The 71,823-nt window shown below is 34.6% G+C and overlaps 8 protein-coding genes across 10 annotated transcripts; 3 read left to right on the top strand and 5 right to left on the bottom strand.

Annotated features, from left to right (window-relative positions):
• The first annotated feature begins 22,673 nt into the window (after positions 1-22,673).
• LOC18034448 (nuclear speckle splicing regulatory protein 1) lies at positions 22,674-26,723 on the top strand. Its single transcript, XM_006424068.2, has 5 exons — positions 22,674-22,880; positions 22,987-23,180; positions 23,260-23,382; positions 23,492-23,710; positions 25,975-26,723. The coding sequence occupies exons 2-5, from the start codon at positions 23,004-23,006 to the stop codon at positions 26,446-26,448; spliced, it is 993 nt and encodes a 330-aa protein (XP_006424131.1). The 5' UTR covers positions 22,674-22,880; positions 22,987-23,003; the 3' UTR covers positions 26,449-26,723.
• Positions 26,724-28,482: 1,759 nt separating this feature from the next.
• On the top strand, positions 28,483-30,346 carry LOC18034202 (probable aspartyl protease At4g16563). Its single transcript, XM_006424066.2, has one exon. The coding sequence runs from the start codon at positions 28,591-28,593 to the stop codon at positions 29,992-29,994; it is 1,404 nt and encodes a 467-aa protein (XP_006424129.1). The 5' UTR covers positions 28,483-28,590; the 3' UTR covers positions 29,995-30,346.
• Positions 30,347-33,009: 2,663 nt separating this feature from the next.
• LOC18033781 (NDR1/HIN1-like protein 1) lies at positions 33,010-33,764 on the bottom strand. Its single transcript, XM_006424065.2, has one exon. The coding sequence runs from the start codon at positions 33,681-33,683 to the stop codon at positions 33,045-33,047; it is 639 nt and encodes a 212-aa protein (XP_006424128.1). The 5' UTR covers positions 33,684-33,764; the 3' UTR covers positions 33,010-33,044.
• Positions 33,765-39,504: 5,740 nt separating this feature from the next.
• Positions 39,505-43,767, bottom strand: LOC18033811 (uncharacterized protein At1g08160). 2 transcript variants are annotated; one of them, XM_006424064.2, is made up of 2 exons: positions 42,867-43,766; positions 39,505-39,841 (listed from the first exon to the last, which is right to left on the bottom strand). In XM_006424064.2, the coding sequence occupies exons 1-2, from the start codon at positions 43,566-43,568 to the stop codon at positions 39,812-39,814; spliced, it is 732 nt and encodes a 243-aa protein (XP_006424127.1). In that variant the 5' UTR covers positions 43,569-43,766; the 3' UTR covers positions 39,505-39,811. The 2 variants fall into 2 exon arrangements, with proteins under 2 accessions (XP_006424127.1, XP_024034904.1); XM_024179136.1 differs by lacking the exon at positions 39,505-39,841 and adding an exon at positions 40,605-41,408 and having other exon boundaries at positions 42,867-43,767.
• An 8,253-nt stretch (positions 43,768-52,020) lies between these two features.
• On the top strand, positions 52,021-52,710 carry LOC18034916. Its single transcript, XM_006424063.2, has one exon. It carries the CDS (start codon positions 52,021-52,023, stop codon positions 52,708-52,710), a length of 690 nt encoding a protein of 229 aa, XP_006424126.2.
• Positions 52,711-54,657: 1,947 nt separating this feature from the next.
• LOC18035372 (NDR1/HIN1-like protein 1) lies at positions 54,658-55,347 on the bottom strand. The gene has a single exon (XM_006424062.2). It carries the CDS (start codon positions 55,345-55,347, stop codon positions 54,658-54,660), a length of 690 nt encoding a protein of 229 aa, XP_006424125.1.
• Positions 54,789-62,309, bottom strand: LOC18034269 (serine/threonine-protein kinase Nek5). Its single transcript, XM_024179340.1, has 15 exons — positions 62,030-62,309; positions 61,836-61,902; positions 61,675-61,740; positions 61,531-61,577; positions 61,380-61,425; positions 61,184-61,264; positions 61,049-61,091; positions 60,863-60,912; positions 60,177-60,258; positions 60,033-60,082; positions 59,538-59,611; positions 59,322-59,373; positions 58,589-59,239; positions 56,609-58,496; positions 54,789-55,946 (listed from the first exon to the last, which is right to left on the bottom strand). Exons 1-14 carry the CDS (start codon positions 62,125-62,127, stop codon positions 56,625-56,627), a joined length of 3,279 nt encoding a protein of 1,092 aa, XP_024035108.1. The 5' UTR covers positions 62,128-62,309; the 3' UTR covers positions 54,789-55,946; positions 56,609-56,624.
• A 5,188-nt stretch (positions 62,310-67,497) lies between these two features.
• On the bottom strand, positions 67,498-69,647 carry LOC18034380 (L10-interacting MYB domain-containing protein). 2 transcript variants are annotated; one of them, XM_006424060.2, is made up of 3 exons: positions 69,545-69,647; positions 68,273-68,638; positions 67,498-68,192 (listed from the first exon to the last, which is right to left on the bottom strand). In XM_006424060.2, the coding sequence occupies exons 2-3, from the start codon at positions 68,600-68,602 to the stop codon at positions 67,644-67,646; spliced, it is 879 nt and encodes a 292-aa protein (XP_006424123.1). In that variant the 5' UTR covers positions 68,603-68,638; positions 69,545-69,647; the 3' UTR covers positions 67,498-67,643. The 2 variants fall into 2 exon arrangements, with proteins under 2 accessions (XP_006424123.1, XP_024034957.1); XM_024179189.1 differs by lacking the exon at positions 69,545-69,647 and adding an exon at positions 68,858-69,350 and having other exon boundaries at positions 68,273-68,636.
• Between the last annotated feature and the right edge of the window lie 2,176 nt (positions 69,648-71,823).

Raw genomic sequence — 71,823 nt, 5'->3', positions numbered from 1 at the left:
CTTGTTATAATATATTATTTTTATCTTTTTATTTTCTTCAAATTAGCATTATTTATCTTCATAATTTTTATAAATATTTTCACATAAGAATATCGTTAATTGCAATAAAATTGATTAAAATATTCTAATTCACAATATAAAGAGTTATATTCAATTGAATATGATTTATATTATGATAATATATTATCTTATTTAAGTTCTTTGAAATATTTATTATTTATTTAACATTTATAATTTGTAAGGACACAAATGTAAAATTGTTAATTTTTAGATTTTTTAAGTTAAAAAAACTTAATATTTATTTTTAATAATTCAGACAAAAAATAAAATATCATTCATATTTAAACACTCAGTTTTATTCAAAATTGAGACTAATTCATATTTATTTAGATTTTAGATAAACAAACAAACACCACATTTACCTTCAGTATTCTGTTGTTTGGTAAAAGATTATCACAAAAGAAAATCGGAATGTTTTGCAAGTTTTGCACCCTTCTAAAAAAAATAAAAATAAAGGGGTATTATCATTTTACTATCAAAGTTTTACTGAAATATCATGTCAGTACCAAGGTTTGCCGAAAAGTGTATTTTACTACCAAAGTTTTGTACGGTTGTCATTTTACTACCATTCCGTTAACAACGTTAAAAATTTGCTGATGTGTTGCTGATGTAATAAGGGTATAAAAGACATTTCTGGATATAAGGGCATTAAAGACATTTTGAGTTGAAGCAAAACGCAGCGTTTTGACAGAATATTTAATAACAAAATCGATCGGCCCTCTCTCTCATTGTGAAACCTCCGTCTCCGGTCTCTCTTCGTTGTTGCTGAGTGATGGTCGACTGCACTACCGTTTGCACTCTCCACTGTGAAACCTCCATCTCCGATCTCTCTCCCTCGCAGTTGAGTGACGGCCGACTCCACTAGTGTTTGCGCTCTCCACTGTGAGTTGTTGACCCTGCCTTTTTATTCGCATATTGTTCATTAATTTTTTCGTTAATTAAATTGTTATTGTTTTTTGTTGTGAATAATACTTGAATTTCATAGATTATAATATTAATTTTGTAGCATAATTTTTTGTTAATGTGTTCTTTGTCGTTGTCTATGGTACTGACATTAAAATTTTGTTAATTCTGTTATTGTTGGAGATCTAGCTTTGAGAAAATTTCCTTATTTTTTATGGATCTTGTTACCAATATAAGAATTTCTGTTATTGTTTACTTTTTATAATTAAGTTGTGAATTGTGTTATGTTCATATTACTAGAATTAACGTTACCAATTTTTGTTCACTGATTGCTTTTTGCAGATCATGTTACCAATACAACTACATATAATCTACAAAGCCAAAAAACATTGTAAATGGTTGATTGAACCAAATGAATACAGTCTGTTGCATCTGAAGAATAAAGTGGTAAAGATTACAAGTCAAGACGAGTTAACCACTCCTGAAAGTGTGCAATTACTTGTCACCAGCCCAAGGAATAATGTGGAAGTTATTGTAGATACTGATGCAATGTTGCGGATTATGTTCATGGTATATGACTCATTACAAGTGCCAGTATTTAAAGTCACTGTGTTGCCAACCCTACGTCCTGATTTAAAACTTGGTGGGGTGATACAATCCCTACTACATGCCTTAGGAGTTCAGCTATCTGCAAAGCAAGTTGCATGGGTAAATGAAAGTGGAAATGAACCACCATCTAGGCCTGGAGGCATACATGGGCCACAAATAAACCTTGCTGAGAATGTTGGGTGTGAGACTGATGTTGATGAAGATGAATCACATTCCAAGAGTGAAGGCAGAGATGAACCACAAATTGTTAGGAATGAGAATGTTCAGCAGAATGTTGATGACAACGACGATGATGATTGGTTGTCAGATTTTAACAAGGAATTTGCTACTGGTGGTAGTCGTATAAATCACCAAAACATAGCCGAGGATGCAGAAGTTATGGATGATGGGGGATCTAGCTCTGACAATGAATAAATTGATGTAGATCCTCAATTATTGGCAAATACATCTTACTTAGATTTTGATTTGGGCACTACTCAATTGAAAGATTATATTGAAGTGCATATGTATAAGCCAAGGCATGATGGTAAGCATAAACTGAGGTTAGGAGATGTGTTTGATGATGTTGACCACTTTAGGAAGGTGTTGGGTGAAGTGATGGTGGATAAAAGCTTTGAAATTACAAAGGTGTACAATGATTGTATGAGATTTTACGGTAAATACAAGATTGATGGCTGTCCATGGTATGTGGTGGGAGGTAAAATCAGAGGTAATGGTGGATTTGTAATTAAAGAGTTACAGAATAAGCATGATTGCAGATAGACCGAAATGTCAGTGAATGTGACCAGCAAATGGATAGCAGAGAAAATAAAGAGCAAAGTCGTTGTGGATCTTCATGTGAAGATTTCTGTTCTTCACGAGTTTATGCAAGAGACGTTTGGTGTGAGGATAGGGAATTTGAAGCTGTATAGAGCCAGAGAGAGGGCAAGGACAGACATTCATGGAGACCATGCAAGGGGCTATGAGGATCTCTTTCAATATGCTGCAGTGATTCTGAAGTATGATCCAAGTGCAATTTGCAAAGTACTTTGCGATGCAGTAAATATGCCAGAAAAATGGTTATTTCAGAGATTTTTTATGGCATTTCCAGCCCAAAGAAATGCGCTTCATAATAGTTGTAGGCTATACATTGGGTTGGACAGATGTCATTTGAAATCAAAGTATGGTGGAGTTCTATTAGTTGCTGTAAGTATGGATGCTAATAATAGAATGGTTCCATTAGCAATAGCAGTGTGTGAGATAGAGAACACTAAAACTTGGACATGGTTTTTAGAAATTCTACATTCGTATTTCGATAATGGATCAGATCAGATCACCTTTTGCAGTAATACGCAAAAGAGTTTGTTGGGAGCAATTGGGAATACATAGCCGGCTGCATTTCATAGGTCATGTGCTAGATGAAATATAAGTGTGCAACCCAAGAGGGGGGGTGAATTGGTATTTTAAAAATTATCCTAGCAAATCCACACAACAAACAATCTAATGTCTTAATAAAATTAAAAGCAATAGGTTCAATAAAAGCACAATAACAAATAAGTAAGGGAGAATAAAAACAAACACACGAATTTTTACGTGGTTCGGCAATCCCTGCCTACGTCCACGCCTCCAAGCAATCCAAGCTTGAGGATTTCACTATCCGAGTCTTTCCAAGGCTTCAACCATTTACAATTGACTTCAATGTGTCGATGAACCTTTACAACAAAGATATTATCTCCCAATCTCTTCACTCAAGTGTCTCACACACTCAAACACTTATAATTAAGATGAAGAAATGAAAGTTACAACAAAACTCACTCAAAGAGTAGATATTCAAAAATGAAGAACACTAGATGATTCAATGTTTTTGTGATTTGCGAATTGAGAGCTCAAGATATCTCATGTGCTTTTTGTTTTTGCTTGTTGGAGAGCTTGAAAATGAATTGGATTTGAGTTTATATAGTTTGAGCTCAAAAACTAACCGTTATGCATATTTTGATCATAACCGGCTTACCGTTTATGGCCATCCGGTTAGCCGTTTAATGTTACCGTTACAGCCACAATTTTGAATTTCTGAACATCTGGTATGCCACTTGTGAAATCCGGTTAGCCGTTTAAGTTCCAGAAACATTCTGCCCGAATCCGATCTATAGTTTGTCAGGATCCGGATAGCCGCTTGCTACAGTAACTGCTACAGTGAACTATGTTTCAAAATTTTGGTTTGACCCCAAAACTTTATAAAACTATATTATGGCCCAAAACGTTATAAATTTTTTTAAATAGATCCAATTTCAGAATTTCTAAATATTACTTTATTAATCCTAAAAGAAATTAAGATATGACCCAAAATATGTGAAATTATAGAATAACCTAAAACATTTAAATATTTTCAAATAGGTCCAAATCTGAAATTTTAAAACAATATCAAAGATTTTAAAATACTTTCATTTTAGTCCAAAACACTTTAATTCCATAACATCATTTTCTTATTATAAAAACACAATTCATAAATCTTTGTTTAATCAATACATGTGGTTTGTTATCATCAAAATCAATATCTATAGCCATATAGGCTAACAATCTCTCCCTTTTTGATGATGACAAAACACATTATAAAAAATTTAATTTAGTTATGAAAAGCTCTCCCTTAATCAATGCAAGGTTTAAAGACTAGTTTCAAAAAGATTTAAAAGCCCCCCCTGCATAAGTGCATATGAATATTTCCCCCTTACATTTTACATATCTCCCCCTTAATCATAAAAAAGAATAAAAGCTTCCCATATTAATCATCAAAGTCTCAATACAAACACATTAAGTCAAAAATATCCATAAGCATAAGGAAATCCATATAATCCATAACAAACAATCAAAGTAAATCCATATCATCCAAAACAAATACATAATCCAAAAGCATAATAACTATCCATATAGTCGAAAATAAAAGAACATAATGCAGTAAATGAAATGTAGGTGTGTCCAAATACAAGCATAAGAGACTACTAAGGTGGTGAGGATGGTGGTGATAGAGGTGGATACGGATATGGAATGCCGAAGTGCTCAAAGAGAAGGCGTTGTCCATGAATGAGCTGCCGCTGCTACTACTGAAACTCAGTCTGCCGCACAGAGTGTGTCCGCACCTCATCCATAAGCTGCTGAAGAGTAACATCATCAGAGGTAGGAGGCTGTAGAGGTGATGAAGCGGATGCAGAGGCACCAGGAGCTAAAGTAATCACAGGAGGATCTCGGCGTCTACGCTGCCCTCGAAATGAGAGTGAGAAAATGGGTAGCTAATCGGCTGAAACCACAACATTAAGTGGTCGATCATCACTTGGAGCAAGAAAGGTAAACTTGTTCTCAATGTATTTGACCCAAGTGCCATTTTTCCACTCAAAGCCTAAGCCGAAAATAACATCATCCCCAATACCTTTAGACGGTCGATGTTGAGTGTTAGAAAATGCATATTTATAAAGGAGAAAACCGTCATTTTACATTTCAAGTCTTACTAAACCCTTACTTTTATGTATTTAACCTTCTTGTGATGTAATTACGTGTGTGTTATTTTAATTAAGTATTTTATATATTTTAGGGGCATTATAGTCATTTCACAATAAAGGAGAGATCAGACGGTAAAACGAACATTACTTTTGAACTCAGGACGGTCGAAAACCTTAGGAGGAGCATAAAAGGAAAAATGGCACTATTCACATGTACGGTACTATTCACGTCTACGGTACTGTCTACATTACTGTTCACGACACTGTTCACATAGACGGATCGATGACGTGGCATTGACCGATGATGTGGCATTGACTGATGAGGTGTCACGATCCTGTTGGACTAAAACTCTTATGTACTGTTGATGGTGACGTGGCAGCATATCAGTGGACGAAAAATCTCGCGTACGGTGCATGCATCACACAGGATTATTTTCAACCAAACCGCGTTACTGTTCATCCAGGTCAAACCGTGTTACTATTCATCCACGTGGTCAAACCGTGGACTGTTGACTGATGACGTGGCGCAATCCTGAGCGTCCAAACTGTTTTTAATCCGATGGCCATGATTTACTCCATGTATCTATAAAAAGGGGGCCTCTCCCCCCTAATTTGATATCTCTGAATCCATTTTTGGGATCCATTTTCTGTAATTCATTCTCCATCTTGTATTTTCTTCGTATTTTAATAAATTTCCATTTTGCCCCTAGTTTAATTATGAGTGGCTAATTTTCTTTCAAGCTTGGGTTGAAGGTGAAGTCTCAACATGTGTCATGGGCTTAATTTGGTAAATTTATTTTCTCTTCCCCTCTAGTTTTTGTGGATGTTTTGACTTCTCGTCGACAAATAATACTGATCTTGTCTAGATACCGCCTTGGTTACACCGGCTCTCTAGTATAAGGTTATTATTATTTGGCACGATAAGCCCTTAGCACCATATCGATTAGAGCGTGGTTCATGAGGTGTGGATTCCCCCCTCATGATTTAATTAGCATTAATACGGATTATTTAGCCCATGATGCATGTTGATACGGATCCAGATACCCAAGTACGTCATTTCAATAGAATTCTCTTCAATTTATTCTCGCCATTTTAATTTAAGTTTTAGCATATTCCAAATCATTTCCACCACAGATCCAATCAACCATTTGCAAAATTAATTCTATACACAATTAAAATCCACCTCCTCGTGGGATCGATACTCGTCACCATTGATCTATATTACAATAGATTCGTGCGCTTGCGAGTACATTAAAATTTGCACAACAGTCGACACGACGATTCTTGAATCGGTACATCAAAATATTTAAGGATTCGGGTAATGAAATGACCATATGGAAGGGAACGAGTAATCAACTTAGGTATACTGAGCATGTTTCGGACAATGGTATATCCTAAGTCGACTGGACGATGTCTAAGACTACAATCAATCAAGGCAACATCCATATGAGAGACCTCATCCAAATGGCCTGATATAGGAAGGACAATACTCTGAATAAAACGAAGTAATATCCGAGTTTAAAGACAAAGACATTGGGTGCGAAAATGGATGGTACAATCTTCATCTGAAAGGTCGATACGACGACATATATTCTTAACAGCATCAATATAAACATAGTCATCAATATCAGGAGGTTTCCTAGGTGAAAAAATTTCTAGGCCATTATCGGAAGTTCCTATGATGGAGTTCAACTCCGAATTATCAAACTCAATTAAAACTCCTCCAACTGTGGTGATTACTCGATTCTCTTTCTCTGCGGAACAATTCATATTTGAGTAAAACACTTTCACCAAGTCAGGATATACATTTTCCTCAAAAACAAGTGCATTAAGCCAACCAACATCTTCCAACAATTGCCATAAAGTTCTATTGCTAATATTAAGATTATTTAACCAATCCGGTAAGACAAAAAATGTTTGGAGTACCTCACGAGTCATGAACTGTTGATGAAATCGTTTGGCTAAATGTTTCTTGTTCTGAAAGTGAGTGGACTCAAAATTGGATTGGAGGTGCCCCCTACTTGCCGTGATCGGTTGGTTGATTAAACTGATTCTTTGCCTTTTCTTCGAACCGGCCGTGAGCTTGACATGTTGATTTGGAGGGATTTGAAGTTGAAAGAAGCAAATAGAATGAAGATTATGAAGATTGAAAGTGATTGTGAGAAGCAATTTGGATTAAAAACGACTTGAGGAGAAGATTTTTAGAGAGAGAAAAATTCGGTTAAACCCTAGGGTGAATTTGGGATCTACAGTTTTAGATGTTGAAAATGGATTTTAAGTATGTTTTTAGGCATAAGAACGGATAGGGATTAGGATTTATGGATTGATTTGTATCAAAACGGAGTAGAAAATATGGATTTTGGAGTGAAAAATGAGAGAGAGGAACCGATTTTTAGAGAGAGAACGAGATCCGAATTGCTGAATGAGAGGGAGAAGATGAACAGTTAATATAATCTCGAATAAGCAAGAAAGCCGAAAACAGCTTGCTGGATGTGTGATCCGGTTGTCCGGATAACGTCCAGAAAGTGTCAAGGATGATTCAGCTTGCCGGTTTGCATAACCGGCTGGCCGGTTTTGAAACAGACCATTGCTTCACGAATTCGGTTTTCCAGATTTAAAAACCGGTTATCCAGTTGTGTGGCAGAATCATGCAAACCGTAACCGGTCTTCTGGATTTGAAGAACCGGCTGTCCGGTTTTGAGGCAGAGAAGAGGCTTAGCGAATCCGGTTTTCTGGATTGATAATCCGGTTATCCGAATGTTGACCCGAGAGCAACCAAAGCTAATCCGGCTTACCGGTTTGATAAATCCGGTTATCCGAAATTTGTTCCGAGAGGAATCAACAAGAAAGCGGTTTTGCGGATGAGAGAAAGTGGAATACCGGTTTAGACACGGAAATCTTTTTGTCTCTAATTGAATTTTGGCAAGCTCTTATACTTGTATTACACACACCATTTTATTTTTGGCTTTTAAAATTGATTAATTTTAAATCATTTCGAGATTTAAAACTTTTTAATAAGTCATTTAATGCATGAAACATAAAATCATAAAATTACAAGCATACCAACATATCTAATACATGAAGCATAAATCCATATAATAACAAACATATCAAGCCATGTAGTAAAACATAAGTCAAGATGCAACATTCATCATTCCAAGCTCATGTCTTATCTTTATAAAATGCTATTCGCTAAGAGGTTTTGTAAAGATATCCGCAAGCTGATTTTCAGTAGAAATAAATTTAATTACAACATCTCCTTTTTGAACATGATCTCTAAGGAAATGATGTCTGATTTCTATATGCTTAGTCCTAGAATGTTGAATGGGATTTTTGGAAAGATTTATAGCACTAGTATTGTCACACAAGATAGGTATTTGATCAAGTTTAATACTATGGTCTCTAAGGGTTTGTTTCATCTAAAGAATTTGTGCACAACAACTACCTGCGGCAATACATTCTGCCTCGGTGGTTGAAAGCGCAACCGAGTTTTGTTTCTTACTAAACCAAGAGACAAGTGAATGGCCTAGGAAGTGACATGTTCCACTAGTACTTTTTCTATCAACTTTATATCCAGCAAAATCGGCATCCAAATAACAAGTTAAGTCAATATGAGTTCCCCTAGGATACCAAAGGCCAAGATTAATGGTGCCAATCATACACACAAGCATACACTAAACATAATATCAGGCCTACTAGCAGTCAAGTAGAGTAAGGATTCGATCATACCTCGATATGTCTTGATATCAACTTCCTTACCTTTCTCATCTTTGTCCAACTTGATGGCAGTACTCATTGGAGTGCTTTTTGCCGTTCCATTATCATAGCCAAATCTTTTGAGTAGATCTTTCACGTACTTGGCTTGATTTATGAAAATTCCTTCATCGTTTTGTTTGATTTGGAGTCCAAGGAAGTACTTCAACTCTCCCATCATACTCATCTCAAATTCTTTGCTCATACATGATGAAAATTCTTTACACAACAACTCATTAGTAGAACCAAAAATAATATCACCAACATAAATTTGAACAATAAGTATATGTTGGTTCTTATTCTTAACGAATAAAGTTGTGTCCGCTTTTCCCATCGAAAAATTGTTATCTAATAAGAAGTTTTTAAGCCTATCATACCAAGCTCTAGGTGCTTGTTTTAGTCCATACAAAGCCTTAGATAACTTATACACTTGATCTGAAATTTTTTTATTTTTAAAACCAGGAGGTTGTTTCACATAAACTTCCTCCATAATATATACATTTAAGAAAGCACTATTGACATCCATTTGATATAAAATAAAATCCTTATGACATGCATATGCTAACAACATTCTAATGGATTCTAACCTAGCTACAAGTGCAAATATTTCATCAAAATCAATTCCTTCTTCTTGGTTGCAACCTTGAGCCACTAATTTAGCTTTATTTCTTACAACCACACCGGATTCATCCATTTTGTTTCTAAATACCCATTTAGTGCCTATAATGGATTGATGTTCTGGATTATGAACTAATTTCCACACATTGTTTCTCTCAAATTGATTCAACTCCTCTTGCATTGCCATAATCCAAGATTCATCATTTTTCGCATCCGCAAAGGATATTAGTTAAATTTGAGAAATAAATGCAGCATGCTCACATGTGTTCCTAAGAGATGATCTAGTGGTAACACCTCGTGAGGGATCTCATAAAATTACATCTTTAGGGTGAGAAGAAACATACCTCCACTCCTTGGGGAGTGTTTGAGAAGTACCTTCATTTTCCTCTGCATTTGTTTCTTCATGATGTTCCTATTGAATTCCATGTGATGCACCTTTTTGGTTGTCATTTGATGCTTCTTGTTGTTGTTCTTCTTCTGTGTTATCATCAACAACAACTTTCTCCGTAGAGGAGGGGTTAGACTCATCAAATGTAACATGCATAGATTCTTCCACAACCAAAGTTCTTTTATTATAAACTCTATAAGCTTTGCTTGAGTTTGAATAACCAAGAAAGATACCAATATCAGATTTTGGATCGAATTTACCAAGATTATCTTTTGTGTTCTGAAGAAAATCGTGAATTGGTTCCTCTTTTTCTTACTTTCCAGAACAATATGTACATGGAATATATTCAGCAAAATAGGAGAGAAAATAGGAGACTACCTCTATCCTTTCCTAAATAATAGGAAACAAAATCTGGAAAGAATCCTAATGAATCTTCCCATTATAATTTAACTTATTCCTAAAATAGCATGGATTACAAAAAAATCATAACTTTGAATCTTTATTTTCAACACTCCCCCTCAAGCTGGTGTGTGTATATCATACAAACCCAGTTTGTTACTTAAGTCTTCAAAGTTAGGTCTTGGCAGTGCTTTAGTAAGGATGTCTGCAATTTGTTGTCTAGTTGGAATGTACTTTAGTTCCACACTTCCACTAGTGACCTTCTCTGAGATGAAGTGCCTATCAATCTCGACATGTTTGGTTCAATCATGATGCACTGGGTTTTTAGAGATGCTGATGGCTGCTTGATTGTCACACCTCATTAGAATGGATGAAGGGCTGCACACACCGAGTTCCTTGAGTACACGCTTTATCTAAATTCATTCACAGATTCCATTTGCCAAAGCTCTGAACGCTGCTTCTGCACTACTCCTAGCCACAACTGATTGTTTCTTACTCCTCCAGGTTACTAGATTTCCCCAGACATAGGAACAGTAAGCAGATGTTGATCTTCTATTTGTGACGTCTCCAGCCCAGTCTGCATCGGAGTAGATCTCAATATTCCTATATTATGATTTCTTGAAAAACAATCATTTTCCAGGTGTCATCTTCAGATACTTCAGAATTCTAAAGACTACATCCATGTGTTCCTCTGTAGGATTGTGCATGAATTGGCTCACAGCACTAACAGCAAAGCCTATGTCCGGACGGGTATGTGAGAGATAGATTAAACGACCAACCAGCCTTTGATATCTCCCCCTATTGACTGGAACACTATTCTCAATTGAGCCTAGTTTCTTGTAGGGATCCATAGGAGTATCAACTAGTTTGCACCCAATCATACATGTCTCTTTTAGTAGGTCTATGGTGTATTTCCTCTGGAAGACAACAATTCCCTTTCTAGATCTTGCCACCTCCATCCCAAGAAAATATTTGAGATTCCCTAGATCTTTAACTTCGAATTCCTGAACTAGCTATTTCTTCAACTTCTGCAGTTCTTCCTCATCATTTCCTGAGAGAATGATGTCATCAACATATACGATTAGGAGAGAGATCCTCTTTGCTTGTGATGTTCAGAGGAATAGAGTGTGATCTACCTGACACTGAGTGTAGCCAAGTCTCACAACTGCCTTCGCAAATCTATCAAACCATGCTCGAGGGGATTGCTTAAGCCCATACAAAGATTTCTTGAGCTTGCACACTTTATTACCAGTGAGATTCAGATCAAGACCCTGCGGAACTTCCATAAACACTTCTTCTTCAAGATCGCCATTGAGAAATGCATTTTTTATATCTAGTTGGTATAAGTACCAATCTAGATTTACTGCTAAGGAGAGCAAGATTCTGATGGTGTTGAGCTTCGCAACCGGAGCAAAGGTTTCAAGATAATCAATCCCATATGACTGTGTGAACCCTTTAGCTACAAGACGAGCTTTGAGCCTCTCAACACTTCCATCTGCCTTGTATTTAACAGTAAAAATCCACTTACATCCAATTGGTCGTTTCCCTGCAGGAAGATCTGTTATAACCCATGTATCATTTTTCTCAAGAGCATTTATTTCTTCATGAACAGCTCTCTTCCACCCAGGATGACCGAGAGCCTCTTGTATATTGTTGGGAACATGTAGATTATCTAAAGAAGAAACAAAGGCTCGGTATGATGAGGACAAACTATCATATGAGACATATTTGGCAATTGGATGAGTGGTGCAACTTCGAACCCCCTTTCTTTCTGCAATTGATTTATTAGAATCATCAACACTTGGAACCATGAACTCAACGGAGGCAAGACTATCCATACATGTGTTGTCTTCACAAGAGCTTAGATTTGGTTCAGTTTCTTGGACATGTGGCTGAGTTCCGTGCTCTATCTGCTCTCCAGTTCTTCTCCTCCTATAAACATTGAGATTATCAATAGCAAGCTATGGAAGAGGTGAGATTAGAGGCTGTAGTTGATGAGCTGATAGATGACGGGGTGACTCAGCTGATTGTGGTTGGGAGGACTTAGATGACTCAAAAGGCTGTGAAGATATTGGGAGGATTGCTGATTGTGGCTGTTGGATAAATTGATCATGTGTGGTGGTTGAGTTATGAGGGTTTTCATGAGGGGTTTCCAGCCAAGATTGCCAAGAAGATTCCCAAGGCTGATGTTCGCTCGTACTCTCTCCCTGAACAGCAGTTTTGGAATAGAAAGGCAGGTTTTCAACAAATGTTACATCTCTGGAAATGTATATTTTTCTGGTGTAAGGAGAATAGCATTTGTATCCTTTTTTATGTGGTGAATAGCCTAAAAATATACACTTGAGAGATCGGGGATCAAGTTTGGTCCTGTGTTGAGAGTGAACATAGACATATGATGTGCAACCGAATATTTTTTGTGGTAAATCTGCTGAAACAGTCCTAGTGTGTGGAAAGAAATTGAGAAGAACTTTTCTTGGGCAATGAAACCCCAAGACTCTAGAAGGCATTCGGTTGATTAAGTAGGCTGCAGTGAGAACAGCTTCACCCTAGAAAAAATTAAGAACATGAGACGAGAACAAAAGACAGCGAGCCACTTCAATAAGGTGTCTGTTTTTGCGTTCAGCGACCCCATTTTATTGCGGGGTGTCAACACAAGAACTGATGTGAAGAATGCCTTGATGGAGAAGATATGAGCTGAGGGAGTCTTTGAAATATTCCTTGGCATTGTCGGTTTTAAGGACTTGGATTTTGGTATTGAATTGGGTTTGAATCATGGCGTTAAAGTTTTGGAAGATTTGACTAACTTCATATTTATTTTTCATGAGAAACACCCAAGTGAGACGAGTATGATCATCCACAAATGACAAAAACCAGCGAGCCCCATAAACATTTTTAATTCTTGAGGGACCCCACACATCACTGTGAATTAAAGCAAATGGACGAGAAGGCTTATACTTAACACTTGAATAAACATTTCGAGTATGTTTTGCAAATTGACAAATTTCACAATGAAAGGATAAAAGGTTTTTATTAATGAATAGATTGGGAAAAAATTTTGCGAGATACATGAAACTAAGATGACCTAATCGATAGTGTAACAAAACAATTTCACTATCGTTATTGACATTTGGACTAACAATAGAATGAGGATAACTAGTTGACAGACTATTGGACTTGGCACAGTTTGCTCTCGAATCTTGTATGAATGAGGATTGATCGCTTTTGAGTAGATAGAGTCCAGAACATAGCTCAGCACTGCCAATCGTCTTACCCGAATCCAAGTCCTGAAAAACACACATATTTGGATAGAATTTAGTTACACAATTCTGATCACGAGTGAATTTACTGATTGAAAGTAAATTGCAAGCCAAATTAGGCACATAAAGTACAGAATTAAGGTGTAACTCCTTAGTGAGTCTGATGGAACATATCCCTGCTATTTTTGTGTGAGAGCCATCTGCGATCCGGACTGAAGTGTTGTTGATGCTAGCTTTATAATCCTGCAACATTGAGACATCTCCGGTCATGTGATCAGAAGCACCAGTGTCAATTATCCAGGGTTTGCTTGCTCCATTAGTGGCTGCAAATGCTGAATGAGTCTTTTTTTGAGCCACTAGACTTGTCCCTGCATTGGAGTTCAAAGTGGCTTGATCGAAAAGCTTTTGAAGAATCTCCATTTGCTCCTTGCTGAATGGATTTGGCTCGGGTAGGGCCTGATTGTCCGTGGTGGATGCTGCATGAGCACGAGATTCACGGTCACCTTTGGAACGAGGTTTCCAATCAGCAGTTTTGCCATAAATTTTCCAGCAAGTCTCCTTATAGTGGCCTGCCTTACGACAGTGATCGCACCATGGTCTTTCTTTCTTTGTACGATTTTCACTAACCCCTACAGAGTTGGATGCACGGGCAGCAAGTGCAGAGGCATCCAGTGTTGGTTCTGATGACCCCATCATCACTTTTTTCCTGCTTTCTTTACGCCTAACTTCAGAAAAGGCTTCACGAGGGCGCGGTAGAGGCTTTGTCCCGAGTACACGGCTCCTAACCTGATCAAGATCTTTATTGAGTCCGAGGAGAAATTTAAATGTTCTCTTCTGTTCCACAATCTTCTTGTACAAGGTTGTATCGTCGGTGCACTTCCAAGGGTATGTTTCAAATAGATCAAGGTGTTGCCAATGCCTAGTCAGAGTATTAAAGTACTGAGTGACAGATTGTTCTCCTTGGCGGAAGTCATGGAGGATGGTTTCAATCTGGAATAACTCTGATGTGTTCTCAGAGCTAGAATAGGTTTCCTTTGCAGCATCTCATATGTCCTTTGCAGTCCCAAACAGAAGAAAATTCTCACCAATATCATTGTTCATGGAATTGATAAGCCATGACATGATCATGTTGTTCTCTGACTTCCACCTTTTAAAACTAGGATCTGAAACCTCTGGCATGGCCGCCTCACCGGTGAGATAATCATCCTTACCCTTGCTACAGATGAACATCATGACAGATTGTGACCACTGGAGATAATTGTGGCCGTTCAATTTATGACTGGTAATTAAGATCGGTGAAGAATCAATTCCACCATGAGTTGCAGTCTCCACGTTTCCTTTAGACTGTGATATTGTAACGGATGTTGATGAAGAAGCCATCCCGTATTTTGCCACAGAGAATACAACTGATAGGAGAGGAAGGAAGGTGGATACTGTTGAAAAGAGGTGGTAGAGGAGAAGAAGGAAATGGCGGCTGATAGGAGAACTAGGGTTTAGAGCTTAGCTCTGATACCATGAAGAAAACCGTGAATTGGTTCCTCTTTTTCTTACTTTCCAGAACAGTATGTACAGGGAATATATACAGCAAAATATGAGAGAAAATAGGAGACTACCTCTATCCTTTCCTAAATAATAGGAAACAAAATCTGGAAAGAATCCTAATGAATCTTCCCATTATAATTTAACTTATTCATAAAATAGCCTGGATTACAAAAAAATCATAACTTTGAATCTTTATTTTCAACATGTTCAAAACAAAACATTTGCATCCAAAGACTTTAAAATAACCAATGTTGGGTTTTCTATCTTTCCAAAGCTCATATGGAGTTTTATTAAGATTAGGTCTAATCAACACACGATTCAAAACATAATAAGCGATGTTGACGGCTTCGGCGCAAAAATATTTTGGCAAAGAATTTTCATTCAACATGGTCTTAGCCATTTCTTGAATAGACATATTCTTTCTCTCTACAACTCCATTTTGTTGTGGAGTCATAGGTGATGAAAATTGACGCTCAATGCCAAAGTCATTGCAAAAACTTTCAAATGCATGATTTTCAAATTCTCCACCATGATCACTTCTAATACAAGTAATGGAATAACCTTTTTCATTTTGGACCTTTTTACTGAAAATTCGAAATGCATCAATGGCATCATCCTTATTAGCTAAGAATAATACCCATGTGTATCTAGAATAATCATCTACAATTACAAATGCATAAAATTTGCCACTTAAACTAGCATATCTAGAAGGTCCAAACAAATCTATGTGAAGTAATTGAAGTGGTTTCGAAGTAGAAACATGATTCTTGCTTTTAAAAGAAGTTTTGATTTGTTTTCCAAATTGGCAAGCTTCATAAATTCTATCTTTTTGAAAACTGATTTTTGGAAGACCTTTAACCAAATCATTTTTCACGATTTTTGAAATCAAATCCATGCTTTCATGACCTAATCTTCTATGCCACAACCAACCATCATCATGCAATGCGGAGAAACATTTATCATTTGTCGATGCACAATCTATATTAATGGTATAGACATTAACACATCTATTTCCTACAAACAAAACATTCCCATCACATGCATTCTCAATAACACATTTTGATTCATCAAAGATAACTCTAGATCCTTTATCACATAATTGACTAATACTAAGCAAGTTGTGTTTTAAGTTCTCAACCAAGCACACATTTTCAATGAGAGTAAAGGATACATTACCGACATTTCCAATGCCAATGATTTTTCCTTTTGAATTATCTCCAAACGATACATCTCCACAATTTTCGATCTTAGTAGAACTTGAAAACCAAGAATAATTTATTGTCATGTGTCTTGATCAACCACTGTCCAAGTACCACTTATTCTTCTTCTTCTTCAAGCCCTGTAGAGAAAATCTCAAGTTTTAGGTACCCAAATCTTTTTGGGTCCTAGAGAGTTAGCAATGGTTCCCTTCGGAACCCAAACACATTTCATACCATAATATGCATTTCTCTTCACTGCACATCTATTTTTCATATGACCATCTTCATTACAATAATGACATACAATTTGATTGTTAATAGATGTATTCTTCACAAAATAACTCTTGTAATATTTTTGTCTCAAATTTGGCTTATAACCAATGCCTCCTTTGTCAAATACACATTTTTGTGAGTTTAGCAAGTTGTCCAACATCTTTTGCCCATTTGTGAATTTTAGCACAATCTCATTTACTTCATTGCTCTTCTTTCTAAGCATTTCATTTTCATTTTTCAAGTCATTCACGTGTAACTCTAAGTGCTCATGTGGAGTGCTAGAATTCTCAAATAATGCAACTCTATCATGCAATGTTTTATTCTCTAATTCTAAGCATGTAATCTTTGCACTAAATGATTCATTTTCATCTTTAAGCTCTATCATCTTCTTTTTAAGACATATATTCTTTTTACCAATTTTCATCAGCTTATCATGCAAATCCTTAAAGGCATCATGTAATTCATCATATGTAGGAAGAATACTTACCTCATCAAGTTCATCACATGATTCTTCCCCAAAGGCCATGAGAGCTAAATTTGTCATTTCTTGTTGCTCATCATCATCACTTGTTTCCTCATCGCTATCATCCCACGTGGCCACCATAGCTTTCTTCTTGAGTTTGTTGAGAAGAGGACATTCCGATCGTATGTGTCCGGGCTTCTTGCATTCATAACAAGTGATTGACTCTTTCTTCTCCTTTTTATTCTTGTAGCCTCTGAACTTTCTCTGCTCATTATTCTTCTTGTAAAATTTTCTCAATCTTCTAGCCAACAGTGCCAACTCCTCATCATCCATCTCGCTTTCCTCATCACTCTCACGTTTTGAAGCCTTGAGAGCAATGTTTTTCTTCTTTTCCTCATGCCCTTTTTCTGCTGCCAAATCTTATTCATATGAAATGGGAGAACCAATTAAATCATCAATAGGTAATACATTTAAATCTTTGGCTTCCTCAATGCCAGTCCTTTTTTGTCTCCATTCCTTAGGTAGCGGCCTAATGATTTTCTTAACATTTTCGCTATTTGAAAAGGTCTTTTCTATGGCTCCTAGAGTGTTCACTATGTCCGTAAATCTAGTATACATAGAGTACACATTCTCATTTTGTTCCATTTGGAACAATTTATATTGTCGAGTGTACCTACTTATTTTAGATTCTTTCACTTGGTTCGTGTCTTCATAAACAACTTCAAGTTTGTGCCAAATCTCATTAGCACTTTCGCAACTAGACACTCTATGAAACTTTTTCTTATCTAGTGCACAAAACAAGGCATTCATAGTCTTGGAATTTAGAGAAGCTTTTCTCTTTTCGAATTCATTCCATTCCCGTGAAGGTTTTGGAATATCTTCCCCGACTTCACTTTTAGTCAAAGGCATGAAAGGACCATCATTAACGATTTCCCAAATTTCGTAATCTAAGGCTTGCAAGTAAATTCTCATCCTAGTTTTCCAATACGAGTAATCGTTTCCATCAAAGTAAGGTGGTCTAGTGGTGGATTGTCCTTCCCTAAATGTGGAATCACTTTGAGTTGCCATTTATCTTTAGCTCTAGACAGTTAAGTCTAAATAAGAGCACATCGCTCTGATACCAAATGAAATATAAGTGTGCAACCTAAGAGGGGGGTGAATTGGTATTTTAAAAATTATCCTAGCAAATCTACACAACAAACAATCTAATGTCTTAATAAAATTGAAAGCAATAAGTTCAATAAAAGCACAATAACAAATGAGTAAGGGAGAAGAGAAATAAACATACGAATTTTTACGTGGTTCGGCAATCCCCACCTACGTCCACGCCTCCAAGCAATCCAAGCTTGAGGATTTCACTATCCGAGTCTTTCCAAGGCTTCAACCGTTTACAATTGACTTTAAGGTGTCAATGAACCTTTACAACAAAGAGATTATCTCACAATCTCTTCACTCAAGTGTCTCACACACTCAAACACTTATAATTAAGATGAAGAAATAAAAGTTACAACAAAACTCACTCAAAGAGTAGATATTCAAAAATGAAGAACAAGAGATGATTCAATGTTTTTGTGATTTGCGAATTGAGAGCTCAAGATATCTCGTGTGCTTTTTGTTTTTACTTGTTGGAGAGCTTGAAAATAAATTGGATTTGAGTTTATATAGTTTGAGTTCAAAAACTAGCCGTTATGCACATTTTGGTCATAGTCGGCTTACCATTTATGGACATCCGGTTAGCCGCTTAATGTTACCGTTACTGCCACAATTTTGAATTTCTGAAACATCTGGTATGCCGCTTGTGAAATCCGGTTAGCCTCGAATCCAGTCTACCGTTTGTCAGGATCCAGATAGCCGCTTGCTACAGTAACTACTACAGTGAACTATGTTTTAAAATTATAGTTTGACCCTAAAACTTTATAAAACTGTATTATGACTCAAAACGTTATAAAAATTTTCAAACAGGTCCAATTTTAGAATTTATAACCCAAAATATGTGAAATTATATAATGACCCAAAATATTTAAATATTTTCAAATAGGTCCAAATCTGAATTTTTAAAACAATATCAAATGTTTTAAAATACTTTCATTTTAGCCCAAAACACTTTAATTCCATAACATCATTTTCTTATTATAAAAACACAATTCATAAATCTTTGTTTAATCAATACATGTGATTTGTTATCATCAAAATCAATATCTATAGCCATATAGGCTAACACTAGACATATATATTCTAACTTATCTAAAGATCATCTTGGAGTTACTTTGAGAATCTGTTTTGGAGAGCTATTAGTAGCACTAATAAGTTTGACCATGCAGCTGCAATGGAAAAGTTGAAAAAAGAGAAGTTAGAGGCATGACAGTGGTTGGAGAGAGAGCTTGCTGGGTTTACTTGGTCAAGACATGAGTATGACAAGAATTACAAAGTGGATCGCACAAGTAATAACACTTCGAACTGCTTCAACAGCTGGATCTTACCCCATCGAGAGAAGCCTTGTCTGACTACGCTTGAAGATATCCGATACATGTTTATAACACTATTCACAGAAAGAAGAAAAGAAGCACAATCTTGGTCCAATATTCCACCTCGAGTAAAAAAGAATTAATGAGACCGGAAGCAAAATGACTGCAATGGCTTCTAGTGATCTTCATTTTTAGGTATAAATCTGAAATATTTTTGTTTTGAAATATATTTTTATATAGTTGAACTATGACTATAACGAGTTTAGAGTAAAACACATATTTATAATTGCTTGAAATTACAATCTGAATTCACTTTGAAAATTCTAGTAGAGAAAGAGTTATGTGTATAATATATTATTTTTTTATTTACACTCAATTTTGCGTAATCTTCTTATCATTGCTTTAGAGTTAACTAGCAATGATAATTCTTTATATTACACAATAAAAGAGCAAGTTCTCTGCAATTCTAGAAATTTAGTTATATGACATTATTTTTTCCTATATGCTTTTAGTTATTGTGCTATTGCTCTCAGGTTAAAAACAAGAGTTATTATCCAGCGAGGAGGTTCATCGTTGATCTGGTGAGCAGGTCCTGCAACTGTGGTCATTGGGAACTATCCGGACTCCCCTGTGCTCATGTTATGGCTGCAATTAGTCATGCAAGACACACGGCAAAAGAGTACTTGCCAAAATACTTCACGAAACAAGCATATTTGAACACTTATGTTGTGATGTTTAAGCCAATTCCTGATAAGGTTACTTGGGACTGGTGTGATAGACCAAAACTTTCTCCACCTGAGATTACTAAGAAGATTGGAAGACCGAAGAATTCAAGGAAGAGGGCAGCCACTGGCCAGTGAAAAAAAATAGATCATTTTATGTCTGTTGTTCTTATTGCGGTGGGATGAACCACAATGTCCGAAAGTGCGCATTAAGGCCATCAATAGCAAGACAAATAAGAGCTCAAAATCAGGTATCAATGTATTAACTTTTTAATTATTTTTGTGTATACCGAGCTTAATTCTTTATTAATTTTTGTTGAATATGTAATTTTAAATAGGGTCTCAGTGGGTCGGAAGAAAGTTCTAATGTAGAAACTACTTCGAAGAGAAGAAAAAGAATGGTAAATGTTGGTTTGACTATGGAATAATTTTTAGTTTGTTGTAGTTTTTCATAATTTTTTTATATTTATATATTTCAATTTAAATAGGCTGTGAGTTGTCTAGACGATATGTTTACAAATAATAAGGGAAGAGGAGGTAACAGGGGTCGAGGTAGCAAAGTAAGAGGAGGTGGTAGAGGAATGGCATCTAGAGGTAGAGGTCGAGGTAGCAGAGTAAGAAGAGGTACTGTGGTGTTTTTTTATATTGTTATAATTTTTTGAATACTTCATAGATAATGAACTTATATATATTTTGTGCAGGCCGATATGAAGCTGACAATCTTTCTCCAAATCAAACTCAAGGCTCACAAGCTTCACAGATCATAGATGGTTAGCAGAGTGTTATCGTTAGGATATTATGAATCTGAAATGCACAAACTGTTACTAGTGCATTAGGCTACTGTGGCATTTTTTGAAATGCACAAACCATTATTAGTGCATTAGACTGCATTGGTGTTTGTTGAATGCATAAACTATTATTAGTGCAGTAGGCTGCTGTGGTGTTTTTTGAATGCACAAACTATTATTAGTGCATTAGGCTGTTGTGGTGTTTTTTGAATTCACAAACTGACAGTACTGCGAATAGGCATTTCAAGCACAAACTCTTATTTTTCACCAATGATAATGGAAGTACTTTGGATTAGTTTTGACTACTTTTGACTTTGCTTACATATTAAATTACTTCTATTACATTACTTTCTCATAAATAAGCCTATCAGGAGGCCACAAATAAAAACTACAACCAATTTTAGCTTGGCTTCAGTGCATCGTAGTCTTTCATTCATCTTTAGTACATCTACATTTAGGTTCAAGCCATAACTAGATGTGCTGTTATGCATTTCTAAATCTTATTTTGCTGCCCATTGCCAAAAATTACACTTTTTATACCCTCATATCCAAAATAGTTTGTTAGGATTTTCTGACATAATAGATACCATAGCACATGCATGCACTCCACAATTACAGTATTTAGGGTAGCAGGTTACTTCTGCAAGTTTCTTAGCTCGATCCCTAGAACTAATGCTTGTGTGACTGCTGTAGGCCATTATTCTGTTTGAATTTATATGTGTGAAGGGTGAAAAATTGTTTGGTTTTGACTGAAGATAGGAAAGAGGTGTATATTTTGTTTTCAATGAATTCAAGTATTTGTTGTGCCTTATTCTTGTTGTTTTTGTATGATAAAAGTTTTTAAATTTCAGTACTTTTGGTGTGAGGTTGCTGGTGTTTAGTCTGAGGTTGCAGGTGTTTACTATGGGGTTACTGGTGTGTTTCAGAATTGCAGGTGTTTAGTATCAGGCTATTGTTGATACAGGGTTGTTAGGGTTGAAATGAGGCCACTGGTGTGTGTTGAAATAGGGTTGTTAGTGTTTAAGTGAGGTTGTTGGTGTGTTTGAAATAAAGTTGTTAGTGTTTAAGTGAGGTTGCTGGTGTGTTTGAAAAATGGTTGTTAGTGTTCAAGTAACGCAGGTAGTGTGTTAGAAATAAGGTTGTTGCTGTTAAGATAGGGTTATTAATATTCAAGTGAGGTTGCTGGGGTGTTTCAAATGGGTTTGTTAGTGTGTTTATAAGGCTGCTGTGTTGATTATGACTAGGAGGTTGCTGGTGTTGATGAAATGGTTTGCTAATATGTTTGTAAGCCTGTAAATTTTAGCTTTTATAAGCCAAGAAAATAGATGTTTTTTGTTCTAACGGTTATTTTCTTGGGCATTTCTTGTAATTTTTGCTTTTGTTGTTTCTTTCTTTTCAAAAGGTAAAATTGTCTTTTATGATCCTAGGGTAGAATCGACTTTTAACATAATTTCTATTGAGCACTAATGTTTTGTTAACGGAATGATAGTAAAATGATAACCGCGCAAAATTTTAGTAGTAAAATATATTTTTCAGTAAATTTTGATACTGATATGATATGTCAGTAAAATTTTGATAGTAAAATGATAATATCCCAAAAAGAAATTAGGCTGCATAGAGGACTTGTTATGCAAAAGAGAAGGGTAATCCGGTCCTTGCAAGTCCAAGTTAGGTTGATTTTTCACTTTTAGTGCAAAGTGGTCAATTTTTCAAAATAAAAACAACAACGCCTTTTATAAAAATGTTAAAACCAAAGGCCGACGTCGTTTCCGCACTCTAATCTGCAAATTAATTTCACCAATTCTTCCCTTTCAGAATTCAGTTCGCCTTTTCTATGCTTTCGTGAACACTTCAGAAGAAGCAGATTATCACAGCTTTAAATTGATCACGTGCTCTGTGCTCAATTCTGTACGAAAAGAATCTTTAATCAGCTTTGTAAACTCGTTCGCTGGAGCCGCTGAATCGACTCAGGTACCCATCGATTTTCATTCTCTCTCCTCGTTTTTTTTTAAATACATCAATAATTTTATATAATTAGCATTCTGGAGGTTTATATTTGGTCCAAAATCAATCGCAGCGTATAATTGAAAAATCATGAGTAAATACGGCTTGCAACTTAGGGTTAATCCATCACAGCAGAAGAAACAGCCAACAAATAAACCTCCGCTGCCACCGCCTAAGGCTTTTGGTCTTGATGACGACGGCGGCGGCGACGACGACGTGGAGGGAGAAATCTCCCGCCAAGCTATCAAGAACAGGGCTCTCAAAGAGGTAAAAGATTCTCTGATTTTTTATTTATTTTATTTATAAATAAATGAAATTAACTGTCATGCTTTTGTTAATTTTAAAGATTGAGGAGCAGCAAAGGAAGGCCTTGGCAGAGGATCCAAATGTGTTTGATTACGACGGATGTTATGATGAGATGAAGCAGAAAAGTGTCCGACGTAAAGTGCAGGATCGTGCAGACACACAGGTATATATGTAAAGTTAATAATAATAATTCAATCATTTTTTAATTTAGCTTTATTTTATGTGGTATGCTGACTTTAATAAATAACTGGTGTGATTGTATCTTGATTAAGCCGAAATATATTCATAAACTGATTCACAAAGCTGAAGAGCGAAAGCGGGAGCATGACATAATCTATGAGAGGAAACTTACTAAAGAGAGAAGCAAGGAAGACCACCTTTTTGCAGACAAGGAAAAATTTGTTACAGGTGCTTACAAGAAGAAACTTGAAGAGCAGCAAAGGTGGGCTCGTGAACAAGCCTTGCGTGATCTTCGAGATGAGAGAGATGATGTATGTCTAATTTTTCCCTTGTGATCTTTACACTTTTAATTATGTCACTGCTTAAATTTTTCTGATTACTTTTTCCTGTTATTTGAATTTTGGTAGCGTTTTTTTTTCTCGTCTACTGATCTTCATGAAGTATATGAGCTTAAAATTAGTTATTCAACTGGTACTTACAAACTTTTATTCAAAAATTTTCATCAGTTCCTTGCGTCTTGGACTGCATTTGTGTACAATTTATGGGAACAGTGTGATATTTTCGAGTTATCATAATGATAAATGGATTATCTGCCATTTTGTCTTTCAACGTGTCTTGTGAATCACAATTTGATGGAGGTGTAAGACAGTCTTTTCGGGCATTTCATAAAGGGACTTTTGAAATGACTGGAAATAGCTATTTCATCTTTTTTGCTAGAATGCTTTTACCTGATAGGAGAAACGCAAATAGATTTCATTTGGTTTATTTAGGAGAAAATGTCATATAATAGCTATTTTATCTATCTTGGTTAGATGCTAACTTCTGTTTATTATGCTATTCTTGTAAGAGTGTGATGGTGTTCATAATACGCATGTGGCAGTGGGGAGACTTCTTGTGTTTGGTCAAATTTGTTATCTGATATCTGTGTTTGTTCCTTCTGGTGGAAATAAAATATTGGTTGTTTTGAACTTCCCCCATTCTTGTTTTGCACACTTACTGTCTTCTCAGTCACCGGGAAGAAATTTGAAAAGCATGATGAGATGAGGTAGAAAGAAGAAAACAGTGAACTTCAACCACTCATTCCACTAAATCCATCTTCAAGTTTTCATATCTAAAGCTCATTATAATGCTTTCTCGTTCCTTAGTTTGCATCAGCCCTTGTATGCTCAAAAAGTACAATCAAACATCCCCAATCCAGTTATTCAGCCCTCATAACTTCTATCCTCTCTTGATATAAAGCTGTTATCTTGTTATGCTTTTGACCTATATCATAGTTGTATTCCTGTTGGAAGTTTATCCTTTTTGCTTCTGCATAAAAATATAAGGGGTAATGCAAATGCTTTGTATGGTTCTGAATCAATCTACCATCCTGACCTTTTCTGTTTTTGACCTCGCTTGATATAAAGCTGTTATCTTGTTATGCTTTTGACCTATATCATAGTTGTAATCCTGTTGGAAGTTTATCCTTTTTGCTTCTGCATAAAAATATAAGGGGTAATGCAAATGCTTTGTATGGTTCTGAATCAATCCACCACCCTGACCTTTTCTGTTTTTGGATGGGGTGGAGGGAACCAAAGGTTATACAACCATTTAATGAGTCGCAAAATTCCTGTACCTTATAGTATGAGGTACTTGCCGCCGCCTTGTGCAAGATTGGATGAGCAAGTACTACCTAGGTAGTAGCATTAGCCTAGCACCCTTACATCCAATGTGTGCTGGAATACCCTTGTATCTACCATGCAGTGATACTAATTATGATGAACAGTTTTAGGGCAATGCTCTTGAATCATGATATAAGTGCTCTGGTCTGGGTATGGAAGCCCTTAGTGCCCCCCTAGAGCAATCGGATCGAATAATCTCATACCATTTAGCATGGGTTCTTAGCAGCTTCCTTATGGATACTATATGCAAAGAAGGCAGCAATCTTGCACCTAGGGAATCTGATACTGCACGCTGCCTTTTGTGTATGTGGTTTTTTTTTTTCCTCATATATTGTGACATTTTCAAATTTATTTTATCTGGTCATTCTGTATTCTGTAGATTTGGCTTGAATATGCCAGAGGTGAATTTTAGGACATGGTTTAGGCTTTTTATCAAGTGGATAATATACCTTGTAAAGTGTTTATTGGTTTGATAACTTAAGAAATCTTAGATGCTGTATTTCATCTGGCCATATCAGGGTTCGGATGGGTTTGATTTACATTGATGTACTAATTTTTTTTTTTTTTAATCTACATCTATGCATAAAAATCATGAATTGTTACTATCATTTAATCTCAATCACCATTATTTTTTTTTTAATCGTTGATGTTGCATTAGGTTATTGCCTGAAAGCATATCTAGTGCATCCTTTATTGCTTATCAAATATTAATGAACTACTGTGTGATTGTGAGTGGTATTTATTTGATAGAACTGAATTAGTATTTAACGCAAATTGCATTCTGATATTATTTCCCACTTGATCTTAATTGACACTTGTATGATTTCATATCTTAGAAATCTATAGTCTGCATCTAATGAACTTCCTTCCGCTATTTTTCTAATTTGTTTCATGTTCGTATCTCTGTTCTGAAGGTCACCAAGAAGACTGATGTGAGTGATTTTTACTTCAACCTTCATAAAAATGTTGCCTTTGGTGGAGGCAACAAGGACTCAATGAATTTAGACAAGAAGGCTGAAGTAACAAAGCCAGAGAAAGAGGTAGACAAGAAGGCCGAACAAAGAAGGCCAGAGAAAGAGGAAATACAAAGAGCTGCTGACACACCAGAGAAAGAACGTTTGTCTGCCTACTCAAACTCTGCTTCAGAGTCTTCCAGAGGGAAAGAGGGGCATCAGGCTGAAACTTCGACTTCTTCTAGAAGCATCGAGTCCTCAGAATCAAACCCAGCATCTGACAGGCCAGTTTCAGACAGTTCAGAGCAAGAAAAACCTTCGGTTGAGAAACCATCTGATGGCCAACCAAAGCCTGACCATCACAAAAGAGGTCAAGATGCACTAGCTGCTGCTAAAGAGCGGTTTATGGCACGCAAGAAAGCGAAGGAACAATAATGTTTCTGTCTATGGCCACAACTATTCTAACTTCACAAGCTTCAACATTGAACTATTCATTTTCCCGTAATATGTGCTAACCGTAGAGACTGTTTCTCTACAAATCATTTAGGCCTCCCAATCTGTGCTAGTTTGTTATTTATGAAGTGATCAACATTGCTGTGCTTGCTGATTTTGCCTTGTTCATTAAGTATTGGTTTTGCACATGTTCTGTTTACTTGAGCAGTAATAATACAGCACGAAAAACTTGGTTTGGATGGTTCTATCAAGCATTATGTTGTAGTAGGGTACTTTTCTCTGCCATTGTTGCTGAAGAGGTCAACTTTAGTGGGATCGCCCTGGTAGTGGATAACTTTGGCTGCTTGTATTAAATTTTGCCAACGGCACATCCTAACTTTAACGTTACATGAGATGAACGGGGGGCCATTCAGAATGTGGTCCACGTGCCTGCCTGTTCCCTACGAACAGATATAGTATTCCGCCAAAAAGTTATGTACGGTGTTGCCCTACCCAACAGCAGATGAGAAAGCTTAATCACCTAAGCTCCAGTGGCCTCCTGACCCACACAGCTCATGAGGGAAAAAAAGGTCTGCAGTAGATCGATTGTATTATTCCATTCAATAATTAATAATTTTGATAATGAAATGTATTCATGTTGTATCCATGCCTGTTACCGAGTGACAGTTGTCTTTTGCTATTCCAAATTTAATGCATTAGAGCATTGCAAAATTTTTTTATTTTTATTCTTTAAATTTTTATTTGTTTATATGTGTAACAAATAGAAGAGGACAAAAATTAGTTGTTTCTCAAAAAATTCTTTAAATAAAAATAAATTTATATTATTTTAATTATTTTCTTCTTTCATTGAAACAATAATAATTAGGAGCCCTCTAAGTTACGTTCAACGTAACTTACGCCACACATATGCAACAACAGTAACACATTGGTGAGACCCATATGTTGTTATGTGTGTGGCGTAAGTTACGTTAAGTATAATTTAACGTTCGCCTAATAATTATATCACTTCTACCTCTTAAATAATGATGAGATAAAAATATAATATAGTACTATTTGAAGAGGAAATGAGTGTCTGTTTGGTATGGCTTATTTAAGAGCCATAAGTGCTTATTTAATCCCATAACCACTTTTTTAAATTTTTAATGGTGTTTGGTTATTTTTTTAGTAGAGTTTTTTTAGCTTAAATAAGCTAATTTACCTCTACTAGCAAAAGTCCAAAATTTGAGCTTTTGGGAGTAGAGGTTAGAGAGATTTTCCAAAAAATATATAATATCAAAAATATCCTTGACATATTTCATTAATTACATAATACCTTTTGTATAAAACCTACCTAACGAAAATTGTTGCCTCCATATAAACATATTGTTGCCGCCACTTCACTTTATCTCTTTTTATTTTTTTTTAAATAACCAGCACTTTAATTTTGCAATCCCTAATACATAACCAACACTTGAGAAAGCAATCATAGTCATAGCCAACGTTTTTTGTGAGGAGGATGTCAGGTAATGTGACACTTCTCATGTTCCGATAACATTTCAGTTATATTATCGATTATCATTTTAATTTGGATAGTATTATTTGTTTAGGAGAATATATCAATTATGAAATTTTTAATTTTGAAAATTAAAGAAATGATTGAACTGATTTTTTCTTATTAATTGATAGCTTGGATGTATTTTGTTACATGTTATATAATTATGAATACATATCCTTTTTGGTAATTTAATTACACAAAAGCACTTTTGGTTTTACACAACCAAGCAGTTTAATGTTCAAAAATGCTTTTCTAATTGACAACTAAACGCCCAATGACTTTTTGTCCAAAAGCTCTATCGGTATAAGCTCTACTTCTATAAGCTCTACTGCTATAAGCTCTATTTAATAAGCTGTAGCAAACAGAGCCTGACTCAATATTAAAAAGAGACAAAGACAACTTAATTTAAAAAGTCTTTTAAAATTTTTATTAATGATGTGACTCTCCACCACATTTAAAATTTTATTTTAAATGGTCTTATACTAGTTGCAAATTACTCACTCAAAACCAAACAGGCATTGTTCACATTCTTTCCTTTGCATTAACCGATTAAAACCTCAAGAGTACCCTCTTTCTGGGCAACAATAATCATGGCTTCCAATATTTCTGCTCTCTGTTTATCATTCATATTCTTCTTCAGCCTGCTCTCCATTTTTCCCTCATCAATCACTTCCCTCACTTTCTCCCTCTCTCGTTTCCACACAAACCCATCTCAAGATTCATATCAAAACCTCAATTCTCTAGTCTCCTCGTCGTTAACCAGAGCCCTTCACATCAAAAACCCGCAAACTAAAACCACCACTACCACAACAACAACAACAACAACAACAACCAATATCTCCTCTCACAGCTATGGAGGTTACTCAATTTCCCTCTCATTTGGCACTCCCCCACAAATCATCCCTTTCATATTAGACACAGGCAGTCACCTTGTCTGGTTCCCATGCACAAACCATTATCAGTGCAAGTACTGCTCCTCCTCAAAAATTCCTTCCTTCATTCCCAAACTATCCTCCTCATCAAGGCTCCTCGGCTGCCAAAACCCTAAATGCTCTTGGATTCACCACGAAAGCATTCAATGCAGAGACTGTAATGATGAACCCTTGGCCACCTCAAAAAATTGTACCCAAATCTGCCCTTCTTATTTGGTCCTCTACGGCTCCGGCTTAACAGAAGGAATTGCTCTGTCAGAAACCCTAAATCTTCCCAACAGAATAATACCTAACTTCCTCGTCGGATGCTCTGTTTTATCCTCCCGCCAGCCGGCCGGCATTGCCGGGTTCGGCCGCGGCAAAACCTCACTTCCGAGTCAGCTCAACCTCGACAAGTTCTCTTACTGCCTCCTGTCTCACAAGTTCGACGACACGACAAGAACCAGCTCTCTGATTCTTGATAACGGCAGCTCGCATTCTGATAAGAAAACAACCGGTCTAACTTACACGCCTTTTGTAAATAACCCAAGCGTTGCTGAAAGAAATGCCTTCTCAGTTTACTACTACGTTGGTCTCAGACGGATCACTGTCGGTGGCCAGCGTGTTAGAGTTTGGTACAAGTACTTGACGCTGGATCGTGATGGAAATGGAGGCACCATTGTTGATTCTGGCACTACGTTCACATTCATGGTGCCGGAGTTGTTCGAGCCATTGGCTGATGAGTTTGTATCCCAAATGGTGAAGAACCGGAACTATACTAGGGCACTTGGAGCTGAGGCTTTAACGGGGTTGAGGCCCTGTTTTGATGTTCCAGGAGAGAAAGTGGCGTCGTTTCCGGAGTTGAAGTTGCATTTCAAGGGAGGTGCTGAGGTGACACTGCCGGTGGAGAATTATTTTGCGGTGGTTGGTGAAGGTTCGGCAGTTTGTTTGACGGTGGTGACCGACAGGGAGGCGTCTGGTGGGCCGTCGATAATATTGGGGAATTTTCAGATGCAGAATTATTACGTGGAATATGATTTGAGGAACCAGAGGTTAGGGTTTAAGCAACAACTCTGCAAGTGATCAGGATACAAGATATTATTGGCCTTCGGACACTGATACTTGAGCAGTTGAAGAGAAAACAGAAGAATAAGATAAGATGACTACAAAATATAACTGTACCCGTACCACATACAGTATTATATTCTATCGACATCTCAGCCCCGACATTACTATTGCTGGCCCGCATGCCTCAGGTTCAAAAAAGGGGCTTCATATTATTAGTTGCTGGATACAATTATCCAATGCGGCACTCTAGCCTTAGCTCTACTTGTTAGGCTTTACTTAAGGTGTTCTCTAGTTTATTCTTTGTTTCTTTTGTTTGCTTTAGTTATTTCTCTTTTTTATTGGCTGTGTTTGTTCTTTCCTTTGGAGGTTTGGTCTATATTCCCTTTTAAATGTATTTATTTTTATTTTTATTTTTATTTTTAATCTACAGGTAAGGAGGTTTTGTCTAACCCCCGTCCTATGGTGGTTTTAAATAAATAATAATAAAATCTTATCACTATCTTGTCAGTTTATCATTTTCCTATTCTCATTCGTATATTTATACTATTGTTATCTAAAGTTCATTGTACATTACTAATAATACGCAAGATCTTATTATATTTGACAAGTTACTTTGGTTTAATTTTTGAAACCTGAAGAGTAAATCTATGTGAAGATCTATGAGTTGCAGCCAGTTATTATTATTATTATTTTTTAATACATTGGAGTTTAGTAAAAACTAGGCCTGAATAGAATGAGAAACCAAGGTCTCATATATATCATTACATAACCAATAACCAAGCCTCTCAAGGGGTTTTCAAAGACATGAAGACCAAGGGGTAAGGAACAAGCAAGTTTCACTATGAAATCTACAGCAAAATTGGCTTCCCAATAAATATGCTTTATGGTGATAATCCATTGTCTATTCATTAGTTCCTTGATGGAAGTTATGAGAGAAAAATGTGCATCATGCATCAAGCTAGTGGAGGAAATAAGTTGCGATTAGTTTATTAATTGGTGAAAATGCTTATATTTTCTTAAGTTCATAGGAGATTTGCACACTTATTATTTTAATAATTGTAAGGACATGATTTAGTTAATTGTTGACTTTTCTTATGAAACACAAAAACATATGTTGATAGTTAGCTAAACTTAATTATGAAACTAATCGACTTTAATCTAAAATACTCTTATTTTATGACATTCATTTTGTGAGATATTATTAATAACCAAACAACTCATTTTCATTTTTTGGGTTAAAAATCTACCTAATATCTATTTAAAAGAATGTTTATTTGAAAAGAAAAACATACCTTAAATCAACATAAAACTTGTGAAAAATCATATCATTCATTTCTTTAGGTTGCGCAGTAAAACATTGTCTCATATTAAAATTTATCATTTGCTTTCCCTTGTTCACGTTTAGAATGAAATTTTTGAATATCTACCATCGTTTTTGAATATTCCTTATTAGAAAATTTGGCTGGATCTATCATCGTCCTTTTCCTAGCAGATGCCTTTTATAATTTTATTGCACACCTTCCTTGGGCTTTCGCAATCTGTCACCGGAATTCGACTTGGGATAAAATACTTGCGCTGAGTGATCTGGACTATTGTGGTTGTCCAGGCCCATTAAAATTGGCTATAATGGCTAAGGTAATATTGTAGTTGTATATGTATTTTGAGAATTGTATGTTTCTTTCAATATAGGTTATTAATCTCTAGATCTAACTATTCTAATTTCTGAAAATTCATAAACTAATGTAAATTTCTTAAGTCTTCTAATTTATTCTTAATTTTTAAAGCTAATGTTTCATAATAATTTAAACAGTTTAATTATTTGCAATAAAAGTTTTCTAACATGGAAAGTTTTGAAAGAGCTTTAACGCTAATTATTCTTTCTATTTCAGGGACTAATGAAGATGTATAATCTAAGATTCCCCCACTATAAGGTGATTGAATTTCATATTATTTATGCTAACATTAATTACACGATTCATTGATGATAATGCATGGAAGATGATGTGAAAAGGACCATCAGCTAGAATTGTTCCAACTTCACCAAACCCTAATAATATCAGTGTTGGCTAAACGTGGTAAAGTAGAAAGTAGGTGGTGAATTTGATCCCTCTTTTAGAATCTATGCAACTCTTCTTTTATAAAGTTGAAGCAAAGCGAAACTAAATATGATTTCTCTTTACTCTATCTCTCTTATGTAGTTTAATTTTTTTTTCTCCCTTAACAAACACCTTTCATGATTTCGTCTATATGCCCCACAAAGAATAAATATTTATATATATAATGACAAAAGCTCATGACCTATGTGCATACTACAAAGAATATTACTTGAATCAAGCAATTCGTCATTCGGATACCCTTTTGATATTTTTCAAAGTCATGCTAGGAATCAACGGAAAAAACTACCAAATTTATACTAATTTTTTTAAGTTGAATAAGCTCATGGGAAGTTCTTATTGGTTAATCTAACCCTAGAGATTGTAATTTCTGCTATTCACTGTCCAATTTCCTCATAACATGATCCAAAATATGTGCTACTTGATATGCTATTAAACAAATTCTTTTTGGAGTTAGCATTAAAAGATACACTTAGAAAAGACCATCGCTTGCTGTCCCAATGAGGAAGAACCATTGTCAAACAACAAATCTGAGACAGATAAATCTATTTTGTGTTTCCAATAGAATGAAACAGAATCCAATTGCTTCGCAAAATGCGAAGCGGAAACATCCAAACGGCTTCCAAAAACTCAAGGGCCATCCTGTAATTCTACTCGAATAGAAATAAAATCAAGTGAAACAACAATCAATTCCTTGGACCCCCAAGTGGGTACCCAACCCCGATATGTTACCCTCACTCAAATCCTCTACCATGCAAATGTCACAATAACATATCTTAAATCAAGGCTTGATTAATTGATATTAACCAAAAAAATTCAAATTCAATATTACCCAAAAGATAAATTTTATATTAACTAAAATGAAGTTTCATATAACAACAATTAACAAAGAAACTAAAAATTAAAGAAACCCTAACCATGAGAAGATGAACAAATTGATATTGATCATTATTAGACATCAACAGAGCAGCTCTGCACGAGCTGGAACTTAACAGAGGCGCCAGAAGCAATGCCTTTACTCTTGTCACCAAATGTAATATAAGCAGGACAATTTACATGCAAGTGATATCTTCCAGAAATCCAAGTGCCAACTTTCCATTTGATTCTCCCATCAACCTTGATGTTCACCATCACCATGCCGGCATTCAAGTCCTGGCCCAACGCCTCCGCCACGAACGGCGACACCGGCACGGAGTTACCGTACAGAAACGGGGACCAAACGATGACGTCCTTGTGGCCCTGGTATGTCGCGGGGAGCAATGTGGCAAGACTTATCTGCTGGTTTCGGTAGGAAGCGTAGACGTCAGCTTTCTGGTAGTAGATTCCGATTTTGTCGTTTGGGTTTCTCGTCGTGATCGTGACCTGTAGGTTCGTCGTGAGGGCGTTCGGTGGCGACGGTCCAGTTGAGAGGTTGAATGCGTAGAGGGTTGCGTCCTGGAGGATGAAGCTTGGCTTTGACGGCCTTGTGATTGCCCAGAAGAGGAAGATTATGAGAAGAACGACGATGATTAAGCCGCCGACGGCGTACAGTATGAGCCGGACCAGCTTCTTCTTGTCGTCGTGGCTGTGGCCACAGTCCTTTTCAGACATTGTTTGTTTGTTTGTAATGTAAATGCAAGAACATGAACAAAGAAGAGATAAAGAGAATGGAGAGTTTAGGGTTATATAGAGAAACAAATTTGCCGTGTGCTTTAGGTCACATTATTGATTACACTATGTTTTCATAGCAAAGGAATCAATTAAGTAAGTAATTAATAATTCAATTGGTACATACTTCTTTAGTCTTTTTAGGTTTGAACTAACTACTCAATTAGTACTCTTATTTTTAGAAATTTTTTCGTACCATCTTTATCGTATAAATTCATTAAAAATCTACTTAATAATTCTCTTCTTTTTTTATTTTTTTATATGTTATATGTTAAATTTATTTGAGTTTTAAATTATGTCAAAAATATTAATTTATTTTAAAAATTAACTTAATTAATTTTTAATTAATTTTAGATATGTTAAAAATATCTAAAATAATTGACCGAAACCTTAAAGACTAAGGTGGTGTTTGTTTTTTAACTTAATGACTTAAAGTGACTTAACTTAATTAATTAAGTTAATTAGAGGTGTTTGTTTTTATAACTTAATGAGACTTTTTAGATAATTTTGACTTAATAAAATAAGTTAGTTTTTTTGGCTTTCTACTTAATGGAGAAATTTGAATTAAGTCAATTACTTGCTAATGTCAAAAATATCCATGTTTTATAATTTATTTTTCATGTCTATCCCAAAACTCACCCATAGATATTTACCCCACATAAAAATATCCCTGTTTTTTTTTCTTATATTATATATGATAAAATTTGAAATTTATGGTATTTTATATATTAAAATTTCAAAATAATTATGTATTCACTTGAATATATATAGTTTTACTTATAAATGTTAAAATATTGTGGTATTTAATATATTATTTATTTGACATTCAAATTTAATAAGGATACAAATGTAAAAGTACATATTTTTAGTTTTTTAAGTTGAAAAAAATAAACAACTTAATATTTATTTTCTGAGATTCAGACGAAAAAAAAAACATATTATTCAAATTCATACATTCAGACATATTCAAAATTCAGACTAATTCAGATCTATTCAGATTTCAGACAAAAAAACAAACGCCACATAAGACTAAGAGGAAAATTTACAACAATTTTACACGGTGAGGTGGGTGGTGGGAAATTGACCTTATCTCATATGCAAGAGAAACGCTCTGAAAAGAATAAAAGTGGGGGCCAAAGTAATTATAATGAAGTATGATAAGGGTTTTAATTTGGTGACCGACTATTTTACTTGGATGCGAAATTCCAGTGGGATTAAAAAAAGTATTGTTACTATTATTTCACAATGGATCTGTTCTGATTCTGAGCTCTGTCAGCTGCCTTTTCTTTTTTTGTTCGTGGTTTAAATGGAATTGCATTGCATGTGTACAAGAAGTACTATCTACGGAGTTATTGATGGTGAATTGTTGGCATCGATTGGAATTTTACAAGTTATCACTGCTTGGTGCATGTGTTGGTAGAAATGTGGCTTCAAAAATGAGTTAAAAATTAAAGGCACACTTGATATTTAAAATAGGAAAAATACTTATTAAGTACCATTTTCTTAACTAACATACGCATATTATTGAGGTTCAAACTCAAAATTTGAGTTTGGAGAGGCACTCCTTGGCACCTTTCTACTAGGTAATTGCAAGTAAATTGACATTAACGTATTAATAAACTATTTTCACACAATAAGAGCGTAGATCAGCTGACATGTGGTTGTTCTAACTTAACCAAGGTTCTCAGTTCGAGATGTAGGAATGCAGTTGCGTTAAATACTTGTTGGGAGAGCTTTGCCGCCCTAGTGGTCCGACCCGGCTCGAATATGAATTAATCGGGGTTCAATGTGATATTCAAATACCAAATAGTTTAATACAAAAAAAAAATTATTTTCATAGTGATGAAAAACATTATCTTAATGGTATTTGATGAAGATATTAGGATACTATTTGAGAAGTGTAAAATTACTCTAAAAATAAAGTGATATTGGACAAAATAGAGGTAAATTATTTTAGAATATTACAAATATTTGACATTTTAATTAGAGATGTTTAATAGGTTATTTAATTCTTTTGATATTCTTATTTTGGCAAACATTTTCTCTAAGTAAGTACACTTAAGAAGCAAATTTACACTACTTTTAATCAATATTTTGAATCCATCTCCATATTTTTTTCCCATATGGAAATTTTGCCTAACTACTCTCGTATCATTATCAGTTCAACAACATTAAAAATTATGATTCTAATTTTTATTATCACTCATGTTATTGAATATTGAGTCTCTTAGAATAAAAAATTGTCACTTTTTTCATCACGATCACTGCTTTTTTTTTATATTTTTTTTATGATAACCTATTACTTACTTGATATCTTTCCTTAACGAAATGTTCTTAAGTTGAGCAACTAGAAGAAAATTAATGAAGTTGCAAGTTTATATTAATCTTGCATTTGAAGTCAACTCCTAAAGAATATTATGAGTTATTAGAGTATTGTTCCGGAGCTTGTTGACTTGGTCCGAGAATCTAATCGCAATTAATTAATTACTTGTGTTTCGATCGTAAACAATTGTTAATTAATTATTATAACACTTTCAATTCACCACAATTAAAAAATAGTACTTATTGCTTTGTTTTACAGTACTTTGTCGTGACGTTGACAGTGTGGCTGTTGCTTGTGAAATATCAAATAATATATATAACGCATGATTTAATTTGAAGGCCTATAAATTGACTTTTAATTAATTTCAAGAAGTACTCTGCATAAAAAATAAACACGTCACATGCTGCGGTTGAAACTTCGATCATTGTTAAATGCGGAGGCTCAAGCAGTGTCAAAATTGAGAAGCCGACAATTATAGTTGTGTTTGATGCTGCTTCGGATTGAATTGACTTGGACAAGAGCGTTTGATAATTAAGTTGCATTTAATTGGAGCACGTGCCATGCACAAATTAATCTTGACCTCTGCTCGGCTTTGCCTTCTTTTTCATTCTTCTATGTTCCACCTATTTCGGAACCATATATATATACATATAATAGAAGAAAATATAATTTATAATGTACTAAAATCTTTTTTTTTTCCTTAATACATACAAATATGTATTTTTTTTAATTTTTACTGATATTTTCACTTTAATAAAATAAAGTTATCATTTCTTATGAATGATATATGTATTGTACATACAATCATACATACATACATACATATATGGTGCTCGTGCGGTTGTGCCTCCACAAACCTCTCCGAATTAAAAGAGAGATTAAAAGTTTAAAACCATTTTTTCATACACTACTTTTTCGAGTAGAGTTTTGAGAATGTATTTTTTCTTTAAAAAAATTAAATTAGTTTTATATATACAAGTGATGGTACAAAATATTTCAAATGAACATTACAAGTCTAGCAGATGTTTTTCTTGTGTGCAAGGGAATCACAAGATTCAGTATTTGCTTTTGAGCATGGAGACTTTGAATCAAAGTGATAAATGGGGAATAAAGTTGAGCTTTATGAGGGAACATTCTTTACCACAAAAAGAGGCAAAAATAGAATCGTAGGTGACAATTTAGTGGGATAGTGGGAAGCCAGATTCTTCGGCAACAACACTTTTCGACTATGAACGTCGATCAATCTCCAGAATATACTCCAACCCTAAAACCAAAAAAAAAAAAAAAAATTGAAAGCCCGGATACCATTATTTCAAGAAATTAATGAGTAAGCGATGGAAGATCTTTTTATTCTTTACTAAAAACTTATCACAGCGAGACTTGAGTCGCTTCATTTTTCATTATAGGAATAGACAATTTTGAAATATTTATAATTTACAGTTCTACTACTGGAGAGAACGAGTATCGAACATCAGACTATTTCCTCAAATTCTAAGCTACAAAATATATAAATATAAATGCTTTAGCAATATACACGCACGTATCATAAGTCAATGAGGAAATTGTAATTTTAGTATCTTTGATGTTGAGCCAAGCCATCAAGATTGTTTTGCACGACAGTAACATGAAGTTATTCATTTTCATATACTTTTAACGTAAATGTTTGTTATAATCAGATTATCTATATGAATTTTGCTTAAAAATGACGTCCCAATCATCAATATCTAACAAACGATACTTGAATTTTTATGTGACATTAAATTAACATCTTTTCTTTTCTTTCCTTTCAAAATAAAATAAAGGAAAAAAAAAAAAACGACACTCAATATATGGACACCTACATTGCTTTCAATGGTGTCTAGTGTCTCTACCAACCGATCATGGGAGCTCACCAAGTCACCACACATAAAAAGTGAGATTATTTTGCTTCAAGAATAAATTAAGGAACTTTCTATTATCATTCGTGGGGCCCTTTGAAAAACTATGCTTATTAGCAATTATTAATATTATCCAAGCTGCCATTTTGGCTTGCAACCCAATGGTGGGGATGCCAAAAAATCACAAATCCCATATTGATTTGATCCATATTATTGAGATTAATTTTAAAAGCAGTCGCGATTCGAGATTAAAATAGATCTCAATCATTAATTTGAGACAAGGTTGAAATTTATCTCAGGATCCCATGAGATCCCGATCCTCCCAATTGTTTTAATTGATAATGTGTTTTAGCACTGTTTCTCTTTGATACTGTTAATTATATATTATGTAGTTATCAATATATAATATTCTTTAATTTTTTTAATTGTATTGGAGATGCTCTTTTTAAAGTCAATTGAGTTGTTAATGGAAACATAATTATTTTAATATATGAAATTTTAAATTAACTCTTATTAAATATGTTAATGGAGATTAATATGTTAATTGAGTGGGACACTTGGGACAATTTGGATGGGATTGGATTTTGAAAGGTCTAGATTAGTCTCAATTTTGATCCCAAATATATAATAGGATAGGATTTGGTTCATGTTTGTGTCATATTTGAGAAACTGGATGGGAATGGAATTGTCAAATCCCAGACCATCCCATATCATTACCATCTCTGCCCAATGGTACTCATATCATGTTGAGGGTACGAGTTTGTGTTCAATTGAGCTCAATCCCTTTTAAAAAATGGGAAATTTCTCCCCATATATTAATGGGAGTAGAATTTGGAGCTTAATGCTCTATAAGCCTTTGAATTGTACTACAAATATCTCTTAAGAGTTTCAGTAGATTTTTAATTGTAAGTTTGTAACAATTTCAAAAGAAAAGATATATTATTAGGCTTATTAGCTTGGATAATGTACATTATATGCATCTTTTACAATATATGGTGGTTATGGCAATTTATGAGTTGTTGCTATATATTGATGTTCATTTGTGAAAACAAACACAAAATTCCAATTTTTTGCTTGGCTTCAAAGGGAAACATGTCGGTCACTAGGCTTTTGATTATGTGATCTTATCTTTCTAATCAAACCAACCGCGTATGCCTTTTCCATTCTCTTTCTTCCCGCTATAAACTTTCTCACCATCTCATGTTTAAGACTTAACATTATGCTCATGTTAATATATTTTCAAGATTATAAATAGTATTCTAATAATAGACACTAATACGCTAACTTCGTTTCCTGTTGAGGTTAAAGTTTTATTTTCTTCTCTTCAAAGAATAAGCGAAATTGAAAGAAGGGACCAGAATACAAAAGTGTGAACAAGAGATAAGGCCAACTAAAAAGTCTCCCTCTACTCATCTGTTGAAGATTCGAAAGGCATTAAATTCCAAGGCAAAAAAAAAAAAAATGGCAAAATGAAATGGCAAAAAGAAAGAAAAGAATCATTTTGCTAAAAAGCTCAAGTAGAATAACTTATCTTTCTTCTTTTTCTTTCATTCATTTTAAAATACTACAAATAAGGCAGCCAATACAAAAATTTCTTGCAAGTTAAGAATAGAATAGGTTTCTGGCCAGTGCTCAATTGTACATAATATTTGATCAAACTGCAAAAACTTACATAGGGTTCTAGGATATAATGGATAAAAACCGACCCCTAGTTTGCTTGCACACTGTTGATAGCTCATTGCACTTGATTTATCAATTAATTGAATGCAGTACCATTTCTCAAGCTAGCATAAACGTATGCGCCACCCATATAACTAACACCCTACAGCATTGTTCCCGCGGCTTCGAGAGACTTAAAGTCTTGAAGAACATCAGAAGATTGCCCAAAAGTTCACCGCTACCTAGAGACAAAAGGTTAAAAGTTGGTTCTCTCCCACCAAAAACACTTTTGACAGTGGAAAGCCAACTGATGCTCCATCAGCCTCAATCGGCACCCAACAATATATCAACCAACTATTAGACATAATAGAGCATATCAAAAGTAAAAATGATTATTCACAAATTCGCCTAAGATTGAGCCATTGAAAAATAATGGAATAAAAAAAGGGCACTCGAACATATTTAGACCAGCAATAGCAGTCGTAAAATAATACCAAACTTTACTCACTGCAATTATTTTCCAGAAATCAATGGAAACAGTGATAATGATACAACAAATATGATGCAACAGATATCAAGAACACATTCCTAAATACAAAAAGCTAACTACTCTTAAGCATTCAACAGATTTTTACTGTCCCATCCAAGAAAAATAATAATAATAAGACACATTAATTTAAGCTCATAAAATTCGTTTTCCAGCTGAATCTCCCCTCCAGCACTACTAGACCTGTAGGCACCTCATGGTTCTAAGGTTTTTCGAAGGTTAACAAAGACGAACAGAAAGTAGATGTTACCACATTTTGGGTTAAGATTATAGACTAAAAGAAGAAAAATGGTTGTACTCAAGACAATTTGATGTACTTGCTTGATTAGATTCTCCAAATAATAATGAATGATTGATAATTATATTCATATAAATTCCCCCATCTTACTCTCACCTGCCACTTCATGCAACCAATCTGTCAGGGGGAAAGGGGAAAAAAAAATCTTATAAAATAGCACAAGAATACAGGTTTGTAACTTCTTAAATCACACATTTGGACTGGCTCAACACTCAAACAACATCATGGATCAGAATTGCATGACAAAAAGTACACACACCTTAACGAGTTTACAGTATATTTTTACTTCTGTTTCTGATGACAGAAAGTTGACACTATTCAGTTATCTTAATGATAGCAGGGCTTAGATTTTTGATGAGTACAGAAAGCTTTTTTCAGAAAAAGAATGCATATACCAAAAGAACTTGCTTACCAAAGGGAAAAATCAATGGAGTTAACAAAACGAATGAATGGTATCTTAACTGAAAGCAATGATGAATCGAAGAATATTTGAAATTATACAAGGGTGGAAGAACGTGAAGGCAAAGAGCACTGAACATTGTAGGGGAAAAGAAACAAACACTTGCAAGCAAAAGAGTATAGCAAGGGCAGATTTATAAATAAATTAAAAAAAAAAGGAATTGTTTCTTCAAATGGAAGTAAATCTAGCAAGATATCATCATCATTCATTACCAAATGAAACGTGAAAAAATGAGTTGAAGTGTTAAGCGCCTTGGGGCATTGAAAGGGCAATTGGCACTTTATTACATTCAGAAAGTAAATAAATAAATAAAATACAGAAAACAGGCCGATCTCTTCAATATATGCAGGAACACCTACTGAATGATGAAGCAATGCTAGGCAGGAGTATTATCAACCCCAATCAGCAGCGAATCACCACTCTTAATCAAGGAAATGGTCCAAGTAAATATAGCATCAAACTTTTCCCAGAATAATCCAAAAGGACATGAAGGTAAAAGAATACCTAAACTGGGATCATCCTAATAAAATAGGTAATTTAAATGCCTATCATATTATATCCTATTAGCAAAATACAAATGCAAAGAAATCCAGGAAGAATTATAAGAAAGGTGGATTTTTCATCACTTGGGACTTCACAAAGATGAGCCCATATGTTTTTATTTTGATTTTGTACCATGGCTATTGGGTTAAACTTTGGCTCTTGTGAGGCCATTATCATCATAACTGGCTAACCCATCAAGCCTAGTAAAAGAAATGTACACCATTCGTAACCAAAAGAAATTAACCTATTTTTCTTTTATTTTACACTCATTTGCTAATTTTTTTTTGTTTTTTGTTTTTTGTTTTATTATAAGAGTTGTACATAAAGCGGAAAACAAGCAAAAGAGTGCAAAGCAAGTGAAAAGGGAAAAATGTCAAGTGTGGTGACACTATCTTCCATCAACACGCAAACAAGTAGAAGAGTGCAGTGCAAGTGCAAGTTCAAGAGAGAAATGTTAACTAAAGTATTGAGACACTATCTGCCATTATCATGCTCGCCTACAAAAAGGTGTCCAACCAAGGCCCAGTAAGCCAAGCCCTTCAGGCCATCCCCTTCTAATTTAACACTTAACCTCCAGGTCCTGCTCCAACTTTGTCAATATTTTCTATATCGATAATCACCAGTCAAGTCAGGAGGATTAGGGCTACATTAAATCATATCTCACATTGAAAATGAAAAGTTCCCAATAGCATAGAAAAAACATAGCGAAGCTTCTGATTCACTAAGTTGCCAGATCCCATGAACTACAGATGACTAAGAAGCAGCACATTATTTATCTAAGATTTCCTAACACAGACCTAATTTCCCTTTCTTCGAAAGGATAAGGATATCATGTTGGAGAGAAAACCAAACAAAACAACTCTAATAAAAGATATTTCTTTGAAATACATAAAAGTATTCAAGTAAGAGACTTATGTAAAATTGTGAAACCTCTTAAAGATCCCTTACCTTTTCAGACTTTTGTTCAACCATTTGTAAATCCTCTAACAAAGATTCTAATTCCCCTACATTGACATTTGTCTCATGAACAACACATCCGCCCCTATTGTAGGATGAAACTTCTCTAAATATGAATATTGTTTCAAGTAGCGAACTACTGCCAACTATGACATTTGTATTTACCTTCTCCAACTTCAATGACACTTGAAAATAACGCCAATTCAATCAACATAAACAAAGGTAATCAATAATAGCATAAAGGAAAAGACTAGACAGATATAAACACATCCATTATCTGCCTCAAAATCCTAATCCATTTACATCTATACTGCATCAATTCGTTGCACCATGCAATTCACTCTCACTTCGAACTAAAATCAGAATCATATTAGAAATAAAAGAATCTAGCTCTCCTTCAAGAAAACATATACTAAACTAACATCAAAACACACCCAATTTCGCAGTAACCTACATACTAACCCTGCATTTCCTGGCACCACCCACCAAGCTTCCCGATCCCTTACTCGAAACGTTAACTGGCACGTCAGGACACCAAACCCTAACCAGCCTCCTCCTGGTCCTCCAGCCGCCGTACTTGAACCCGGCAATAGCCTCCAATCTGAAATCGAATTTAACGGCCCCCCTCGCCCTCTCGGCATTTATAGAATCCAAAACTTTCCGCTCAACATACGAGTCAATCACCGAGAACTTGGCGCTCAACGGCGTCCTCTCCCGAGTGTCCTGACTAAAAGGAGGGAGTGGCGTCCGGGTTAAGTAGTTACCGTCGTAGTAAATCCCCGAAACAACGTCGTAGTAGGAGACCCTCATTTTCTTGTTAGGGTTGTAAGCCTCGATTGCGGCGTCCCAGTTGCCGGTGACTTGGGACTGGTTGGTTGAGAAATTGGAGACTGAGAGGGAAGTGAGGTGGAACTCCGGGATGCGGGGGCGGACAACGAGCCAAAAGATGAGGAGGGCGCAACCCAAGATGACGGTGACGGCGACTGCGGCGACGACCAAGGGACGGAGCAGGTTGTTACGACGGGTGGGAGGTTGGTAATAGGGAGGGTAACTATAGGGCTGGGACTGCGGCGGCGGGGCCGAGTACGGGTAGGCGGTGTTCGGGGGCGGGTAGCCGTTGTGAGTCGGGGCCGGGTAGCCGGTTGCTGGCCTCGAATTTTCCATTTGATTTGTGTGTGAATCGAAGAGAGAAAAGGGACAGAGAGTGAGAATTTAGAGAGGTGCTCGAAAGTGTTGTGTTAGTAGTGATCAGTGCACGACGCCGTGTGGGGAAAAGTTTTTTTGTTTTTTTTTGGATACGCGTATCGGGAAAAGTTGAAAGCGAAGGAAAGGGATAAAAGCTCGGCTGCTTCTCGATTAAGTAATTGCTGTAAAGTCACAAAAATATCTACTGAGATGCTAGTTTAGTTGTTTGCTTTTTCTTAAACGTCTGAAATTGTCAATGGGCTTGTAGCCCATTAACAACCCGTGTGCTGAAGGCCCAATAACATTGGGCGCACGAGTTCGAGCACCAATAATAATTGGGACTCAACTCCTCTTTTATGTAAATATTTATCTGTTTATCTATCTTTTTGCATTTGACATAAAATAAATTTTCATTCAGTATTAAAGTGAGGGTAGATATCTCTCCAATACTAAGTGAGGGTTGACTTTTTAAATATCAGTATATTAAAAAAAATATGAAATTTATTTCTAATTTACTTTATTAAATGTTTTATTATCACCAAGTTTTGTAGATTAGTTGTTTGCTTTTACTAAGTATTTGTTAGTAAAATACTTAGTGATTTTCAAATAATTTTATTTACTTAGCCACCAAAGTCCAAATCTTAAAAAAGATAAGAGGTTAAAAAATATATAGTTTTGGGTATCTTAGAGGGAAAGAGTGAAAAAAAAATAAGTGTTAAAATACTCCTGAATCAAATTAAAATTATGGACACTAAAATATAGTCCAAAAAAAATCAATTTTTACTAGGAAATTCATAAAAATTGCATAACTTTTTTTTATTCTTATATATATAGATAGATAGATAGATAGATAGATAGATAAAAATTCCAATGAGTTGAAACACTAACTTTATACGAAATAGTAAGGATGAATTGTATATGTAAGTATAACAAAAGACAATAATTTTGTGTTGCTATTTATTTAGGAGAAAGGTTCCCAGAAAACAAAATACCTTCCCTTAAGAAACAATATATTGTCACTAAAAAAATAATATACTTTTCTATGTAGCTCATGTTGATGCGCAACTTCAGAAAGGTTGTCGGGTAGTTTCCATTTCAGGGCAGAGTAGTAGGAGAAGTAAAATAAAATGAAACCTCATGGTTGAAGTAGTAAAGAACTTAACTGTTTGTTTATCCCAAAATTCCAACTGCAGCTCCATATTTGCTTGCAAGAGAAATTCCATTCTTAATGAATTCATCTTTATCATCATTACTAAATGAAATTAGTTTTTCTTTTTTTCCTTAATTTTAGGAAAATTTTACTTAACATGAATTCTGTACTGAAAGAATTAACAATGAGCCACATGATTATGGAATTTTTATGAAAGGAAAAATAAATTCATAAAAACTGCATCCTTATGCATTCATAAGATCTAAATTAGTTAATAAGGGTTTATAAATGAACTGAATGGGTTTAATGAGTGAAAACATCAATTTTATACAAATTGGGTTTAGTAAGAATGGGTTTGTTTAGCATCTAGATTTGGTAAGCAGTTTAATGGTTTCATTATGTATTGTGTTCTGATACTACATAATTTCAAACAAACAATAATTTTGACATATTATTTCATGAGTGATGATACAACCACAAACTCTTCTATAAATTTATCTTGTACAAACTAATATGTCATTAATTCATTGGTTGAATGAAAATATAAAATAATATAAATAAATAATGTGAGGCAAGAGATATTTAATTCAACTAATGAATTAACGCCACATCAATTTGTACAAAATAAGTTTGTGGCTATATCATTACTTTTATTTCATTAATCTCTTTTGTTTTTTATTTTGCCTAATCATTTTAATTTTTTTAAAAAAGGTCTTTTTTTGTAATTGCTTTAAGTTTGAAATCATTATTCATTAATAGATTATTTCTTAGTCGAGTAATGGGTACCTCTGTATCTCATTTTTTAGAAGGATATAACTGCCAAAATTCTAGTAGAGAGAAGATCAGCGTTAGACGTGAATGTTAATATATGTCATTGAAAATGTCACAAAATTTCATGCATGCTTGACACCAACCCTTCACATTTGCCATTTGGGAGACAAACTAATTACCAGCAATGATCGATTAGATGAAACGAGTCTGGCCCTAGAGTGTGTATATTCTTATATCAACACGACGATAAAAATTTTCAGACAAAAGTAGGTAGCCATGCATGTAGATGCACTCACCAACTACAAGTGAATTAATGTTTTGTCTTTTGGATTAAATTTTGTGATTATATTGTCCTAAAGGTGTGGTCGAATTGCTTTCAAGCAGATTTATATGACTGATTATCCGAGTTTAAGTTTTAGAGAGATAACGAATTAAAAAAGTGAATTTAGACTTTGTCTACCCCTTACCTTTATTATATATAAAAAAAGATAGTAGATTATTTGTGATTTCATTTAGAGAGGTTAAATATCTACAATAGTTGTAGAAAACTGTTGTATGGATTGAGTTGTTAGCTTACACGGCATCCTTGCACATATCAAGTAGAAGTCTTATGCGAGTCCTGATGCTACATCAAAACAATCCCTTTAATGATTAGTTGTTTGCTTTCATTAAACATCCTAAATTTATCTCTAATAAGTTCCATTATCTTATTGATTATCACTAAATTTCCTTTAGATGTCATTTGCCTTTGGAAATAAGGCTAATTACTAAATTTCCTTTAGATATCATTTGCCTTTGACAATAAGGTTAATTAACGAAATTACTCCATTGATGGCATCTTTTCATAAGTCACTAGGCCATACAACCCAATGGGCAATGGTACTTAACGGATAACACCTCAAAACATTTGAGGGTATGAGTTTGGGCCTCATTTAAATACCCTATCCCAAAACACTGAACTAGTTTTTCTTCTAAATTTTCATTTTAAAAAATATATAAATTCACATGTTTTTATTTACAACATTTTTTTTTTCAAAATTGTATTGTAGACCACAGTACAAGTAAAATTTTAAAGATTTCCAGGAGTCCAGGTGTTGTATACATGAAAGCCTAAACATGAAGACATTTCCAAGTAAAATTGAAAGTCCAATTGTGAAAAAAAAATCCAAAATGTATTCAAGCTTTGGCCAAACAACCAGGCCTAGCCTATTTGTTATCTCTATGGAAACATTTAAATTTATAGAGATTTATTGACAGCTTAAATTTCATTTGATTAATATTTAAAAAAAAATCCAATCCCTTAGACAAAAGGCTAAATATAATGAAATTGTATAAAAAATTTATATTAAATCTTTTAGAATTTTTATATCGCTGATATTCTTTTGGTTTTCTCATTCCCAAAATCCTATGCAAATCGATGTTTGTTCAAACTGGCTGGAGCTCCGACGTCACTCGCCTCCTTTGTCTCATTTGAACACTGATCACTACTTGCTCATTGTCATCGATAAAGGGGAAAAAATAGACTTTCAGACACTAAAAGACAAAAATAATGCAAAATATTTTTTTTATCTTTTAGTTTTGTCTATATGAAATTCATATTTTAATGTCTGCACCTGAGAAGCTCAATTTAAAATTAGTTAATATATCAAAATATAAAAATAACATCGAATAAGCAAATGGTTGACAATGTGGCTATGTGAGATTGACACCAATAGGTGAATTATATCACAAGGTCTTTCTCAAGAGTCCATTACAAAGATTTATGGAGTTCTTATGATACTTGTAAACATATTGTCAAAGCTGAGTGGGCCCGATATTATGAAAGATGTGGTGAAAACCCTATGTTGAGATTTAAGAAAATGGCCAAATGGTCTCTGGTTGAGTTGCATTTATGGACCAAAGAGGAGTTTAGGGGAAGAAAAAAGAAGGTGGATAAGGCGATAACTGATTAAGAAGTTGTAGGATGTCAAAAAAAATAAATAACTTGCATAAAAAATAAATAACTTGCATTATGAGAGTAGAACAGAAATCAGAGCCATTGAAAAAGAAATCTAGAACTTTTTGATTGATGAGGAAATATACTGGATATAGAGGTCAAGAACAGATAAGCTATTAGAGGGTGATAAAAACATTAAGTTTTTTCATGTCAAAGCCTCAGCTAGGAAGAGAAAGAACACAATTTTGGAAATTGAAGACAAATGAGGACAGTAAAGAAAGGAAAGTGAAATTGTGAAAAGAGAATTCTGCAAGCATTTTCAAGAATTATTCATAACCTCAAGCCCAAGTTCAACACAGATTGATGCTGCACTAGAAGGCGTGCAACCAAGAGTAACTGATAAAATGAAAGAAGAATTGGATTAACCATTTACTTTGGAGGAGATCAAGACAGCCCTTACCCAAATGTGCCCCACCAAAGCACCTGGTCTTGATGGTTTACCAACTGCCTTTTTTTAAAAGCATTGGAAGGTAATTGGCAATGGAGTTACAAGAATCTATATGTATATCTTAAATGGTCAAGGTACAATCGCTCCCCTCAACCATACTTTTATAGCTTTCATCCCTTAAGTATCTAAACCTAGGCGAGTCTCTAAATATAAGTCTATTAATCTATGTAATATAATCTACAGAATTGTCACTAAAGTCATAGTTAATAGGTTGAGACATATTCTACACTATGTAATCTCACCAACACAAAGTGCTTTTATTCCAAATAGGCTTATAACATATAATATCATCATTGAATATGAGAGCTTACATAAAACTATGCATAATAAAGTGAGAAAAAAAGGGACTGGTAGCTTTAAAGCTTGATGTAAGCAAAGTATATCATAGAGTTGAGTGGGAAAATTAGGCTTTTCATTTAAGCAGATAAATCTGATCATGGATTGTATTACCACCCCAGCCTTTTTTATCCTGATTAATGAGTAGTGAAAGGTTTAATAAGCCCCCAAAGATGTTTAAGACAAAGATGTCCATTATCACTATACCTGTTTCTAATATGTGCAGAAGCTGTCTCTAATATTTTGGTGCAGGCTGAAAGAAAAAAATCTAATTCATGGGCTGAGATTTGGCACATACACAACAATATCCCATCTACTTTTTTAAGATGATAGTATGATTTTTATAAGGGCCTTTATTGACTAATGCAAGCACTTAAAAGCTTTATTTGATTGTTATGCCCAAGCTTCAGGACAAATTTTCAACTTTGAAGAGTCTTCAATGTTTTTTAGTGAGAATTCCAAAAGGTCAAATGTTAGCAATTAAGACACTTTTCCAACTAAAAGTAATATGCAAGCATGAGAAACACTTGGGATTGCCCTCAATGATAGGAAGAAAGAAGATGCACTTTTTCAAAGATGTCGATCTAAGGGTGTTAAGCAAGATCTCTAATTGGCAGAATAAATTATTTTCTAGTGGGATAAAGAAGTGTTAATTAAGGCAGTTGCATAAGTGGTACTAGCTTTTGCAATGAGTGTGTTTAGGCTTCATATGGGCATCTATAATGACATTCAGAAAGTTATTGCCAGATTTTGGTGGGGTTCTAAAAAAGATAAGAACAACATCCACTTGGCTAGATGGGAAAGAATGAGATATGCTAAGAGTAGAGGAGACATAGGATTTAGAGATTTTTCCAGCTTCAATCAAGTACAAATAGCCAAGCAAGGGTGGAGATTGTTGCAGTTCCCTGAATCGCTGGTAGCCAAGATCCTGAAAGCAAATACTTTAAACACACTAGTTTTTTTAGTGCATCCACTGTATCTAACCATCTTATATTTGGAGGAGTATTTTGTGAGGTAAACAAGTTATTCACAAGGTGTTAGATGGAGGATAGAAAATGGAAGAAAGATTCAAGTGTATAAAGATAATTCGATGCTGAGGCCTGTTTTTTTTAGGCCTATTTTTGTTCCAACAATGCTTGAAAATGCTATTGCGGATTTGATTTATTCTGAAAATCAGTGGAATGTAGACTTGGTGGAATAACACTTTACTAAAGAAGATGCTGAAGCGATTTTGAAAATACCACTACCAGGGAGTCAAAAACAAGATGAGATGTGCTGGCACTACAGTAGAAAGGGGCAATACTCTGTAAAAAGTGGATACCAAAGAGCCTTAAAATCAAGTTTTCAAATACCCCTTGCTGTTCAGTAACTGCTCCAGTTATTAGCAGATAATTTGGAACCTCAATGTGCCAGAAACGATAAAGATCATTTTGTGGAGAGCAGTTAAAAACATGTTGCTTACTGCTGAAAATCTTTGGAAAAAGAAGAAATTAAAAAACCCCCATGTGCCAAATATGCAAAAAAAAAGGTCTGGAAAACATACCACATGCCTTATTTGACTGTAAGGCAACTTGTAAAATTTGGAGGCTTGCTCATTTTGCTGATCACAACAAGTCATTTTTTCCATAACAAGACGGGATGAGTTTTATTTTAAATACACTGCAGAATCCGAGCAAGAAAAATAGGAAATTACAGGTTTGTATTAGGTGGGTAGCCTGGAATGCAAGAAATCATTTTCTTTTTAAAGGAAAGAAGTCAAATCCTCGTTTGTCCTTTGCCAGGGCAGAAGCAGCAATAGATTATTTCAAGAGAGTTAAATTGAAAGCTCAAGTTCAGATTGAGAAACCTACCGAGAATAATCAGCGGAGACCCCCATTGAGTGGGGAATGCAGATCGTCAGGAAGTTGTAGATCTAGTAAACAACGGGAAGGGTAGTGGGACATAAATTTGTTGGGTAGTTTCCGACATTCTAGATAGGAGAATAGATTTTCAAAATGTTCAGATTCAACATACTTCTAGAATCTATAATACTTAATGCCCATCCCTTAACTAAAAGCTAGGGCTTTAGGATGCAAAGAATCTGTTGTATGGATGGATTATGTACCATTAGAAATTATGTGTTTATTTCTACTTTGAATCAATGAAAGCATGACTTTTCATTAATAATAATAATAATAAGTCAATAACTATATTTTATGTGCTGTTGAATATTTCCCCATCATACCCAGGGCCGATGAATCTTTTGATGTCTCTTGCCTCAAAACAACCATCGTTGAAACTTGTAAATTGTAGAAAAAATATCTCAATCATAATTATCATCATTTGAATATAGTGTAAAACTTAATTATCAATTTTGTAGTACTTCCGTCTGCATTTAATTAACTTCGCATATATAATAGTTAATTAAATAAAAAAAAAGCGTGATTGAATATATGCAACAAGACTGTAGATATATCCACATATCTCCTAATTACATTTGTAGGAGAGATATCTACTCTTATTCAATTTTATGGGAGGACAATAGAGTTCCAGCTGCACTATGCTAATTGATTGAACATTAGTGATTGCGGGTATATATATATATCCTAATATGTGAATTAAAAGTTAGGAGCATGTATGTTATGATATATATAATTGATTTAGGTTAATCTTGACAGACTCGTGATTGTAAATACGAAGCAAAATATCTGAAAAGGTTTTAGAGAAGAATATAGATATGAGAAAAATGGCTTGACCCACGTTCATTGAACAATATAATTACAATTTTATACAGTTTACATGGTTATATAGAAAAGGAAATAAATAATTCACCTATTGTTAGTTTTCTAGATTAATACAGTAACTATCCAAGACTAAAATATATACAACCAAAAATAAATGATATACAATCCAGCAATGGTTGACTACAATGATTCCTTAATAATTTCAATTGTAAAAATATGCCTGTATTAAACAAACAGAGGCATGCATGCACCAGTCACCACCATGACTTGATAGTGAGCGACGGCGACAGACCTTGGCCGAGTTCATTGTACGCAGCGATGGAACTTCTAAGGGTGCGTTTGATTTTTGTTTATCAAATCAATTAAGTGAATGAGAACTGCTTTCTAGCCAGCATGTACGTAATATGTATTATGTGTATCTATCCATCCTCATGTTGGCTCACTCCAATTAAAGTTGACTTTGATTATTTTGGCTTTAATTAAAATTTTAATTCTACTGCTGGGATTGACTTTACGCCACGTGGTCAACAGTCAATCCCATTTATGCCGTTTTGTTTTTCAACTCGCCTCCGTTTTTTTGTTTTTTTTTTCCTCCAACGGCGTATCTTTTCCTGCGATAATCACATGTATATTAATATTTTTTTTACATGTGTATATTAATGTGTCCCCAGTAGAGGCAAATTAAGGAAAAATTTAAGAGTATATTAATGATAATACACTCAATTAATATATGTATAATTTTCTTAATAAGAGATGTATTCCCACTTGACCAGAAATTTTTTCTATATTCATAAAGTAAAATCCACCATTAATAAATAAAAATTTCCAAGGTAAAATAATTAAAAAAATCAAATAAAACCAAAAAAAAAAAATTTGAAGGTGTGCAGTGAAACATATTTTAAAATAATCTATATAAAGGTTGGTTGTGTCTCCCCACACCACATCACCAGATTCACCACAGACACCCCCCCCCCCCCCTTTCCAAAAAAAAAAAACACTTCAACAAAATGTCAGATACTACCAGGTCATCAACTGCCAATCCCCAAACCGCCGTTCATATTCAATCTAGTGCTTCGCAGCCTCACAGTAACTCCCATAGTTCCTACTTCGTCCGCCGTTTGATCATTGCACTTGTTTTGTTGTTTGTTCTAGCGAGCGTCATAAGCTCGATTGCATGGTTGATTGTACATCCGTTGCCGCCAGTTTTCACTGTCAACTCCTTCACCGTATCAAACTTCACTCTCTTGAACTCGAGAGTAAAGGGTGATTATGAACTTGTAATCTCCATTAAGAACCCTAACACGAAAGCCAGCTTGTCCATCGACCGTTCCGATGATGTTTGTCTGATGTATGATAAATCTGCCGCCGTCATTGCAACGGCGTGGATGGGGCCTCTGTATTTGGAGAAAATGGGTCAACAAAGTCAAAGTCCGAGGTTTCGAAGTGACTTCTGTGGGCCGTTGCATGCAGGAGAATTCAATGAGATGAGTAATGACTATTGGAGCAAAAGAATGGTGAGTTTTAACGTGATAATGAGGATTAGGGTTAGATTCAGGTATTGGATTTTGCCAACAAAGCAAAGTCTCATAAAGGTTTCATGCATGAATTTGGTTGTTGAATTTTCAGCTGCCAAAGAGATTCATGGGAAGCTCAAGGATACTGGAGGGAAAAATAACTGCTCAGTTCATCATGATTAGGTTCGTTATTCGGTTTTAGATAGTTGTTAGTTATTCAGTGATTTTTTTTTTGTTTTTTTTAATGATTTTGAGGCGCTGTTTGTTGTTGAGGTATTATGCCTTTTAAACTAAGTTATTATAAAAATAATAATAATTATAAAATAAAAATTGATAGTCTGTAATAAATATGATAGTTAAATAATAATTTTAATAAAATAGTAAAAATATTATACATTTTTATCATATAAATATAAATATAAAATTAAATCAAATTAACCTTTAAGTCACAACAACTAATATTTATCAAAATAATTCTCAACCAAACATGACCTTTAACTTTAAAAAACTATAATTGCCTGAGAGTTGAGAGCGGTAGCCTAGAGCACTAACAAAGAGGTGGATCAGAGGTGAGCCCAGTAACCCATAAAGCACAACAGAAATGGGCCGTATCAGTATAATATCAAATATACCCCACCCTATGGCGAGCTCAATGTGCGTTAAATTTTGGTAGGGATATTTGCAGTCTAAATATTATTTTGTACGTCTGCACACTCATATATTAATTAAAAAATAAATTGTACTTTAAACATTCTTTAAAATTTTAAAAATATCTTTACTTAAATTATTTAAATTGCTTATTTTATTTACTTAAAACCCTAATAAAGCTATTTAGCATACTAAATTTAAGAGATTTAACATATAACTATATACAACAATATAATTAAGTCAAGTTTGTAAATAAATTATTTAACATAATTCTAGCTATTAATTTTATTTTTATTTCTGTGTTCAATATTGAATTTTGCACCCAAAATAACTTGCAATGAGAACATAATAATAATAAAAATTCCATAAATAAAAAGAAAAAGAAAAAGAAGGATTGAAGGAGTAGAAGAAGTCAAGAAGATGAAGAGATGTAGAAGAAGGGCCAAAGCCAAACAAAAAAAAAGGAGTTGAAAATAGAATTTTTAAGGTTTAAAGTATGAGAATTATAAATTGAATAATGAGCATGGTATGTGGTGTTTAAAGTAATTATATATTATTAACTTATAATATATTGTTCTTAATAGTAATTCACATGATGGGTGTTTTTGTTATATATATTTTTATTAAAATTAGAGTGTTCAATATGATTTTCAGAGTGCAAAAAACTCCACCCTTAAATTTTTAGTGTTAGGCCTATTTGTGTTGTAGTTGGGTAGTTGAAGTTAAAAAATTACAGTTTTAAAATATTTGATAAACACTAGTTATTGTGATTTAAAAACTAAGTTAATTTTATCTTACACTTATATGATCAGAAAACTTATAATATCTTTACTTTTTTTGGTCAAAATTATTATTTATAAATTATATTCACAACATACTATCAACTTTTATTTAATTATTACAATTTTTTCCACAACACCTTAATACAATATAGGACTTTAATTACTCTTTATTAAAAACTGCGTATAACCAATCATTTATGACATCATGAAACAAAAGAATATTTTTAGAATGTAAAATCATTGAGGTTTTGACATTTTATTGCCTATTTATTAATATGTGTCCACGCCATTTTGACTAATGGAGCTACCCCTTAGTAGAACAATAGTCATCTCCTCTTTATGGGTAGGAAATTTTCATGAACCAACGCCGTCTAGTGGCTAGATGGTAACATAAAAATCTTAGAATGATGACAAAAATTATACTAACAAATCATTTGACTTTATTGAACTATGTAAAAAATCAAATGGAAGTAAATAATAAAGGTTTACGTGAAGAATGAATCGAAGAATTTGGGTCACTAAATAATAATGACTAACTAGCCGTGTCCGTACGTACATAGTTTAACTAGAAAAACCAAAAAAAAAAAAAAATCATTAAATCACAATTAATTAGTAAAATCATGAAGATTGATGAACATATACACATACCCACCCTATCACAAGAAGAGAACAAATCCCAGAAGACAAATAATGAATTACACTAAGCCAAATGAACAGAGCAAACTTTGCCTCCGGCAACCCTGAGCTTCCCATTAATCCCTCGAGGTTCTAAAAATTCAACAACCAAGTTAATGCAAGAAACCTTCATAATTCTTCTCTTTGATAACCAAATCCCACACGTAAATCTAGCCTCAGTCTTCATTTTCACATCAAAACTAACCACTCTTTTGCTCCAATCTTTACCAATCTCATTGAATTCCCTTCCATGCAAAGGCTCACCAAAGTCCCTTGGAAACTCGGCGCTCCAATTTTTTTGGCTCATCTTCTCCAAGGACACAGCTTCCGTGATCCATGCTTGTGTAAGAACCGTATCTTTTTTATACAACAACAGAATTTCGAAACTGTCGATGACTAAGGGAACTTTCTTGTTGGGGTTCTTCATGGAGAATACTAAGTGATAATCGGCTTTAATTCTTGAGTCATTATTATTGGAGAGAGTTAAGTTTGATACGGTGAAGGAGCTGACTGTGAAAACCGGACCCAATGGATGAACAATCAGCCATGCAATCCAGCTTACGACGCTTATTAAGACGAACAAGAAGAGAAGTGCAGTGATCAAGCGGCGGACGAAGTGGAAGCATTGGGAGTTTTCTTTAGGCTGCGGAGCACGGGATGGTGGTGGTTGTGCTGATGTTATGTCAAGGTGGGAAAAATTGATTGCATCCGACATAATAAATGGAGAAAGGAAAATAAATTAAATTAAGTGTTTGTAATTGTACCTTAATGGCGAAGGTAGATATGAAGAAGAAAGAGAAATTAGATTGTAGAGATGTAAAACGCGGTGAAAGTGTTTTGGGTTTTATAAACGTTTCTTCAGGGAATGTTCGTTGGAATCAGATCGTTGTCTCGGACGGTTGTTTAGCACGTAGCAAAAAGGCATTCTTTGGCGTGGGGAATTAATTCTGCATGAAAGTACAAGGCACTTTCCCGGAAAGGAAACTACAAAACGATCGCAGCCGGTTTCGGTTGTTCCCTGCTTTATCTGAGAATTGGAAGTGGCCGCGTCACTATGACGCGGCTGACATGTTGCTGCTCAATAACTGCCGAGAAAGTCAAAAAGGCCGAAAAGGACAGCCTCTGATGCAATGCCTGATGCTTGATGCTTGATGCTTGATGTATGAGCATCTGAATTTGGACATCAGTTTGCGTGCAATCATAGTACAATTTCAATAGTTGAAGCAATTTCGTCCAGTTGAGGAATCCCAGCCTACATCAGTTTCAGGTCATGTAACCGCACTATCTCAACTAACAATACCTTCTGGGTTCGTACTGGCCTCAACAAATTGAAACAAACAATTAATTACGGAAAACAGTTAATTTAAGAGTAATGCTATGCATCCCAAATTGTATCCCTCCCAAATAATACGACATAAGATGCATCGTTCATCAAATGAACTGTAAGATAGTATAATAAATTCACTTTAAATTTATGAAAATCTGTTCATATGCAAGTATGACATGCTTCATTTAGAGTCTTCAGCTACTCTAAAGGAACCGAATTTTGTAAATTAAAACTGCGAAATATAAACACCTGGATCAATGGCTGAGAGTGCCTTTATCTTCAAATCAATGAAGAATGAAGGTACAGTCTAGCTGTAAGCTAAGCAGTCTACCTTGTTTTCTCCAGAGATTAGTCAAGTTATCACTACAGTCATGAACAACTAAAGGGATGCCTTATCAACAATTGCACTAAAACTTGCATTCACCACATACTATAGTATGTCCATACATTTGGCTCAAAGAAAAATTATATAATCTGTATTGTCACTATGTACAATGACAAAATGCACTAAAAGAATTACAAAATGAGGAAAAAGATGACAGGCTTGACTGTTCTTAAAATTTCAAATGGAACTTGAATATGCAAAAGCATGAAAAGCACTAAGAATCACTAGAACATAATCAAATAACCTTAAGCTAGAGAGGCTTACCACTGGAGAAGATTCTTCATGAACTCCGCCCACACTCCTCAATCATCATTCCTTTAAGACTCTTTGCCAGCCAGATAGCTGTCTCCCTTGGGGAGACTTTATCTTTCCCAAAAGGCTTCAAAACGACTGCAAGCTCTTCCAACCTATTTTGTTGCAGCAACTCTGCAGATAGTTCTAAAAGACCTTCAAGTGCGTCTGCCCTCTGCCTAAAAGACCTCACGTCTAAGATTTCTTTCACTGGTGTTTCATCTTCTGTCACCGGGGAATTTGGTTTTGATTGCTCAGAAGAATTTGATATTGCAGCAGAATTAGGGTTTCTTACATCCATTTCCTTGTCGCCTGATTGATCAGATATGTTTGATTTCAAACTCACAGATTCAGAGCAACTTGATGATTTCAGAGCCACTGGAGTGGCCATATTCCTCATTTCCAATTCATCCCTCACAACATTTATCAGCTTCCCAACATCCACATTTTGAACCCCCACTTCCACAGTTTCCAACACTGGCTGCTCACTCCCAACACGGAAACTGCTATGCCGTATGACATGTATGACATCATCAAAAGCAGGAGGACGTTGACCAGCACCTGACTTTTCAATCACTGGATTTTGCAAAATAATACCTTTATCGAGCTGTAAATTGTTTTGAGTAGGAGAAATGGATGAGGGAACAGAAGGGGTGCTTTCTGCTACTGATGATAAAAGTTCCCTTAGAGTGAATTTTTCATCACTGTTTGATGCTGTTGGAGGATTTGACTGAACCGGTACATCAGACCTACTACTGGTTCTATTTAAAGGTGTATCATCCTTGGTGCTGGGTCTGTTTAAAGATGTATCATCCTTGGCACTGGGTCTTTCTGAATATGTATTATCCTTGGTACTGGGCCTGCTTAAAGGTGTATCATCCTTAGTTGCAGGACAGCATAAAGTTGTATCATCTTTAGTACTGAGTTGGCTTAAACGTGTATCATCCTTAGTACTGGGCCAGCTTAAATGTGCGTCATCCTTGGTGCTGGGCTGGCTTAAAGGTGCGTCATCCTTGGTGTCAGGCCGGAGTAAAGGTGCATCGACCCTCATGCTGAGCGTATTTGAAGGGATATCATCCCTAGTGCTGGGCCTATTTAAAGGCTTATCATCGTTCATATAAGGGCAGCTTAAAGTTGTGTCATCTATACTTGGCCTGCTTGAAGGTATATCATCTTTACATGAAAGAAATTCTTCACTTGGTGTTTTTGAACTTATTCTCCCATCACTACCAGTTATTTTCTGAAGACATGAGAGATCCTCAGAGGTATCAGTTGAGCACATAACAGTTTTATGATCATGCCCAAGGTTTTCTCCAGATGTACTTCCAGACTTATCAGAACGCAAATGAGATTGCGAGCAGCCGGGCGGGAGTGCTTCTAAGGCTTCATGGCGGACAATTGTATCATCATCAATGTGTGTCTGTTCAGTCATGTCAATAAAAGGGGTTGTTGCATCATCACAAAGTTCAAATGCCTGAATTGAAACTGATGACGACACTGAGTTGCTGCTCTCAGTTGGCATTCCCCGTGAATGTCCAACCACTGCTTTCTGAGACTCCTGTGAGTTTTGCCTATAAATACGAATAAGGCGACCATTGGGCACTTGATGAGGAGTATTTTCAAGCTCCTTAGGTGCAACCATTGGAGCCACCTTCATGGTATTGCTCACGGTGTTTGGAATGTCAATCCCAACTTGTTTTGTCCGAGCTGGAAATGGAGACCGTCTAACCATATTGGAAGGAGGGGTTTTTTGCCTTGTCTTAGTAGAGAGTCCATCTTCGCCAACATGTTTTACAGGACCAGTAGGAGGAATGCCATCATGTCTAGGTTTAGTTTTTGGAGAGGAGTCAATTACAGGTAACTGCAAAAATAAATCATTGGGGAATAAGAAACTATTGAACCTACCAGAGTAATAAAGAAATCAGACAGAAAACACCAAGTAATGACTCTAACCTGATGCTTCAAAGTATTTGATCCCTGAACCCGCTTTGCGGAATCAAACATTAGCTTTGCTGGTGCAAGACCTTGTGTGTCTGCATTAGACTTCAAACCAGGAGCAACGGAGTAGGGTTTGAGGACTTTGGGTGATGCTTCTGTGTTGCAGCGTTGGGTTGGTGTACCTACAGCCTTTGTACGAGTGCTTCTCATTGGGGAACCATTTTCTCTTACTTTCCCTTCTTTCAAAGCCATCATGATACTTTTGATGGTTTTTGGCTGCTTAGATTCAACAGTAGATATTTGTTCACTGTGGGAAGGTTTCATCACCGCTCGTTCATCCATCTTGACAATGCAAACATCAGGACCATGCTCTTCCTCACATGGTGGGGGCTGCTCAGGGCCATCTTCGTCATCAATGGAGATCAAATCTGTGTCAGTGGCTTTATTTTCGCTGTTCAACACTGTTGCTGAGATGTTTCTATCACCTGAACGTAAACTGTCTTTATCACTAGCTGAGCTACTGCTGTTTTGGCTTTCAGCCATACATCTCCTGGACTCATGAGCAATTGAAATAGGTTTCTCTGGGGAGCAGGCTGCTGGAGGAAAGGTTGGACGATATTGATCAACAAAATGCTGTAGAAATGGATGCTTCAAAAGCTCCGATGCCTGAAAAATAAGTTTAAATTTAAAATGTCAAGATGACAACGAACTCTTGAAATTGAAAAGCATTGTTTTGGATAATGCTTACACTTGGCCGATGCTCGGGGTTCTTTCTCAGCATACCTTTGATAAGTGTTTTCCTGTGTACAAAAAAATAAACAAATTAACTGCTTAATCATCCTATGTACTGTAGACCAATAACACATTCAACAAGGTAAATCATCAAAAAGTAAAATTCCATGACTATGGCATGTATCATAATATTTAAAAATTCATACACATCACAACAGTATATGTGACTTACAAGGATGGTGAATAGCAGGAAGGCAAAGGGCCAATAGAGGAACGATTTATCTTGCTTATCAACCCTGCCATATCCTGAAGTATGATAAAAGTAGTTCAATTGAAATAGTATAAATTACTATAATTACAAATGGCATAAATTTGGCCAACTACAGAGTGCGTTAAAAAGGAGCACGGTATCACAATTCATTATTAAACGGCTCCAAAAGTCAGTGAACTTCAGAATTGAGGTGGGCAATATACAGACAGAGCAATTAGCTTTTGTCCAAACTTTCAATACAAAGCAGGTCAAATAATTTTGCAAACTACTGAGACTTCCTCCACAAAGACAAAATTCAGGCAGAATACAAGAATAGAAGTCATTGATCAAGTTGCTCTCAAAATAAATTCTAAATGCAAGAGTGTTAATCCATTTGCAAATTGTCATGATGAAGAATCAGTATTCATGTAAATTCATCCCAATATACAATTCATATCAAGTAAAGAGAAATCTTACAAAAGCTTTAAAAGCAGGGCGATGAGCAGCCATCTCATACATGCAGCATCCTGGTCAACAATTAATCGCTTCAGCCATAGAGACAGCCATAAAATAACACAGAATATGTTTAGAACACAGGACTAGACACTAGAAAAAACATACCCAGCGACCAAATATCTGACTTGAAACCATAAGGAATATCTGCAAGCAGTTCAGGACACATGTAATTGGGAGTTCCAACCACCTGAACAAAATATAAGAGTTATTAATCTAGCAACTGAAAGCACATATTAATCATGTATAATGCAGCAAGATCCAACAAGTTATCAATATTAAAGGTAAATAGCTTCATAATTACAGAATAAGCATCTAACTACATTTCATCATTGTTTAAAATTGAAAGCTAAGACATTATTTAAATTAATTTCTATGACGGTTATTGCCAATGTTCTATATGTAACTATATTCTTAGCTGTTTAGAATTTATAGTCGATTTCAAGGAAACAAAATGTTGGCGTAACAACATCAATTCACACAAACTTATCTGCTCATTAGACAATTAAATGTTTCAGTAACTAAAACTAAGTTTGCATATCAATATCAGATGTCAGGAAATTACGTTATCAAATGGGAGTTTTCACACCCGTGGTTTCTATGTTTATTTAATATATGAAAATATGATTCCTTGCTCTGGAAAAGGGAATGCCTTAGAAGACAGTCTATAAAAAAATCCAGGTATTATTTTTATCCTATTTCATATGAAACTGAAAACATGAAACACAGTTTTCTACAGGCAACAAATATGAAATTTAAAAAATAAAAATATGATTGGCATAGAAAGTACATACTGAAGATGCCAAGTCATCAGCCTTGAGAGTCTTGGCAAGTCCAAAATCCCCTAAAAAGAATGCAAACAAGATTAAACTTAGAATAAGATCAAAATAGTGTAGTCAACTTTCTAACAGAGAAAAGAAAAATGAAAAAAGAAAAAGAAGAAGTCCATGTCAACCCGACTATGATTAATAAGAACTTACCAAGGCGAACATCTTGATCTTTGGTAAGAAAAATGTTGGAGCACTGCAAGGAAGAGAGATATATATCAGTCCATAAAATCTCTAAACGTAATGTAGATAAAACCAAAATACTAGTCCAGTTACCCATAAACATACTTTTAGGTCACGGTGCAGTACATAATTCGAGTGAAGGTAATCAACGGCTAACAGTAGCTGTGCAAACCACTTGCATAGTTTCTGTGCAACGTTCATATTCATAAACAGACGTATAAGTGATAACAAGAAACTTTCAATTCATACACAAGCTCAAAATAATGAAAACAATAACAAAAGAATGAAGTAATGGAAGTACCTCCTCAGGGAAATAGGCCCCATTTGATTTTTTCATCAATTCAGCCCTGTTATAGAGAGTTGGTTAATAAACAAAATGTGAACGTAATGCTTAAATTATACAGTTTAAAGTGCTTCAAACATCAAGATCTTAAAACGAATTTACAACTCACATGTCTCCACCTTCACAATATCCAGTGACAATGCAAACATAACAACCCTACAAATTACACATTCACAAACCTTTTCATCTTATCAATCTGCTCAAACTCACAAGATAATGAAAAAGACAACAAAAATGTGAAGTATCTACTTACTTTCTCAACCCAAGCTTCTTTAAACTCAACAATGTAAGGATGTTGAACTCGAGCAATCAGAGCCATCTACATTACAATTATAAACTCTTATCCATCGAAACGACAAATCTAATAAGACAAAACGACAAAGCATACTAATTAGATCAGTAGTTTTAGCTCACTTCTTGATGAGCCGATCTCCTGCAACGCTCCGTTTGCCTCGCTAACCGAATCTTCTTCAACACGTACCTGAACAAGAAAATCCAACAAATTGATCCAATCACCAAAACTGTAAACGTCACGGTTTCAACTTTCAAATTTTAACAATATTATACTATTTCAACTTTCAAATTTTAACAATATTATACTAAATTACTTCTTCTTCTCGGCCCTGTGGTTAACGAGAATCGCCGCACCAAATGCGCCTCGACCGATCTGCTCCATGATCTCGTACTGATCCATTCGAGACTCCATTTGCTTGGTTGAAAACCTCTCAGTCAATCAAATTCAAATGCGTGTTGATTGATTTTACGGATCTCTCTGTAGATCAAACCATTTGATTTTCTTCTTCTCCTTCTTCTTCTCGGAGAATGCGAAACAATGCTCGAACGTCCGTTCGGTGAAATGCCACCGTTTTCTTCTTCTTCGATTCAATCATTTCAAAATAATTTCGTCGGTCAATAAAGTCACCGAAACATCTCCGATTCCCGTCTTCTAATTCCGATGCGATTCAATGCCTTTTCATTTTCCTTTTCTCCTTACTTTTATCGTATCACTCACTCCACAGTTCACTCACTCTACTGAAAATAGTTATTATAAATAAATAATAATAATTTTTTTGTTGTTTTAAATAAATAAAAAATATACATATAATATAAAGAATGAAGAGTGCGGTTAATTTATAACTAAGGATTATGGTTAGTAGTTAGTTAAGAAAACGAGCTTATGGGGGCTTTGCTTCTTTCTACGCCGACAAAACCAGCTGTGTTACAAGTTCATATGAGCTCTACGGCTTGTCTTTATTTTTTTATTATTTTGGTATAGGAATAATAATAATTGTACTAATCAATGATAGGGAAGGGGAGGCTCCTGGCTTGCCCCACAAGCGTTAAGTAGGTGCATTTATTTATGAATCCTTTACTTACGCTTGAAAATTGAAAATTTGAGATAAGTTTAATCCAAATTAGGATAAATAATTTTTTTTTCCCACAACCATGGAGTGATGTTACCAGCTGTAACCAACTGTCTAATTGTGTTTATAAGCAATCTAAAGTTAAGTGAATTTTTTAAATACATTAGTACATTCGATTAATGATATGTCACCAAATAATTAACATATTCTTTTCTTCCTCAGTATGTAAGAAACCTCATTAAAAAAGTGATGAGTGATTAAATTTCAAAATATTATATACTCCAATTTTCTTAACATGACAAAGTCAGGAATGCTGTACTTTTCTTGACTTTTTTTTTTAATTAAAAAAAATTAACTGATTATTCATGTAGTGATGTTGTCAAATTAGACTGTAACTATATTTAAAATGTTAATTTAAATACGAGTCCATTTGGGTGCGTGTCATGCTACCTCGATATTATTATCCATACCAAATCTCACTAAAGAAATAATGGTAATAAAATAAACGAAGGTTAATATCAGGTATTAGTATATTTTGAAATTTTCAATTTACTTTTTATATATGCATATGACACTATATATGGCTAATGAATCAGTGGTTGATGGTTGTACAAAGAAAGTATTGCAGTGGCCAATGGGCCTTTAATCCAACGATAAACTCCTATTTTCATAGTTAAATGTGATTGTAAGGGTAAAGTTCGAGTTTTCATGGATTCAAACTTCCTCAATTAAGTATTATGCATGATTTTGTGGAGTTATTTACAAGTCTTTTTCCCTTGCGAAATAAGAGTAGAGTAGAGACATCCCTCGTTTGTGAGGGTCATTTGTCTAGGTAAATATTCCATATAATTTAATATAATATTGTAAGTCTCAGTTATATGTCTGATTGTAAATATCCGTGCAGTATCTGATGTAATAGTAATTATAAATATCTGATGTAATTCAGTAGTTTAATGTGTAATCAATATTAAAAAAAAATATATTGCAGTGGTTCATAAGTAAAATAACTAAGAGCATTGATATTTGGCGTGAACAGTGACATGTAAAACAATGTTGCTATATCTTTTCTATTTTCTTTTTTAATTTTTTAGAGGGAAAACAATATTTTGCTTGTTTTTCCATCAACATTAAGGTCAAGTATCAGGGAAAACAATATTTTCATTATAAACAATTAATTATTGTTTTTCTATCATCAACAGTGACATGTAAAATACCGTTAAGGAAAAGTATCATTTCCGAAAAGGAAAAAGAATGAAGCCTAGTATACCATCTCATTATACGATAAGTTCATGGTTTATTACTTTAATTATTTATAATCAACAACTCAATTCTTGTGTAATAAGGGAAACATCCTTTAATTGAGTGACTTGCATCTCTCATTCAATTTACATTAATGATAAGTCGTGGATAAATTTCTCCTTTATTTGATGCAAATTTCTCCGATCTTAAAATATATTTCTAAATTATACTTATTATCATTGTGCTAATCAAGATAGTCTTCCCAAACTGCGAACAATTATATTTAATATTAAAAAAAGAAAAAAGAAAAAAGAAAAAATTGCAGTGAGCCAATTTTTGTCTAAAAACAAATGGGAAATAGGAGAATGAAGAATGTGCTTTAATCCTGACCGTCGAAGTAACAGAACTCAACTACATTTGACCAGGATTGGACGGTAAGCAAAGATTTCACGTTCCCAATGAGTTGACATCTCGAACAAAATGATTATTGTAATTATAACGTACTTACGGACACTAAATAAGGCGCCGCACACGGCTCCACTCATGCACCTTCGCGTTTCTTCTCCCACCTCAAATTGCCACGCTGGAAGGCCTTGATTGGTCCACATAAATTCTTCTCTCCAGCGTCACGTGGATTCTTCTCCGGTAGTCCGCTAACATGCGCACATGCGGCTTCGGAAAACGACACAGACATCAGTTAATTATAAGCCTCGTGGCATGGGACCCACTTTTAATTGCCAACGTAAGCCAGAAAGATTTCTTGGTGGACTGACACCCTGGCGTATGTTATTTTCTCTCACTTCCTAACCTACGTAGACGAGTTCTGTTATTATTGTTTTATTATTATATTTATTAAATTAGGAACTAACGTAAAAGGAAAATTAGATCCGAAAAGTGACGATAGTTTGTTACATTTACAACTTTTTTTTTTTTTTGTTTTTTTGTAAATGAATGGCTTGGCATGTTGGTTGTGAAGAGGTTGGTATTGGTAGTTGGTGAAGATGCAATCTCACTCTCTCAAGTAGTGACTAATGCTTAATTATAGTGTCATTAGTAATTATTAATTATCACCATCATCAGAGCATCCAACTAATTTTAGTATTTTACTTAGCTAAAACTTTGATTGATTAATTTAATGGAGGAAGTGTTACTATGGTTTTGACATAGCTTTTTTTTTTTTTAACTATAGTACTTAATTTTTTCCTGTTTGGTAGAGAAATAGCATTAATTGATCTTGGTCCCTAGTCCAATGAAGTATTTGCCTTGTAATGCTTATGGTAACTTAACCTACTTGTCTTAACTGTATGAGGTACAAACCATATATATAATTATCACATGGTCAACTTGAATGCTCTTTTAAAATTTAATGCAAATTAATAAATTGCATATAAAAGAGGCGATTTACGTGATTTGTTTTTAATTCGCCATGCTGAAGGAATCTGCCATAAGCAAACACAGTGATTTGATTTGATTTGATTTAATTTATTATAAAGTAAACGAAAGTAACACTTATTGACATTAAGCTCTTAATAGATATTAAATCATGCTTGAATTGGATTTTCTTTTTTCTTTTTTTTAATAAATTTTGAAAAGCGGCTTGTATTGAACCATACAAAATAACAAAGTGGTGGCTAAAGTTACCTTTGACTTGAAGTGGACATTTTAAGGATTTGGACACACACTAGGGGCTAAGGGCACGTTCTCCTTGAAATAAAACCAGATTTGGTGCGATTTAGGAAACGTGGTGGTCCTTTTGCTCCCGAGTTCAAGTTATTTTTTCCAACCACTAGTAGTCTTAATTGGAATAGCAAAGCACATGGCCACACAGTAGTACGAATTATAATTTTTTTTTTGTTTAATTTTGAAGAAATTTTAATTGATAATTAAATACTCCGGATCATGCATGAGATTGTGTTTAAGTATTCAATGCGATTTCAGTCTTGATTTTTCCCCCCCTTTTTCATTTACATTATGAAACAAAGCACGTGCTTTTTGTGCACCTTCATATTTCATCAACTGTCGTTCCTTTCGGGGTTGCAAATTTGCCGGGAATCGTCGGGTTATAAAACTCATAGGCCCTACTCGGGGTATAATTTTACTTGGGCCTGGGGTTTTGAGTTTGCGTGACGGGCCGGTCCCAATCAAAAGTTGAGGTTCCGAAAGCCCGTATTGTAACCATCATGTATTCATGTGAGCTTAAAAGTGGAATCCGTAGATTTAAAATTGAGGACTTCAAAATATGTTTTGTGACTTTTGTCTACTCTCAATTATTTTGCTAACACCACTTTAAAATTTTATGTAATTAACCCCTTATTTGTTTATTTACAATGTTATCCATGTATTTTCTTGTATAGTGAGCGCAGAATAAGTTGTCTGCTCTTAGTTATGAATAATAAATAGATATTCTAAAATTTTATTAAAAATTTTATTCTAAATAATGTGATATTCATTAGAATAAGTTGTGTCTGCTCTTAGTTATGAATAATAAATAGATATTCTAAAATTTTATTCTAAATAATGTGATATTCATTAAGTGTCGGTAGAATAAGTTTTTATTGGTTCCATTTTGTATTACTGTTTTAAGAATTAATACAAGATAGATTATCTAGTCTTAAAAACAATAATCAAATATATTGTTTTTAATTTTCAATTGCAAAGAACGGATTTTCTGTTTTTGCAAAACATTCTCTCAACTGCAAATGAGATCATAAAATCCTTTTGAAAAAGCTCGATCCGCCGAGCTTAGAAAATGCTTTTGAAGAGAAAGAAGAGCTGCTCTATGCAATTGATACACAAAAGTACAAAAAAATTAAATTGACGTTTAAACTAAATTTGAGAAATGTTAAAATAACCTTATTCATTGTTTTGATAATTTGTAATTTTAGTAAATATACTAAGCAGCTAAACAGAGTAAGGGTATATTTGAAATTGAGATTGGGCAGCTATAACTTAAAAATTCCAGCACTAAAGTATTTAATAAACATTAGCTGTTGTACCTTAAAAGCTACTTTGATATGATTTTTCAATTGTATAATGAAAAATCTATTATATTTTTAATAATTTTGTCAAAATTATTATTAAAAAATTATATTTACTATATATTATTAACTTTTATTTTATAATTATAATTTTTTTCCCAGAACAACTGTAACTTTTAAACTACAGCATCTCAATATCAAACAAACTCTAAATTGCTTTGGTGAAAACACTTCGTAATTATCCAAGTACAATAACTGGACTTCATAATTTTCTAAGTTAAGAAAATGTAAACAACATGATCAATGAAACTAACACATTAACAATATATCAACATCAACTCATTCAAGTGCAAATAGTCCATCAAATATAATATCATACAAGTAGGATAAGCAATTAAAGTATCCAAAACTAAATTATCCAAGTACAACAACTGGACTTCATAATTTTCTAAGTTAAGAAAATGTAAACAACATGATCAATGAAACTAACACACTAACAATATATCAACATCAACTCATACAAGTGCAAATAGTCCATCAAATATAATATCATACATGTAGGATAAGCAATTAAAGTATCCAAAACTAAATTAAACATAACTACAAGCTACCGACTTTTCCAAGGTTAAAGAAACAACGTACTACAAACTAGCCAACCAAGCTCTCTTCCTGTCATCAGTCATACTAAGAAAAATTTTCCTCCATTCAAGATCTACGATCTTCTCCATCAGCTTGTTGAAAGTGTCATTGTCGACATCACCCATAGCCTCAACAGCATCAATACATTGTTGGATGGAATACATCTCAGTTTTCGGAGATGGCTCACAGCTTTTTTCATTGATCTTCTCTAATTTTTGAATTACGACTTTGGTGCAGATCTCTAAGTAACGTTCCAACTTGTCCCAAAGTTTGGGAATATGCTCGGACGTTTGGTCGAGTGATCGACGAACTCTTTTTTCCTTTCGACACTCCACTGCAAGGTCCATAAGATCATCATCCTTGGGAGCATCAACGTGAACTCTAGACTTGATTAAGTTTTCAGATAATTCGCGTTCATCATCTGAGGTTGGAGAAAGTTGGCTCAGTGATAAATGCATTTGACTTGTTGCTGTATTTCCACTGAATATCTCCCCTAATATATGATAGTTCTCCAAACCTTTTTTCCGATATGGCTTCACACCTGGTACGCTCTACGAAAACAAAATGATATATAAGTACAGGATTTCAATATTGAAAAAATTATGTAACAAAGATAGAGTACAGTACATACCTTAACATAAGCAGCCCAAACAGAGTCTGGTGCAGTGATGGTATTTGTAACAGGATTCCAGTCAAACCCAGGATGCTTAATTAGATCAGAAAATTCACGATATTTCTTGCGTAAGCGGTTGAACTTTGACTTAAGTTTTGGTATGGTGTAGCTTTTATTAGTTTCTGCAAATAACTCATCATCTATAACACACCAATGCCTCTTGATAAATGTCGTTTTGGAATCCAATTCTCCCATTTTGACGTGTTTGTGCAGGATACGAATAAATATTCCTTCACTCCTGGAAGACCACTCGGCTTTATCATCACCATCAAAATCATCGGAAGCCATAATTATATGTGCCTATTTGAGTTTCAGAAATTCAATCTGCCAATAATATGGAACCCCAAAATAAATATCATAATAAAACATGAATGTGATCACCAGCAAGCTCAGAGACTTGAAACTCAACCAGCATATTTGCACGTATCTTGAAACAATATAGCAAAATCAAAGTTACTAGAATCAAAAGATAAAGAACAAAAAGACAGAGATGATGAAGGTTCAAAAGAATTCAAGATATATGGTACTGAAAGAGACAGGTATATCTTGTATCTATGGGGATTGAAAAGTTCGAAGAAAATTCCAGCAGCAATGTGTGAGAGGCTAGAGAAGAATGCTGTGCACTATGCTTAAATGCTTCACACAAGAGCTCACTTCTATCATTTAAGACACATGGTTCTAGTGCAGATTTGTTATACTTATTGAGATCATTATAGTACTGTTATACACTAGAATTAACTTGAAAGTTATCGAGTTCTAATGATATAACATCAGCATAGAGGATTACGATTCATCACTGCCATAGAAATCATTAAACAATCAATAGCACAATTTACATTATCCATACAAAAATGAGAAAACCCATATCTCAACATGTGGGATTTTGAACACTCAACTAGAAAAATTAGGAATTAAAGATTCAAGAGCACTCATTTAAAGTGATCCTGTCAGTTCTTAGCACTGAGAAGCGCTTTAATTACATTGTCTTAGTTTGTGTACATATAACAAGGATAAGATAGTTCTAAGAAACCCAATCTGTCTTTTAAGTTCTACACACAAACAACTGAAGACTAATGGGTTTAATTTGAAGCTCATTACAGAAATTTGAGAAAACCCTAACAAAAATTAAAAATTTATTTCTTTAATTTAGCTAATTTTGAAGTAATACCAGCGAGAAAATATACATATATTTGGCCACGGATAGTTATAATGGGAGAAGAAGAACAGTACCTGGCTGGCGTCTGGTCCTCGTCTACGGGTGGAAAACGCCGGATACGAAACAGTGAATCCTGTTTTCAATGGATTTGGGGATTTCTTTTCGCAAAACAGAAAAAAAAACGGCGCCGTTTTGTCATTTGAACACAAACCTGCGTTTTATAGTATATATTTCTCAAATACGGCAGCCGAGCTCGTTTTCCACGTTTTTTCTTTCTTGAAAAACTTAAAATGAAAAACAATTTAAAAAGGGTAAATATCATGAGAATCCTCTTTGTTTCGTTTAAATATGGACTGACCCCAAACATTATAGAAATCTTCTTATAAGTTTAAAATGTTCTAAAGAATCAACACATAAACTCCAAGTTTGTTTGTTAAATATGTTGTGTCAATCCTAATTAAGAGGGAACTTATCTCGATTCATCATATTTTTAAACTGCTTTCTGTAGCCCAAGTTATTCCTTTTGGAAAGTACTCTGCTCGTCCCATTTAACCATCCTACGTCAATTTGACCTAAAAAAGATAAAGCATCAAAGCTGATCGTCATTTCCTATTTAATAGAAGACCAATAGATTTGTCTTGGCTTAAGGATACTATATTGAAGGATAATTTGGATATGCATGGAAGGTTGGTACTTGATGAGAATCTAAGAGTTAACGGTCGGAAAAACATATTTGCAATTGGGCATATTATTGATATTAGAGTAAGTTTAAAGATAAACATTTAAGAAGAGACAGATTTCTGACACGACACTAATAGAAATTGCGAATGGGTGCATTGGTTTTACCTTGTTTCTGTCAGCATTCTATTAATTTTGTCTACTTGGTTTAAGGAAATTGCTAATGTATTGTTCTTGGTTGTATATATAACTGCGTGGCAGGAAATTAAACAGGGTATTTAGCACAAAAACATGCTCAAGTGGCTGCAAAGAACCTGAAATTACTAATGGCTGGAGAAAATGAAAGCAAAATGACAACTTATAGGGCAGAGTCTGCAAATATGGCAATTGTTTCCGTGGGAAGGAGAGACGCAATGCAATCAGTTGCCATTTATAACAATCAGTGGCTGGATTCCAAGCTACTTCAAGTCTAGAAACTTGTATGTTAGTAGAAACAAGGGAGCAATTGGGCTTATAATCTGAAGATAATATTGTACATTCTTGGGATGAGCGAAGCTAACACTATTTTTTAGGGTGAGCTAAAATTTTTTAATTACTATTTAGGTTCAAGACACGTTTGAGATAAACTAACAATTCATCTCAATTAGGAAGGTTTTCTTTAATTACAGGATCTTGCTTAAAATTTTCAAATCAGTCATGTAAACTAAAGAATTTATGTAATTAATTAATAAATTATTTCCAAAAATCTTAGCCGGACTGTCCGGGTTAGCCACCCTTTAGCTTCGCCTTGACATGTGAGTTCAATTCGTTTGACGTCTTACAAGGTACGGCCTTTGTAATCAACTTTCATTGTTTCAGCTTGAGGAGTTGTTTGCTTAAATATTATAAAATGTCTTCATGAGATTGGCAAAAGCATTGTTTACCGTTTGGTGCAATTTTCATTACTGCATTATTATAGCATGAGTGCATGAAGAGAAAGTAATTTTCATTTGCCATGAAATTAAATAAATTAAATTTTAAGGAACAAAAACAACCATTTTTATTCCGTCCAATCACTTTCCAGTTTGGAAAAATGCAATCTTTTTCAATATATTACGAGGAGGCACAAACTTGCACTTCGCACATGAATGGCAAAGAAATGCGTAACGAAATCATTCATTTTATATATCAGCATAATTATTGAAACCCTGCCAAGGAAAAAACTACAAAATTTAACGATAGAATTGTAAATTCTTGAATAAAATTATTTTGTACAAATTGATATGGTATAAATTTAGTGGTTTGATGAAAATATAAAATAATAAAAACAAATCATATGAATTAAGAGATATTTAATCCAATTAATAAGACTTTACAAAATATGCTCATGATTTTGAATTGTACAAAATTTAATTATTAAAACCCGTATTCATAAAAAACATGCTCTTTCAATTTTACAACAGACCTTGAAAGGGATTAATTTATCCCCTAAAATTAATTTTTAATCAGAAAATTTGTTTGCTTCTAAGTGGTTGACCATCCTACACAGGCCCATAATTCCGTTAAACTGAATGTATCACTTTTTTTTTCTTTTTTTCGCCCAAAAACAGTTAGTGGGCGAGATGGGCTATCGCCCAATTTTGTTTTGATTTTAACAGAAAATATTAATTTCAGTAGTAATTAAATTTTGTATGTA

This window comes from Citrus clementina, unplaced genomic scaffold (genome assembly GCF_000493195.1).
Source record: "Citrus clementina cultivar Clemenules unplaced genomic scaffold, Citrus_clementina_v1.0 scaffold_8, whole genome shotgun sequence".
Taxonomy (NCBI): Eukaryota; Viridiplantae; Streptophyta; class Magnoliopsida; order Sapindales; family Rutaceae; genus Citrus; species Citrus x clementina.
This window is presented reverse-complemented; position numbering and strand designations above follow the sequence as displayed.

Coding starts and splice junctions, on each gene's coding strand:
- LOC18034448 (XM_006424068.2), top strand. CDS start 23,004: ATGAGTAAATACGGCTTGCAACTTAGGGTTAATCCATCACAGCAGAAG. Junction 23,383..23,491: donor AGGATCGTGCAGACACACAG/GTATATATGTAA, acceptor ATCTTGATTAAG/CCGAAATATATTCATAAACT. Junction 23,711..25,974: donor TTCGAGATGAGAGAGATGAT/GTATGTCTAATT, acceptor TCTGTTCTGAAG/GTCACCAAGAAGACTGATGT.
- LOC18033781 (XM_006424065.2), bottom strand. CDS start 33,683: ATGTCTGAAAAGGACTGTGGCCACAGCCACGACGACAAGAAGAAGCTG.
- LOC18034269 (XM_024179340.1), bottom strand. CDS start 62,127: ATGGAGTCTCGAATGGATCAGTACGAGATCATGGAGCAGATCGGTCGA. Junction 61,741..61,835: donor GGAGATCGGCTCATCAAGAA/GTGAGCTAAAAC, acceptor ATTGTAATGTAG/ATGGCTCTGATTGCTCGAGT. Junction 61,578..61,674: donor AAGAAGCTTGGGTTGAGAAA/GTAAGTAGATAC, acceptor TGTAATTTGTAG/GGTTGTTATGTTTGCATTGT.
- LOC18033811 (XM_024179136.1), bottom strand. CDS start 43,568: ATGGAAAATTCGAGGCCAGCAACCGGCTACCCGGCCCCGACTCACAAC. Junction 41,409..42,866: donor GTGGTGCCAGGAAATGCAGG/GTTAGTATGTAG, acceptor ATCCCAGTTTAG/GTATTCTTTTACCTTCATGT.
- LOC18034916 (XM_006424063.2), top strand. CDS start 52,021: ATGTCAGATACTACCAGGTCATCAACTGCCAATCCCCAAACCGCCGTT.
- LOC18034380 (XM_006424060.2), bottom strand. CDS start 68,602: ATGGCTTCCGATGATTTTGATGGTGATGATAAAGCCGAGTGGTCTTCC. Junction 68,193..68,272: donor TTTGGGCTGCTTATGTTAAG/GTATGTACTGTA, acceptor TTGTTTTCGTAG/AGCGTACCAGGTGTGAAGCC.
- LOC18035372 (XM_006424062.2), bottom strand. CDS start 55,347: ATGTCGGATGCAATCAATTTTTCCCACCTTGACATAACATCAGCACAA.
- LOC18034202 (XM_006424066.2), top strand. CDS start 28,591: ATGGCTTCCAATATTTCTGCTCTCTGTTTATCATTCATATTCTTCTTC.